The sequence below is a fragment of the Bactrocera latifrons genome, unplaced genomic scaffold (assembly GCF_001853355.1).
Source record: "Bactrocera latifrons isolate USDA-ARS-PBARC rearing strain unplaced genomic scaffold, ASM185335v1 scaffold_33, whole genome shotgun sequence".
NCBI lineage: Eukaryota > Metazoa > Arthropoda > Insecta > Diptera > Tephritidae > Bactrocera > Bactrocera latifrons.
This window is the reverse complement of record NW_017536963.1, coordinates 1,703,525-1,760,135: the sequence shown is the minus strand read 5'-3', so window position 1 is coordinate 1,760,135 and position 56,611 is coordinate 1,703,525. Positions and strand designations below refer to the sequence as shown.

Below are 56,611 nucleotides of genomic sequence, written 5' to 3'. Positions count from 1 at the left end.
CTTCTTTCCCATGAAGTAATAATTTGTCAAGTGGTCCCGAGGGAGAGACATGAGATGGTAGTACGTTAAGTTTAGCAGATTAAAGTCCTGCACTCCAGGTTTCAAAGCTACTTCCTACTTTAAAAATGGAGATAGGGTACGTGATTGCCCACACGCTGGGTTGAGGTAAATTTTGAAGGTGCTGGAGAAATGTAATTTTATATACATATAATGGACACTTTTTATATATTATCTTCTATATGCGTGTTCATACACATAAATATTTTCCGACAAAAAGCTACAAGTACACAGCCCTACAAGTATTAAGCAGAATTAAACAAATTGTCTATGTCAGAAATATATACACCCCGAATTAAGAGGACTACTTGTGTCTGCAATAAACGCAAAAAATAATTTTTGTTGTTGGCTTTGTAATTACCCAAACCCATCCTAAATTTTTAGTTTTAAAGACTGTTGGCGAATTTTCAATACTAAATTAGTACGCGTCTTTGGAATCGATTGTAGAGAAAACGGTTTTAATTGGTCAATATTGTGATTTAATATGGAGTTAATGGTACACTTCCGGCTTTATACTATTATATTACTTACAATTTACGATAATTTTTGTGTAATATTTTAGGTCAATATTTAAAAAACATTTTTACTGTGTTTGAGATTTTTAATTCGCAAATACTTAGGAATACATGTATGAATGCATACCAAAACATTTACATACATATTAAAAAAATACTTCTTTTTGACATAATTTTTATATTTTAAAATGTATTTTAAATATTTTTCGGTTATGACATCGCGAAAAATAACTGTATTTGGTATCACGCGGTACCGGCTTGCAATTACTAACTAATAACGCTGCAAAACTGGTATATTTAAATTTGTAGCTACTTAAAAAACATACACGTTTATATATATCTACATATTTGTATGCACATATACATATACATACAATATTAAAGAAAATAAAAAAATATAACTTTCAAAACTTACTTTTTAGGCACGCTCTCTCTTGCGAAGAGATGCATCAGGTAATGTTATGGTTCTAGCGCTGCGCTTCTTAAGCTGCCAAAGTGGAGTTCATTTGTCATGCACCCTTCACTGACTGTCACACTTTCCGTACGACCTTAACACCAACTGTTTTTGCTTGACATACACGAATTTCCCCAACTTTTTGTTCCAATATACCTCACATAATACATACAAAAGCGAAATAGCGTACCGATTTCACAGTTACTTATGTTCGAAAACGTTTAACACATAGCAGTTAATGATTATGCATTTGGTCGAGTTGTTTAATTTTATTATTAAATATTTCTTCGTTTTTTCATTTGTTTTGTTATTTTTTCTAAGATTTTATTTACTTTATGAATTTCACGCACACACACAAATCAATAGCGCACACAAGCTTATATACGTTTATATTGTATATGTATACATGTAAGTATTCCTATTTCTATTTTTTTATTATTATTATTTTTTTTGAACGAACGTGCAATTTGCGCTTTTCACGTTTATAAACTTTTTCCTTCTATACTTTAGAGCGTGTAGGTTTGTATGTTCCTTTTGTGGTTTTGTATGTATGTGTATATGTACGCTAGTAACAATATTGGTGTTGCTTAGTTACTTAGTAAAAATGTAAGCAACTATCGTCCACCCGCTGGACCAACCGTATTCCTGAGAGCTTGTATTGTTACTGCGGCAGCCAGCTGAGCACAATATCGTCCGAACCCTTCAATGCGTCGGGCCAATCAATTCGACAACTTTGCGCGTTTGAGGGGCACAAAAGCACACGACATACACGACGTTAACACAATTGTAATAGCAACAACAATAACTACATGAAATATTGTATGAGATGAATGTGGCTTCGAGCCACCCCAATAGGTGTAGGTAAAGGCGCCTACCACCTCAACACTCACGAATTCGCTCGCTCTCACGGTAGCGCGGCAACTCTCTTCTCAATTTGAAAGGTTGCTGTGTGCATGTGTGTGTCTGCCTGTGTGCATAATATCCCCAAAACTATGAATAATTAATTGTTTGTATGAATATACATAAGCACATATGTATGCATGTATGTACATATGTGTCTACTTGTGTATGTGTGTCGAACATATTGATCGTCAAAAGCTACGAAGTCTCTTTCAGAGTTTTAATAGAAATCTCACACCCACATTCGAGCAAAAGTGAAAAACACAGCCTACATGAGTGAGCACATACATATCTACAATATGTATTTATGTTTGCAAATATGTACTAGGTTGTAACTGCATATACATACATATATATATGTGGATGTACATATGTAATTTTATGAGCAAATGTACTGGTTTATTAATGTATCTGCGAGTTGGACAGGCACGCACACATATATATAGATATATTTAATTATACATATGTTCACTTATTCATTTTCGTATTTAGCATGTTCTTATAACTTTGAAAGTTGCACCATTACTCGAGCAGCAATAGAGGGGGTGAGTATATATGTATGTACATATGTACGTATACATGTGTGTGAAGTGTGTAGATATACAATAAATATTTCATCTGTACACGTTTTGTATTATGTAGATCAACGAAGTCATTATAAAAATATACACATACATATATTTTATTACGATTCTGACGATGGTTACAGGTTCAACTGGCTGTAATTTCACAATTAGAAATTTACATACTTATGTGCATGTATGTACATATATTTATATGAGTATAGAATATGTGGAAAATTTTAATTTCGTGTAATTTACATAATTATTACATACATATGTATGTATATACATATTTATAAATTATATAATCGGCGAAGATTATTCGTCAGTAATATCCTTTTGATATTATGGTGATGAGGTTTTGTTAAGGACGCCATTTTCAACGCTGGCTGATATGCGGATATTAGAAAATCGTTTCAAAATGAAAAAATATCAAATAAGATATAAAAATAAACTAAACTTAGTACAAACTATTATATAATGCACTGAAAAAATCGCTTATTAGAGCTTTAAATAAGCTTTGTTTAGAATTATGAGCACATACTGCGCCAGTAACAAAATGTTCATTAAGCACTTCACCGATAACATACATTTATTTGAAACAACCTCTTGTGGCATGTTGTTAAGTAAATCTATAAACATAAATAAAACAAATATGCGCAAAAAGCTACACGAAGTACATCGGCACACTCGCAAAGCACGTCGGAAATTGTATTTGTTTTTTGTTTTCAAAGATTAAATTTTCCTACGTCAGCGTTAAGCAATTAGTGAATTTAATTCGTCACTCGTTAGAAACAACTATTGAAACAACAACAACTAACCGATACGCGCTTTTATAGCTTTTAAACTATAGCGTAAAACATCTGCAAACTCAAAATTAAATCTGTATGTTATATTTTTAGCGGAACTAGCGGAGTTCAGCTGATAACCGCTTCTGAAAACACCCGATATGAGCACATACATACACACCTGAAAACATACATGTGTACTTATGCTGTAAACTCGAAATTTGATAAAATAACGAAAATTTATAATTTGAATACTCGCAAGTGTCAGTATTTTTATTGCTAACTACAATTTTCGTTCATTGAAAGATATGATATTTTATCACCCTGCGAATTGACGTAGAACTAGTAAATAATTTAAGAACGTTACCAGCTTTCGATATCTCAATGTTTATTTTAAATACTGGCCAGCGGCTCTTGAAAACCCAAAATCCGTTGAGATAGTTCTTACAGACTTAGTGAGACAAGTTCAGGAATGTATAATATCAAGCTTTTAAAGCATCTTGCGTTCCTGTATCATATTATTTGAGAAAGGTTTAGTATATTTGGTGGTCTAGATTTTTTTTACTCGAACACAAATTTGCAGTAATGGAGGTGATGTTTTATAAAATACCAAATTGCACCATAATTTATATGAAGTTATCCGACAAATCGAGAGTTCTACGTGTTAAAGACCTCTTTCGACTATGGTTATGAGATGCTTTTTCGTGACAGAATTTTTTTAGGCTGATCAAAAGGATTTTCCTTGTCAAAACAGAAACATTTTTGATTAGCACTTCAAAGTGGAATAAAATCCATATTCTGCAAAGCGGTAGAAGTGCAAATCTAACAAAACAGTTGCTCAATTTATGTTTAAAAACACATTTTTTGGTTGTCCAACGTTACAGTAGTCAAAATCGGTTCATTTTCGAGAAATCTGTTGACATTGCTTTCCAATAAATGCTTGTCCAACCTTACAGTTGTCAAAATCGGCTCATTTTCGAGAAATCTGTTGACATTACTTTCCAATAAATGGATAAACTGAAAGTAATATTCTGAGCTTGCTAAGAAAAAATCTAATTAGGTTCTTGGGCTGAGTGTATCTCAAATTTAAAACTTTATCCTAAGTGATCTGAAACGGTATATTTAGTTCTTCATCTATCATCTGAGAATATAGTAAATTTATTAGTTCCTTGATTATACAAAATTGATTGAATTGACAAGACGGACGGCCTTGAATTGTGAAATTATTTACTCGTTCTTCATAATCAAATTATGAAAAGATTTTGGGTGGGATTGATGGATTGTTGATCAAAGGAATTTTGTTTACACAGCTTTCCTGAAGATAAAATGGGATAAACTTCGAAATATGGGAAGATCGTTCTCGAAATATTTTTGAAGTAGATTCTACCATCCTACAACAACAATAAAATACGTCCTCCATAACTAAGTAGTTAGAATGGAACAAAACTTTCTCAGAATGAACTTGAGGTGGCGAAAGCTGCCCCAGCGATGAAAGAAATTTAGTTGTAACTGGCGAAAATGCCAGGAGGAGTTTTTGAGGTTATATGCACATATGTATATTTATTCTCCACTTGGTTTGCAAGGGTGATATTATAATTACGTATGTATGTACATATGCTAGTAAAAAGATCGCAATTTTTTACAAGTAACGTGGTACAGTTATACTTGAAAATATTAAGCTGAATGACATTTACCAATTCATGTTTTCTTTGGCACATAAAATAACGAACAGTAACTTAATCGTGATCCACCCCTATTATTGATTTTCCACGTAAAACAACAAAAACAAAAAAAAACATTAAATAAGAGAAAAACTAAATAAACACAAGGGACAATAATGGGACAGCAGCGGTCTGGTCTAGCTGGCTTGGCTCATGCAACGAACGGCCTAAGAAGGGAGCAAACACAATAATGGGAGCAAACAAGCAATCATCAAGCGCTCGGATCTACATAGCGAGGGGGTTGAAAACAAGCGCATTCGTGTATGTATTCGTTTGATGAACAACATCAGTCGCAACGCCCGAGTGCATATGTCAGCAAAAGCCACCACCAACCGGCCGAACGAACGACTGACCGACCAACCGACCGACACACTGTGTATTAACTGGAAATTTTGCCCGCTGCGGTGAGGCCAACGAAAGCCTGAGCGCTTGCAAGGGGAGAACACCAACCTTACTACATACATACATATGGAAATGTATATGAACGACCGCATCGAGCTAAGAGTTTATAGCGAGATCCCCTCACTAAAACGCGGCAACTACAGTCTTTGTAACTCAACGCATGCGTTCTTTGGGCTGCTACTTGCTGGTTCGGCACAATGACAGCTGCAACCGAATAAACCCCCAAGCATACCCAAAGTGCTGGAAATAATAACCCAAGCTATTAGGGGCGAAAGACATGCCACACGTAGAGCGCCGTCTGCTCGACGCTGCCAACAATGCGTACACACACACACACACACATACACCCATTTGAATAAGCTGACAACAAAGCGAGCATAAAAGCGAACCGTTGCCGATGACGCAGACAATGAGGCAATGCATGGAAGCGGAAGGGGTCCGCTCATGCCACGAATCAATCGCACTGCCCAGATCACGTCCCTTTTGTCACGTAGGGTGGCCAGTGCACCCTCTCAATGCAGACATCTGTATGTAACTGACGTTGCACGAAAGGGTGGGTTTGTCGTATGGCGTTGGGGGTGAGGTAAATAAGCGCGTTAACTCAGGGTACGATCTGAAGTTTGTGCTGTAAGTGTACACATACACGAACGCACGTATATATGTATGTAAGCAGTGCGCATTGAGTTTGGTTGCTACGCCTAAAAATATGTTTAATCTGTAGTTTTCGTTACATCAAAAGCATCATTGAAAGGTTGGTTGTTATTTATTATTATTTTTTTGTTGCTTTCGCAATTTGAGAACCCCATCACCAGCTTTTCGCTTCGCAGGCGTTTTGGCGTTGATCCTTGCTGCGGAAATGGAACACCGAAATGTGAAAAAGATTATTTCCATAAGGGTTGCCAGTCTCGGCAGGTAATGAAATACTCAATCATACCATATGCACTTACATACATACATAGAGAAAATACATATGTACATAGAATATTTCCAATGACGCTTTCATTTATTAAAATCCAATCAAAAGTTTCGAACTTTTAGGAACTTAAATTTAAACAGACCTGAGATATATTTCTAGAATTTAAGACACTCTCCGGAGCTCGAATCTTCGTTGTGGTCATTATCTAGTTTCAGCAGCTTTATTATTCGCTTAGTTCGTTGAGGCAGAACGTCGAATGAACGCTTGACCGCCTGATTTTCCAGTGTTAAATGTATTCCCAAATATGTCCCATTTTTCCATCAGCTCTGTTCATTTGATATACATTTTAAGTTTGCCTTACCGTAACTGGTCAAATACCACAACTTTCTAAACTGTGTGATCTGAGAAAACCCTCCGCGTCTGAAGGACCAATTGCTTAAGGATGGGATTGCCATTTTCGCAAATCCGACGGAAATTCTATACCTACATAAACATAAAATTTTTTCATCTAAATATATCTAATGCGTCATAAACGGTATTTTTCTGGTGAGTCTGTTGTTAATGCACGTTGGATTTGTTGTTTCCAATTTTTCCATTATTACAAAAAAAAAATCAACAAAGCCAAATCAGTTGAGCTCTGTACGACCTTCAATGCATCTTTCTTCCAACCGATATAATAATTTATCAATCTTTCGCTTTCAGGCTGATTTAACGACGTCGTTTTAGTCTAAATTAACTGAATATCTGAAATAATAAAAACAAACTAGATAAATGATCGATAATAATTGGATCGATATTCCTCGTCTTTGTGCTGATCTAATATTTGAAGCTGGGTGGCATCCTATTCTTCTTCTTCATTATTGGCGTAGACACCGCAGAGTCGAGTTTACAACAGCGCGCCACTCGTTCTCCCTTTTTGGTGTTTGATGTCAATTGGACATTCCCAGTTTAGTCAGGTCCTTCTCCACCTGGTCTTTCCAATGGAGTGGAGATCTTCCTCTGCTTCCCTCGGCGGGTACTACGTCGAATACTTTCAGAGCTGGAGTGTTTTCGTCCATTCGGACGACATGACTTAACCAACGTATCCGGAGTGTGCAGTCTGATGTATAAGTTTCAAGTTTAAGTGAGGAAAGTTTTCTGAGCGCAGCTCACGACGTCCGGTCTTAGACCAAGTATTCTCTGGGTAGCCAAAGGCGAAGTAGACCTCTGCAGAGTTGTGCGCTGGGTTTTATACCCGCCAGAAAATAACGGCCCCAATGAAAATGAAAGAATAGCCTCGGATGAGAGACATCCTTTTGATGACGACTATGGCAAGCGCATTAATGATTACGATTTAAAGGCATGCACCGGTCCCTTAAAGTGGAAGGTGCCTCTGCCCACCTGGTTCATGTGACATCCTATTATTTTTAGAAAAGAAGATGGGAACGCGGGACCAAAGCTCTAAGGGTTACTCTTCCATTTCCTAAAATACGTAAAATTTGCCCACGGTAAGGTATGCCTGCAATAAAATCCATATGCACTCTGGGTGTATTTTTTGGTGTGCTATAATACTCAGCTTGAACTGATCTTATAGACTTTGAATAAGTTTCCTTCTAATGAAAAGACATTTGAAGTTCAAGCGACAAATATCACCAGTCATTGAATTGTTGGGTGCTCAACTGGTAGTATATACAAGGCAAAAGCTATAAGGTCTGACCGAGAGACTGTAATTAGGTACCACGGGCAGTAGTTAGCTCTTGGAGCTCGCTCCAATCTGCTCATTGGGTTTGGCCCTTGGGGAGATTCGTGGTGGTTGTGGTTTAAACCTAAAGGCAGCTAGGATTCAAAAATTCAATTCAGTGTGGAGTTGCACTGCAGCCGAATGCCTGACCGACCAAGGTGGAAAAGATGTCCTCCACCCGACCAACTGGGACCAAAAAGTACGAACAAAAAGCATTTATTATTTTATTAGCTTTTAGTGCTTTTACTGCTTACAGGGTCCAAGCATGTTAGAGATAACTGGTAAGTCGAATACATACAATTTTGTCAAATATTTGTATGAAATCTCGGATTGAAAATTGCCAAGTTTACCGCTTCGCCGTTATGTACATATATTTTTATATAACTGTTTGCATAATCATATACATATGTACGAGGTGTGTTCAAAAAGTATAGCGAATTTTGTGTTTTTTCAAAAATTATTTACTTATTCATGAATATCTATTTTGTGCTCTTCAAAGTAATCCCCATGAGATATTATACACTTGTGCCAACGGTTTTTCCAATCTTCGAAGCACTTCAAAAAATAATTTTTTTTTTTTTTATCTTCTTCAGCTCCTCCTTCGAGTCATCTTTATCTCGTCAGGAGAAGCGTACCGTCGTATTTTCATGGGCCGCTTCAGTTTAGGGAACAAGAAAAAGTCACACGGGGCCATATCTGGGGAGTACGGTAGCTGCGGCATCATTAGTGTTTTGCTTTTGGCCAAAAAGTCGCGTACAAGCAACGATGTGTGAGCAGGGGCGTTATCGTGGCCAAAAAAAGCCAATTTTTGTCACATCTTCTCGGCCTTCTGAGAACATTTTGTACCACCGATAAACGTTGCTTCGGTYCAAGGTAGCTTCTCCGTATGCCACAGTCAACATTCGGAATGCATCCGCGCACTTAATTTCGTTTTTCAACAAATTTGATACCGGTTCTTTGATCCATTTTATTGAATAGGTAAAAATCGAAGACGATCCAAAACACGTAACCCGCGAAAATTCAAAATTCGCGATAGTTTTTGAACACACCTCGTATGTACATAAGCGTACACACACATATGGCGTACGAAAGTGTGCGCTGATGGATATAAAAAGCGCCATGAATAACAGCAAATAGCGAAAACCTGAAAGAGAAAAATTGGAAATTCCCAACAACACATATTTGCCTGCTTAGCACACATCGCTCGACTGGGTCCAATACTGGATAGCAATGCTTTTACCAATCACTTACGTGCGCCGATCGTATGTATGTATGTATGTTGCTGAGACTCAACTTTAGAAAAAAAGTAAATATTATAAAAAAAAATTTTAAGTTGACGCGCATGCCGCTCTCTTGGGGATGATTGTTGTATTGGAGCTTAGCGTAGACGAGATATGTACATATTTAAATTTAGAAAGTAAAAACAAAAACGTTAAATTCACAAGTCCATTAGAAGCCAGTTATAGTATATAAGTATCTCATTGTGAGTTGTGCTTGTCGAACAGGTTGTGCCGGCGGGTTCTTCAACTGCTTGTCGAATTCTACAATTCATAGTGATCACAGATAAAGAGCTTTCGATAACAAATATTGAGGTGCGATCATTGAATGGGTGTAAGTGCATGTACATATATATCTACTTATACACATATAGTGTATGACAGCAATTTAACTTAAATCATTTGCCGTTTGATTCACAACTATCTTTCGAATTTTCGGAAGGCATTCGAAGGACTGCAAGCTTTGAAAGCTTTCCATGCATGCAATGGCTGCGAAGAATTTTATTATTAACCGCTGGGATGTTATTGTTGTTCGAGTCACAGCAGCTTTTAAAACTCACCAAAAATTAGCTCTCAACGATCGATGGAGTAATTTCGTATGAAAGCTGTGGGACAAATGCGTTTTCAAATAAGTACAAACCTCGCATTTTCTTATGGTTCAGATTCAAGATTTTTGCGCACTTAGTTGTACCACATTCTTTGGTATTTAAAGAGATCTAGACAAAAATTAAGAAATATAGTCCATAACTCATGTAACAATTCTACATACTACCGTTTGCTTTTTACCATTTTCTACGCCGTCAGCTGATTCTCAGTTAATTTCCATTTAACTCTATAGTGTGTGAATTTTTGTTTTTCTTTGTTGCCAATTTAAAGTTGGTTACGTTATGAGGCCAATTAAATGAACACTTGAAAAACCTGTCCATTTATAAAAAAATCTCCTAACTATCGATTAAAATATCGTCACTGATTGACGAAACGCTTTCAACATATCACAGCATTCGTTTCCCCGAAGGTATGATATCAGAAATGTCTAAAACTGTTCCTCATCGCCATACAACTGCGGCAAGATGAGCCTTGTTTAAACAAAATAGTTTAATTAACATTTTGCTTTATATTCTGGGACAAACGGCCTTCAATAGTCACAAGTAATCCCCACCACCTCAGCGGATCAGCAGAGTAATGTGGAAAACTGAGCTTTAGAACGCCATAACAACCCCGTTGCTAAAAGTATGTTAGTGCTAGAGAAAGGGTTGAAGGTTTCAAATTTGCCAGCAGTACATTTTAGTATAGCAGTAGTTTGATATCGATATCGAACGCATTCTGTCTATTCCGCAATTAAAAGTTGCACATAGTATTCCATCAGCTTATGCTGCCGCTTTGAAACATGTGCAATAAGTTTGGATTAACAATAAGTAGGAAGAACAAAGCGGCGGGGGACGAAGGCTTACCGGTGGTGGATTTAAGTGTGGTCTGTCCACCAATACCCACAATCTGCGCCAAATACCGTGGGATAAGTCTCCTCAACGTCGCATATAAGGTTTTATCTAGTGTATTGTGTGAAAGATTAAACTCCACCGTCAACAAACTGGATGGACCTTATCAGTGTGGCTTTAGGCCTGGAAAATCAACAACTGATCAAATATTCACCCGGGAAAAAAGGATCGGCACACACTACCCCTTCGCCGATTTCAAAGCTGCTTCTGACAGCACGAAAAGGAGCTGCCGCTATGTCTGAATTTGCTATCTCTGCACTAATACGGTTGTGTAAACTGACTTTGAGCAATAACAAAAGTTTCGTCAGGATCGGGAAGGACCTCTCCAAGCAGTAGTTGCTTTTGCAACTTGGTTCCCACGTCATTTTTGACTGTCATAACTTCGAAGTCGTAGAAAGTTTCGTCTATCTTAGAATCAGCATTAACTCCGACAATTATGTCAGCCTCGAAATCCAACGCAGAATAGCTCTTGCCTTCATATTGTACTTCGGACTGAGTAGGCAATTGAGAAGGATTACTCTTTCGAATAATAAATACCAAACTCTATAAGTCACTCATTATTTCTGTCCTGCTTTATGGTGCAGAGGCATGGATGATGACAACATCTGATGAGTTGACGTTATGAGTTTTCGAGAGAAAGGTTCTGAGAAAGATTTATGGTCCTTTGCACATTGGCAACGGCGAGTATCGCATTTGATACAACGATGAGGTGTATGAGATATTTGACGGATGTTTTTTTGCTGATGGGAAAATGAAAATTTGACAAACAATGAACCGAATTTCGAGGTATATAGTGTTTGATCGTGGTAACTTCACATCATGAATTTTGAAAGGAAGGACTGACAATACTGATTGGAGAATTTGTGACAGATAAATGGTGGCCTGATCATCGATTCACATAGGGACTTTCCATTTTAGAGGACGTCTTCGCTCTTTTCCTTTTATTTTTATTCAAATAAAAATTCATGTTCGTACCAGTTTAGAAGATTCGACGGTCATGGATTACATTAGTTTAAAAAGTCGGTCCAAAATAAGGATTCCACTTGTATAGCTGAGCATTCTGATCCCTACATACACGACTGTCACAAATTTGTTGAGTGGGCTTATAGCTAATCCATCCCCAGTTTCGACGAAAATATGACCGCCGAGATGTTTCTACATATCTTGCAAAAGCTGGACTATGGAAAAAGAAGTTCCATATAACTTTGACAAATAGCACCCGATATTGATTTTCAGCCTTTCGACTTGTACACCTTCGAGAGAATGGACACGTTTTGTCTTCTTCGGACGTGATTGCCGTGTGCTTAGCATAAAAAAGTTCCAGCAGTGACCTCGAGGTAGATATGTATATCCGCTTACACGGTAGACGGATCTGCGTAACCGGTATGGACCCGGATTCTTATCCGACAAAAGACTGTCAACTCGGCGGAAATGCATAATGTGCATAAATTCAGGTAAACAAAACAAAAACAACAACAAAAAGATGTATATACAGGGTTTGTCGTTAGAGAAGAGGTATGCGATTAAATTCTGTGTGAAACTCGGTAAATCTGCGACAGAGACGTTTGATATGTTAAAGCAGGCTTACCTAAAGAAACAATCTTCCGAGTGGAACACGTTGACGTCTCCTCATTAAAAAAGTGAAAAATAAGGAAATCCAAAGTGAATGCGCTGCTCATTGTCTTTTTTGAAATCAAAGGCATTGTCCACTATTTATTCCTGCTGGACGCACCGTCAACGCCAAGTTTTATGTCCTCAAACGAAGGGTCAATCGGGTCTGACAAGACATCTCAAAGCTGCCGCAGCCGCCCTGCAGCCCAGATGTGACCCCCGGACTTTTTTTGTTTCTTTGCCCGATAAAAGGCAAACATTTTGAAGACAGAGGTGATCCAAGCAGCATGTACCTCGCCTCTCAAGGTTATTCCGGAGAAAGTCTTCCGTGACGTCTTCAATGAGAGAGGAGTCTATTTTGAAGTTTTTAAAGAATTGTAACGATTGGTTCAATCAATTTTTTTAAATCGACTCAGTTCTATTACTTTTCGGACAAACCATATACATAACATAGGTTTTTAAAATAAAGTGCCGTTGTAGCGACTGAAAGTAACCCTGAAATATTTTGGAGGATGCTACAGTCCTTAACCGGATAAAAATCCGGTTATGTACAACCATTTGTAGGGGGAACGGTTCTTTTTCTCTCTCTCTCGCTCTTGGAGCTCTTCAATTTGGCGATAACACAACTGAATAAATAACACTCTTTCAAGCTTTTACTGCTCTGTTGAGTGGTTCTTACGAACTCGACAGCAAAATGTAGATCACATGCCACATAATGATAAATTTAACAGCTCGAAGGAAATGAACGCGGGATTCGCAGCTTCAGTGATCTATGTAACACATGATCTTTACATAAAATAGACTTCACTTAATTGCTTCATGATTTGATAGTACAGAAATCAGCGCCATTAAATTTGACTGTTATGTGCACAATAGACATAAGCATGTATATGTATGTATGTATGTAGAAAATATAAACAAACATACATTTTTTTGGCTATAATAAAAAATTTTTATTTCCTTTTTATATATATATTTTTTGTTGTTTGTTTTACTTTAATATATAGTGTTACTTATTTCATATCAATATTCATTTACTTGTCAATGAACTGTGATAGAAGTATGGATTTGTTTTCTTTGTTAAATAAATAACTTCAATAATCTTTTGCGATTTTGTATTCATTTTGTTTTTTGTCGTTTTTTCTTTATATAATATTTTTTCTTTTTACTTTTCAAAACTATACTTCTATATATATATATGTATACTATATATATATATATATTACTGTAGCGGTTTAAGCATTACATCTCTAGCACACTTTGCCATTCTGCTTGGATTAACGTGTATAATGAATCTTAGGGTATTACATAAGTGTCTAAATCTATGCTCTTCACATAAATGTGATCGCTACTTGCTTCTTTGTCAATAACTTATTAATATAAATAGTTAGGTAATACATTCATATGCGCATAATTTACGTCCAATATACATATATTGTATGTATGTATATACTTGTATGTATATAAGTAATTTGTAATCTTAACATTTATTCACTACACAAATCGAGTTAGATATATATCTGAATTGTAGAATGTATTCTTACCGAGTAATTATATTTTTACATACATTTATAAGCATTGGTATAAGGGCTTACAAAGATTAAATTCAATTACAGTAAATACGAAAAAGAAAAATTATATATATGGATCCTACACATTTAGAACAGATAAACTATTTAACATGATATATGAAAGCGATGCTAACCAAAGGTATACAGAATATCAAAAATACAGAAAATATAAATATTAAAAAAACTTGTTCGAAATCTATAAAAAAACATTAAAAAAAATAAATACGTAAATAAAAATAAAAATATACTTAAAAGTTATTAAACAGTAAGTTAACTAATTATTAGAAAAAATTAAAAGAAATTGTTACAAAACAAAAAAATTTTTACAAAAAATTAAAATACGATTCGTAAAAAATAATCAAACGAAAAACCTATCAAAAAAAAAATAAAAGTTCAAAATAATTTAATTTAATTAACAAAAAAAAAATTAAATATCGCCACTCAACAAATCTGAACAAAAATTTGCGACTGAAGTGTTAAGAGATATGTGGGGTATTTGAGGTGTCCTGATTATGATCTTGAGTTCAAAAATTTTCCATCACGTACATATATTTTTGTCATTTTCGTAAATGGTGGTTGTTTAACCCCTACTATCCCATGACTACAACACAAAAATATCATGTGTTAAAAATTTTTACTCTTTGTTTAGGTTTAGCAACCGAAAATTAACAGTAAACAGCCTCTAACACTAAAATCAAAAAAAAAAAAAAAAAAAAAAAAAAAAAAAAAAAAAAAAAAAACAATTAAAATAAAATATAAAAAATAAAATAATCTTTTCCGAAAACAAACTTAAAAACCATATCACCCCTATTGGAAAACCCGGTAAAAATCGCTAAACTTTGATCCTTCCGCCAAAAGTTCTAGCCAATATCTAGAATGGTTGAGTCAAGTAGAAATGTCTGGTCAACTTCGGGATCTTAGTGAGGAGTGCGGCAATATTAAGTCTGGGGCACCACAAGTTTTAAAGAATCTCTTTACTTTATCTTTTATCAAGGATTTGATCCAAACTAATCTTTTATGAAAGTTGATACATGGCGATTTATTTTCAATAAACTCCTTCTAAAGCACCAAAATTTTTTCACCTTTCTTTTCTCATAGAAAAAATTAAATGTTTACTAGAGTTTTTTATTGTTACAAATATTTTGAACTCGGCAACTGCGACGCCAATTCCAAAAAAGAAAAAAAAATTTTATTTGGGTGTAAATTTTGGAAATTTGTTTTTTTCAAATATTTTATAATTGGAAAAATCCTACCTTTAAGGTCTTTAAAAATTGTATCTGAAAGACTTGTGTACAATTTCATGATGATCGATTGAGTAGTTCTCGAGAAATCTTGCCTACCGATTTCAAGTTCTGAAGGTTGTGTCTCCGAAATTATTACTCGGATCAACTTGGTAATTTAGGAAAATATTTTAGAGGTGTTATATAATATAATAAGATAATAAAAAAAGTACATTTTTGAAATCCCTAAACGCATGAACCCCTTAATTGATTACGAAGGCAGCCTGTATATTATTACCCGTGAACTTCTACAACAAGCACAATAATATTCCCAACGTTATTCAACTAATGCACTTTTTCCTAGGATACAACCTCTGGGAGATATACTTACTTAACGTTATATAACTTTTTGGCAGCATAGAAATTCGTATCAGTAAAATCTTTTTTTTTTCCTAATATCATTTTATTTATTGAATCTGCTCTTTTTTTTCTAAAGTCTAACAGTTATAAAATCATAAATCTGTTTAAAAACTAGACAGGCTCAAGCAAGTGATTGAGCTGTTTTGGTGATACGTTGCTCTTTAGTACGCCGGCATATCTCTTTTTTTAAGGCGTGCTTGATTGCAGGAATGTACCAACGCATTAACCAAAGGATTTGGGTGATCTCGGAGTTTAGATATATATATAATTCTGCTGTCTGCTACGTCATTCTTTACCATAGGAATACCAAGGTCTTTATGGATATTTTCGTTGCGCATGTACCGTGGTGAACACGTAACTATTCGAAGCATTTTCGATTAGAACCTTTGTATTATATCAATATTAGTTGCACAAGTCGTACCCCACAGTTGAATGCCATACATCCAAATCGGCTTTATGATCGCATTATATAAAAGCACTATTGCACTAAGTATTGTCTACGCTAAGTTTTGAGTTTTATTTTGAAGGCAATTTAAATTTGCAGGATCTTATCTGCATGTAAGTTATTTTAGTAGATATATGTTTTCTCCACGTAATTATTCTGTCTAGGTGAATATCAAGATAGGTTACTTCATTAGCTTGGGGTACTAAAATATTTTTTACTGCCGGCCACATTTTTGGTCTTAGCGAAAACGTAGCATGCTTAAACTTTGTTTATTCACTTTTATAAGCCAGTTGGCTAGCCATTCTTCGACAGAAATTAAATACTCCGCTAATATTCTTGATGCTAAAATATGGCAGTTGTTACGGCTCATAGCTGTGTCATCCGCAAAAGTGGAAGTTAATACGTAGCTAGTTGTTGGAGGATCTGCTGAATATATGATGTATAGAGTTGGGCCTAAAACACTGCTCTGTGGTACACCAGCCCATATGTCTTTCATTAGATATTAAATCTCCACTTTCACCAAAAGTAAAAAAGGATCTTATGTACCTAAGTTTTTACCGCTGGTGGGGGAAAACTAGGGATCTTTGTTTGAGTGAGAGTATAATCACTCTAATTTTTATTTGATATTTTCATTGCTTATATACTATTTAAGAAATTTATATTAAATATCTAAATATATGTGTATGTGGATAAGTTTGAGTATGTTTTTGTGCATACATACATATGTATGTATGTTTGAAAATAGGTATTTATTTTTAATAGTATTTCGGCTTAGCTGATAAGTAAGCATTTTCAATGATATTTGAACATCTACTGTATAACAAGTGCGCCGCAGTAATTACTATTTGTACGGACCGCTATTAATAATATTTAAATTGAAATAAATATTTTATTAGCCATATACTAAAGTCTATCTTCATTTACTTCCAGGTAAGCAAAATTATTGTGCAATATTTTATGAAGTTGTATTTTATGTAAGTATAAAGAGCATACAACACTATGTGGCTTTGCTGACATATATACATGTGTGTAAATGTGAAAAAATATTAGAAAATAACTGTACTGCAGTGCATTCAAAATGATAAGGTAACACATAAAGTAGTTAACCAAATAACTAAAGGCAAAGGCATTACCAAAAATAAACCACAATGGCACGTATGCACAAATAGCAGCACACATACATGCTTACTCATACGCACGTCCGTTTATATAGATTTATATTTTATACATATGTATGTATGTGCAGAGCATTAACGTAAGAGCGTGTGGTGAACAAAAGATTTGCATTTTTCTGTAGGTCAAGGCACGCCAATGTGAGTGCTTATTTATGCATGTATTAGGGTGACCGCTCTTTCCCAAGTTTATTGTTGTTTGCAAACGATATTTGCAGTTTTAATTTATGTCCAAAACAAAATTAAAAAAAAAAAATGGCTGATAACTGGCGAATAACACGCATGATGTTTCACTCCAAGGCCTGAATGGAAGTGGGATTGTCCGAATAAACTTTAGACTCTTTAGATACCCCCATAGGAAAACGTCAAACGATATGTTTTCACACGATCTTTGTGGCCAATTGACCGGTCCAAAACATGATTTCAGCTAGTCACTGAAGTGTTCTCTCAATAAATCCATTGATTGATGCTTTCTTCTTCAAAAACCAAAAAAAAAAAAAAAAAAAAANTTGCAATTTTACTTTTTATTGAGGGGTCGCATTTAATTGAAGACGTTACGATCGCTAAGCGAAAATTTGCATTGGAAATCCTTTGATAAACATATACAAACGCTCAAATGTAAAAGAAATATGTGTGTGTGCATGCGTGTGGGTGGTAGCTGGCATTAAAATACAGTTTTGCCGAACAAAAACGAAGTTTTTGCACACTGATTTAATTAGGAAAAGTTTAACTATAAAAAAAATCACGTATAAAACGACCTTTAAGTCATAAAACGAGTCACGCACATACACAATCCTGTTGCCCATATAGCATTTTTTGTTGTTGCACCAATTATCTATGCCCTGCTTGGATGTTGTTAACTGGCATCGAACCTTTTTTATTTTATTTTTAAATTTTTATACGGGGCGTGTGTTCGAAAATGAAAATGCATTATTGCTGTATGCATCACACACATACACATACGTACAATGAGTGCAAAGCGACACAAAAAAAAAATAAGAAACAATTAAATAAAATTAATACAAAATGTTTACGTTATTTTTTTTTTTTAATGTAACTTTGTTCAAAAATTTTGCTTAAAAATAAAGTCGCTTTGTTATATGTATTTTTGTTGTCATTTTTAAATAATAAATTTTTACAAATGCGAGTGTGTTACATTACTGCTTGAACTGTATTTTGATTATTATAATTTTTGTTTTTGTGTTTGTTTTTTTGTTTACTGCTTTTTTCCAACAGTTCTTTTATCAGCTGGCTTAAGCTACAATGTGAAATAATTTAACTACAAATGGTATTGTTCGCGTGCATTGCTTTAGAAAACTACTGTTTTATATATAGTATATATTGCTATATATTATATTTGTGTGGTTTCACTAAATTCTAGTTATCAAGTTCTCGGTTACATTGATTTATCGCACATACATATACTACCTTATCTGTAATAAATCTAACCATTTATTTTTAACTTTTCTATAATAGTGTGTTTTTGCTTTTTTTTTTTTGTGTTTTTTTGCGTTATAATTAAATAGTTTAGTGCAGCGTATTACAATTAAAGTTGGTAATGTAACTTATTAATTTCTAAAACTCTTTTTTTCAAATTAGTTAACGAATTATTCTCCCATTCATGTGCACCACATTGCTTACGCACGCACTATCTCACGCCCTCCCTGTTTTCTCTAACGCTCTATAGCTAATTGTCGGCTGGGCATCCCCTTGTACTGCTATATAAACATTACTGCCTAGTTGTAAGCTGTTAGTCAGTAAGTAATTAGTCAGATTCAATAAAATATTAAACAAATAAATGTCAAAATTATTGATTTTCTGGTTTCTTTAAATGCTTAAAATACATAAGTATTCCTTTACGTTAGTCCTCACATGTTTTCGCCTGTTTTGGGTTTTAAACCATTAATCCATATACGTTTCATATACTCCAATCCGCACTCATTACTCGTTAGTAGTTAGACCTTATACAATTTTGATTGATTTGTAACTGTTTTAAGTTTTTTGCTTCACAACGCACGCAATATCACGAATCCATAATTGCCAACGTGTTTGCCAATAAATGCGGATATTTGTTTAGCAAGACAAATGCATTATGTCTTCATATTATATGGATTCTTTTCGTTCTGTGTTTCTCATTTGTTTGGTCCGGGAGGAAAAGGATTTATCACAGCTACGGCAGCAGCTTGCTGACTTGCCAATACTGCAGCTAAACGACGAAAATAAGAATTGAAAGCATTAAACAAACAATATATAACCGGATATGTTATTTTAATTGAACTTACCACCATAGGGTGCCGTGTACATGGGGTAACCCAACCCCACATGGGTGTGGTGGTGTGTGTGCACATGTCGTTGTGGCGGCGGACTACGTGAATCTGCCGGGTTGTTATTACCACCGGCAGGAGCACCGCTAATACCGCCGCCACTGTTTGGCCCGCTGGGACCACCCTGTTGCTTGTGTGCATCGATATTTAGCGGTCCGCCCGCCAAGCTGCCACCCGGACCGCCTGGTCCACCGCTCAACACCTTTTGGCCCAGCACATCAGACTTATTTGGCGGGCCACCCATGCCCGTCGGTGGCGGTTGCAGATTTAATGGCATACCGCCACCCACAGACGTCTGATTTGTTGGTGGCAAATGACTGCCGCTATTGGGTGCATTTTGTACCGTATTCGGACCACTGCCCGGCCCAGTTACGCCACCGCCACCAACACCCTGCTGCTGCATACCCACATTCGGACTAGATACGCTGACTTTGACCGCGCCACCCGGACCACCACTGCCACCACCACCACCACCGCCGCTCGTCGGTGATTTCAGTGCACGCTCACTCAGCTCGTGTATTTTGTGCGTAGTGTAATACTGGCTGGCGGCGTGGTGTAGCGCGTCGAGTGCCTTTGTGCCGGTATTGCGTGACAGATCCTCAGGCGCATGATATCTCGGCATGGGTAAATGATACGGCGCCGCATTGTAAGGGCCGGCGGCAGACATCAAGACATTACGATACATCGGATGGTTGGGATCGAAGCTGAACGGTGCTGGCGCTATATACGATGGATGCAGGAAGTATTGTGATGTTGGTGGCGGCGGTGGTCCTTGTGTCTCCATAGTGGGTTTCTGTCCCTCCTGTTTAACTTTGACTTCTTCTTCTTGTTGCTTTTGCTTGGAGCTCTCCTTGGTGAGATTTGTTGCTTTACCACTGCCGGAATTGCCGCCGCTACTGCTAGAGCAACTTTGTGATTTACTTTTTTGCGACTGATGTTGTTGCTGCTGTTGTTGTTGTTGTTGTTGCTGCTGCTGCTGTGCCATTGCCATCTGCTGTTGGTGCTGTGCTGATGGGCCTGTGTCGTCCTTATGCTGTCCCATCACTTGTGCTTGCAGCGAGCCATGCGGTCCGCTGTTGGAGGGATTTTGCGCTCGTAGAGCTGCGACTGTATTTTGGCGGCGTTGTTGCTCGTCCGAGAGTATATAGTACCTGAAGGCGACGGGGTACATGGATAATTAATATATGATGTTACATTTTGCGAATTTTCGATTAATTTACCTCCTAAATTCCTCCTCACGTGACAAGTGCTGCTGTGCGGCCAAGGTCATTGGATGACGCTGATATATATTCGGATATGTACCCAAGTTTTGCAAATCTTTCGGATGTAGTGCATGTGGTTGTTGCGGCTGTTGTTGCTGCTGCGGTGGCGGTTGTTGCTGCTGTTGTTGAGACTGAGGAGGCGGATTGTGCTCTTGCTTTATCTCCTGCTTTGTCATTGGCTCGCTTTTGATGTGTTTCGTCGAAACCAACTAAAATAAAATGTGATAATTGTTTGTTTTAGCCAAAGTTGTTATGAATAATCGAACAAAATATATTTTAATTGGTAAAATAATTTATTATTAAGATGGGTTTATTAAAATAGTTTTCGAAACCCTAAGAAAAACTCAGGTGCGCGTCTACGATAGAATAGAGATAAGCTAAAGCTTCTTCGGAAAAGGTATTTACTCGAAAGGTTCAAATGGTCGCAAGTTTTGTTGTGGGGGAGAAAACATCCCTGAAGTAATTTCTAGGAATGTTATCGGGGTAACATGTCTTGGCCGGATACAAGACCGCGTCCGTCCTTAGACCCAACTGTGATTTAGCTATTTTCTATTTACGGCTTAAAAATAAATATTTTACTCTATTTTTTTGAAGACGGAGGATGAAGATTTAAATTCCATTATTTTTAAAACTAATTAAGCTATATTTAATAAAATTGAATGAATAACATGAATAAAAGAAAAATGAATTCCATACACAGAAAAAAAAAAATTATTTGAGCCTGTAGCTCGACTCGTCCCGATAAAGCTGAATTTTTTTGAAAAAGAGTACTGTAAACAGGTCTTTTTGGACATGCTTAATCCTGCGAATTCCGATCCCACATTCATGGAGAGTATTATGACCGTTTTCAGTCGGTCGAAGGGATAAAACAAAATTCGCTGAAGAAACTCAAGACCATCCCCAAAAGTGCTTATGAAAAGTGTTTCCGAGCACTGCAAAAATCGTTGGCATAAGTGTATTACCTCTGGTGGGAATAACTTTGAAAGCGACAAAATAACAATATTTACAATTTCCGTGTACTAAATACAAATTTCACTTTTTGGGTTTCTCTTCTTTTTATTTCGGATGATCCCGTAAGAAGTTTTGCTATCAACGCGGATTTTTTTCGAGGGAATGGCGAGTAATGGCCAAATTCTAAATATGTATTTTTTGAATAATAAAAAGTTTGAATAAAATATTTCGATTGTTTTATAAAAAAAAATATTTCAAATAGGCCTTTTTTTTGGAAGACTCCCATTAAGCCTATTACATTAGTTGAGAAATTTTCACATTTGGCCATAGCATTTACAGCTGACTCGAATGGTTGTCTTAGTTCTTGGCTTTGCGTTTTCTATTTTGAAGTTTTAAATATTATTTTTTATTTTAATAAAACGGTTATACAAGGTGCGTTCCAAAGTAAATACGACTTAAAAAAAAAACAGGACAAATGGTTTTTTTGGCAAAATCAATTTATTTTGTTCAAAAAAGTTTCCTTCTGCTTCAACACAGCTGTTTGCACGGTCCAAAAGCATGTCGAAATAGTGTTTTAGCTCGTTGGCCTGTACGGCCGCCAGTATGCCGGTGCAAGCCTTTTGAATGGCTTCAACGTTTGCATAACGCTTTCCTTTCATGGGCAAATGGATTTTTCCAAAAAGGAAAAAAGTCGCACGGTGCATTATCAGGTGAATACGGTTATTGGTTAAAATGTGATTTTAGGTCAAATAATCGTTCTTCGAATGTTGGATTCTGAGCAACTATTGGTCGTCAGTTAATTTGTGCGGAACAAACCGTGCATACACCTTTCGTAAGCCTAGATGTTCGGTCAAAATGCAATAAATCGATGTTTTGGAGATGTTCAATTCCATTTCCATGAATTTCAATGATGATATTGGCTGATTTTTGATGAATTCACGCACATTTTCTATGGAATTTTCGGTGACCACGCACTTTGATTGGCCCACATGTTGATCGTCATTTATGTGCTCACGACCACTTTGAAAACGTCGAAAGCACTCGTGCACTCTGCTACGGGATTTCATCAATTGAAACGTTTCGGTAAAAGTTTTACCAATTTTAAAACAAAATTTAATGTTGGCTCTTTGTTCGAAGCTCATTTTCGCATCGAGAGCAAACACAATAACTTCACTTCCAAACGATGAAATGTCACAAAATCTCACTGGACAATCAATAACGATAGCAGATTCTAACATATAGATGGCGCCAAGAGCTCCTTTGGAACGCACCTTGCAGGAGACATTATTTTGCTTTTATTGTTGTTACTGTATAAATCATTCTCTAAATAAATTTGTTACTGACGTGACCGGGTATAATTAGCGATATCTCTAACATATTCATAGGTAGTCGTTTAAAAAACTATTGGGTAAATGAAAGCAAATTTTTCTTTTTCGAAAACAGTAAAAAGACACTGGGAACCAAATCTGGAGATTGATTCCATTGAAAACACGTATTTCAAGGATACCCGTTGCTTATGGTAAAAAAAAAGACTATTTCGATTCGTAGTAAACAAAAGCTGCTAAAACATAAAAATTGTCATACTTCACGCGACTATAAAAAAAATATTGTATCCATCTAGGAAAAAAAATATCGCATCAGTTTGCACACGAAGGAAAATTTGATCTTGAGTGCGTATATTTTTTCGGCTTTGTCATTAATTTTATTTTTGCTGAATTTTAGATAAAATTAACTATTTTCAGCAGACCCGAATTTTTTTTAATTCTTGTAAAATGTCTGGAGTATTCAATTGGATAAAGAACAGGGTAAATGAGCTTATGGCGAACTCACTCATGGGTGTTATAAATGTTAGGTGTCTACTTTGGAAAACTATAAACGCCAACAAGTGACTCTTGGAACTGAGTAGCCAATTGAGATGCAAATTAGTTTTCAGTATATATAGAAATATAGTCGACTCACAATCGCAATTAATTGATTTAATAGACCGTTATTATAGAGCGATTTACATAGCTGTATGAAGAGTTGATTCAGAGGAATTGATGTACGTCACTCACAAAAGTCATCTTCATAAGCATATCAATAGAAAATAAAACCAGTCAGACATATGACTATTTCCAATTTAGCGAAGAAAAATAAAGTTGTTTATAATACAACAACAGAACAAGTAACAATAATTTATTCAATATTCATATAGACCTGCTTTTTGACTCACTTACTTCCATTTTGTTTCCATAAATCGGATTTTGCAATATTAAAGAGAACCCTTTTGTCGCAATATTATTTTCTAGGTTGGCATGACAGTCAGTGACATTTGTTCGAAATGCCACATGAAAATAATCATTAGTGCTTAGTGTACTATACGAAGTACATAAAGTGATTTCGGCGGGTTTTACGGTAAGCGAAATTATTGAACAAAGAAATTCGAGAACTCGTTGACGACGGCCATCAACATCACCTGATGATCAACAAGTCAATAAAATAAAGGAATTAGTGCTTGAGAATCGACGATTAACAATCAGAGGTCTTACTGACATCGTTGGAATATTGGAATGATAAGAGACTAATCATTTGGACCTAAGAAAAAATAAAACACGATTGGTTCCAAAATCACTCAATTTGCTCGAAACAGAGTCGTGTTAACATCTGTGAAGCAATGCTTTTCGACTGCCAGGATGTCATGATATGTATTATTACTGGCGATGAGTCCAGGATCTATACTAACAACCGTGGCAAAAGTAAGCCGAAGCCGAAAAGCCACGCCAAAAAATCAAGGTTATATTGACAGTTTTCTTTCGATTATCGAGGTGTGGTGCAGTACGAATTCTTTCCGACGGGCAAAACTATCAAAAAGGAAAACTATTTGAGTGTTATGCGTGAAACTATTCATAAAAAAAGGATGGAATTAAGGACCAACGACTCTTTGTTTTTACACCACAAGAAAACACCGTCGCCTACTGCATTGATTTTTCGTGAGTTTTTCGCCAAATTTTCAACCAATATGGTGCCGCAACCACTGTATTCGCCTGATTTAACTCCACGTGCCTACTGGCTATTCAGCAAACTCAAACGACTGCCCCGGGGAAACCGTTTTGAGTGACTTGAAGACATTAAACGTGAATTGCTCCGCGATTTGAAGGTTATTCCGGAAATTGACTTTAAAAACTGTTTTCGTGGAAACTGCGGAGGACCCGATTCTAGAGTACCCAGCGGTCTGTAGACGCAAAACCAAGGCCAAGGGATTGTAGCACATAGCAGGATAGTAGAATTTTTCAGAGTGCTGGGCCTATGTTAGTCTATATAACAGAGGCGAAACCTCAATAGACCTTAGATCGAGCCGCTGATATAGGAGTCAGAAAGACGGATACTTTAAATGGAGGTTTCTTTACGGTGAAGTAAATGTGATCTACTACAGTTGGGGACTCGTCTCATTAAGCATATACCTATGTATATGAAATCTTTGTCAATGTAATTGTTGTTATGAACTTACTTGTTGCTGCTGAGGTGTTGGCTTGGATATTTCATGCGGACTAGGACTTTCCTTGAGGCGTTCATCCTTAATGACACCGGAATTTGGATGTGGAGGTGCATTGCTTTGCGACTGCGACGTGGGTAAACCACCGTGGGCGCTCAATTTTACTGGATCATCTTGTGAAGATACAATCGATACAGGTCCATAATTGGGTTCTACATTATAAGGATAACCGGCAGCCATGTAACTAGAAAGTAAAGCAATAATTAAATCCCTTTTTAATGCGGTTGGAAGGTGCAGCCTTACTTGAAGGGGTAAAAATGTGATAAGGATTTAGCGGGTGTAGGTGCTGGCAACCCGCCCGGTCCCACACCTGATGGCCCCAACGATGACATTGAGCCCATACCTGGTGGTAAGCCATTATTAGGCGGACCGATATTGCTTAAATTCACCGAAGACTGTGGTGGTTGGCCTGTTGGGTTATCTTTTTGATTACCACTGACATCTTGCGATTGCAATTGTTGCTGAAGACTAACAGCTTGTTGCTGTTGTTGCTGCTGCTGCTGTTGCGATGACTTCGTCATTAAATCTAGTGGCGGATCTTTACTTTTGTTACTGTAGTCGGACAAATGTGGCGATTGCTGTTGTTGTTGATGTGACTGTTGCTGCTGCTGCTGCATTAAATGGGAGGACTGTATTGCACCTTGCTGTTGTTGCTGTGACGGTGGAAGCGTTAACGTTGGCTGTACCAGAGCGGAGGGCAACAAGCCCTTATTGGCCGCCTGTGACGATTGCTGATCGGAAGAAGTGGGAGGCACCAAATATTGCTGTTGCTGATAAAACTGATACATGCCATAGCCGCCTAAGGGTGGTATACCCGGCGCACCACTACCCAAGCCCACAGAACCCAAATCAGTTGGTTTCTTGTTTGGTAAGTCTATAAGCTTAGGTTGTGACTTATCTGTGTGGGTGAATATAAGAATAACGTTATAAAACTTTAGACCATAAAATTCACAACAAATATAGTTACCTAAAATATCCTGTTCGCCCACTGGTGTGGAATCATCCGAAATGTCACTGTAGGCAGGACTCTGCACATTATCCCTTGTTACAACACCGTCGTACTCTACAGGTCCGGGCGACTTTCGACATTTCTTTTGCTTCACCGCTGCAAAGCCAGACGAGCCTTTTGTGGTTAATGAAATGCCTTCAATTGAAAATTATTTCATTAGCTCCATAAATAAAAAAAAGCTCTTAAAGAAATATCACCTTGTAAATTTTGTCCACTGGACACCGGCGAGCTGGTATAAGTACTTATTGCCGATGGGTGTTGTTGTACACTTTCCAAATTCGCTGATAATTGTGGCGGTGGTGCCCGTTGAGGACTCTGTCCCGATATAGCACTCTGCTGCGGGTTTACTCCTTGTGTTGCCTGTTGTTGTAATGCTAATATTGACGGTGGGGCACCCGCATTGGGCGCATCGCTTTGGGGACCAAATCTCAATACACCCGGTTTCACTGTAAAACGGAAATAAATGAGTAAGTATAATAATTGTTCGAGTTTTGTTGAAATACTGAAAAACTCACGTCCACCCTGCTGTGCAAGTGCCGAAGCCGGAGATGTTTCGGAAAGCAATGCTGGCGGATTGCCAGCATTTGGCATTCCAAGTGTTTGCTGTTGTTGTTGCTGACAAAGAACTTGCCCCGAAATGCCCGTTGTTATGCTGCCGCCGGCAACAGGATGTGGTTGCTGTGGTTGTGTTTGTGGCATAAGAGCTTGTGCGGTGGAGGCTGCTAAAACGCCACCAACACCGGCACTGCCACCACCGCCAAGAGACGCACTCAATAAACTAGATGGCGCAGTAGACAATGGAGTGGATGCAGTCAGCGACGCAACAGAAATAGTTTGTGTGCCGGGTGTGGGCGTGGTGGCAGCACCAATCACAGGTTCTGGATCCCCGACACTATCGGTAACTGTGGGTTGCGTCGATGGCGGCAAAATTGCAGCTGGTTGCGTTGGTGCTTCAGAAGTAGTTGGTGCATTAATTGGCGGTGTTACCGGTGAAGTTATCGCCATTGCACCAGTTGCCAATGTCGAGCTTTCTGCAGGAGTTGGCGTTGTAGCTCTGTTGTTTTGTGCCGACGGCACCGGTGAAGAGGTCGGTGTGGGTGGCTCATCGGGCAATTGTAAAGAATCTTCGTCTATGGAACATGAGCTTCCATGTGCATGAGATTGATGATAGCGCAGCCCGTTGGCGTGCTTATATTTTTTACTGCAATCCTGCTCGGGGCACTCTAGTAACACCGGCGATATGGCGCACGGTGAGGCAGTCTTACATTTTTTCGTGCTTATTTGTACATTAAGGCCAGTCACAGGATTAACAAGACTTTGAGGCTGCGTAGCAAGACCACCTCCACTCGCCGATATCGGTATACCGCTGGCGTTTGCTACATTTGCAGTACACTCGGTATCGCCATTAATGGGCGACGGTGAGTCATCTTTCGATTTTCTCTTCTCAGAACGTGGAGGTAAGAATGCTGTTGGCGATGTGCTCGGCGTGGCTCCACCACCATTCCCCGACGAAGAGCTACTTGTTGTCGTTGTGGTATTTGATGTGCTGGTTGCACTAATTGAAGTACGTGATGCACCACGACCACCCTTCGTTGTACCATTGCGCAACTTCGAATGCACCTGCGCATGTGAAAAATATATCTATAAAAGATATTAAAATTCCATTAGAGGTGACAAATAGAATTTGAAGTCGAGTGCTTACCGAGCTTCTTGTTTCGGTGAAATTACTCAAATCTGGTGTTAGCGCTGCACTTCGTCCTCGTTTTCCACGACCTTTGGGTGTTCGGGAGTCCAATTCCTCGGTTGGTGAATCACAGAATCTAAGAATTAAACATTCCATTTGATAAATAAGCTTATTATACAATTTTTTAGTGTTCAGTCGTTGTTCATGATATTGCGATTAAAAATTTTAACTGTTTGGGAATTTTATTTAAGAAAAAGTGGGTATTATTTGACTGTTTCCAAACTATCGGCTCTATATAATGGGAACAGACTTGGATTTGTATCTGGCTAAGCGTCTGAGATGAGAAAGAAACTTGCAAATTAGCTTCAGATTGTTTGAGGATACTTCAACAGCAATAACAATACGCTTTAAAGTTGCTCAAAAATTACTTTCGGATTCAGATTAAAGAACAATCCTTCACCTCAGTATCAGTTAATAGTAGCACTGGTTTTTATTCAAATTGAAATTTAATTAAGTTCAAGCTAATTTTAAATCTTAAAATAGTTAAATATTAAATTTTTCTGAATTGATCATTCTATATTTCGCTTTAATAAAAAATAACTAAGTTTAAATATTAACGATTATCAGCTGATGAAGGAATAAAAGTAGGTAGCGTTGCCATCAACCACCACGTATTAATTATAATATTTACATATTTTTAATTAAAAGATGTTTTAAAGAAAAATTTAACATATAACTTTTTTAATATATTTATTGTAAAAATTAAAAAAATATATATTTTTTTTATATTTAGCTTGTAATAAAAATAAAAAAAAGTCATAGACCTTTTATATATTTTACCGTTCAAGCCAAAGATTACAATCGAACAACCCAATTTACGTAATTACTTTACCAATGACATATTTATTGCATAAACTTATACATAAATTGCCATTAAGAAACACTAAAATTTTTAATATAAATTTAAAATGGTCGACATTATACTAAATAAAACATTTTAACTTTTTTAATAAATCTTCATATATAATGGTAGCTATTTTACCAATAATTGTGCCAAGACTTTTTGTTAGGCGATAAAAACTGTAACCTAGCCATTTGTCCCGCTTTAACAGTTTTATTTCTAGTTTAACGTAAATAACAAACGGTTAAGTGTCCTTGGCAGTTGTTTGAATGATTTGAATAAAATTTGTAGGTACTAAGGTAAGTTGTCACTATGCATAAATTGGAATTTCCCCACACATGATGCCATAAATGACAAATAGTATAACAAAGCAATTGTCTCAACTAACTTTTGTATTATGTATATTTATTTGTTGTTGTTGCAAGAGGGACAAAAATATCGCAAATTATTTTGAAAAAACTGTAGAAGGTGATCTACCTTGATTTAATTGTAAATTCAGGTCGCCGACCTGTCTAATAAAACAGACCAAATAGAAGGTACATATAGATTTTCGCGCAGTAAAACACTCCACAACTTACCTGGGTGGTGCCCAATCATGACGTGTGCAATCCAGTAATGTGCCAACATAAGTTTTGCCGCGCCATGTAACATTCACCACAAGCACACCGCCCTCTGTCTCATGCCAAACAATGCCCTCAAGCGTTACAGAAGTTCCCGGCTCGCAGGGACCCAAACAATCTGGCTCCGTTATAGTTCCCACTGAGGTACCAATACAAATATCAACCATTTCTTTGGCTAAAGTACTCGATGCTGCATTCGAGGAAGGGTCACCATGTTTTGCCCGCTTGGCGGGTGGTGACTTGATGCTATCATCTCCAGCATTGCTACTGTTTGGACCGCTATTGCTGGACGATTGTGTTGTTGTACTGGAAGAGGAATTGGCGGGAACTGAAATAGTGTGATGCACAGTCGCTGAGATCATACCGGGAGCCATAAGTTTTGCTTGCGCAACAGGAACAATTGAAGTGCTTGACTTACTCTCATTATTTCCGCTCAGATTGTTCGCAGACGAATTTGTTGCACTATTACTAAAGGTGGTAGAAGCTGCTGCTGCAGCTAATTGCGCAGCAATGTGTGAGGAAATTTTAATGTTGCCACAATTTGTTGCATCCTTACCCGGTGGGCCGGGTGCATTTGGTGTACTATTACTACCCATTGATTGAGGAGTAGTAGTTGGGGCAGCCGATGTGGCTGCTAGTAGTGTGGCCGCTGTAGCTGCAGCAGCAGTTACTACACCAGCGGCTGAGCCCACTGATGGTGTAAATACGCCTGGTGGCACAGAACCACTATTAACATTGCTATTGGCTGCATTGTTGCCCATACGTTGGGACAAAACGCTAATTGATGAACTATTAGCACTTTCTGAGCGGCGTGAACACGCGTGGTTGGTGCATGCACTAGTCGCAGCTCCATTTGTGGTGTCAATATTGCAATGACATGCGATGCCTTTGTCATTGACATTGGTGAGACCATCTTTTTCAGCCGAAGTGGAAACGTTTTTATCCGCTATTAAACGATTGGAATGTGTGGTTTTCTCTTTAGCTTTTTCCCGCCGGTGACCTGAACTACCACGCTTGTTGCTTTGAGGAGTACCCTGACCGCTGCTACCGGAACCGGTGGAACCACCACCAGAGACCGAATTATTACTGTTCATACTGTTGTGGCTATTGCCTTGACTACTACTATTACTACTGGAAATATTACTTAGATGCTTTTTATTGCTGCCGCTTATATTGGTTAAATTTGATCCCGAACCGCTGCCACTACCTGCACTTTGCGATGAACCGCTTGAGCTACTACCACCACCTGATGAAGATGAGGAATGCGAACTAGTATTGACGCTGTTATTATCATCCAAGTTACCTGGATTGTTGACACCTAAGGAACCATTTTGTTGTTGTTGTTCTGTGGCTTTGACAATTTCATGCTTGGCTTCTGACGTTTTGGTTCCCGGCTTGGTACGTTTTATTTTCATTTTAAGTCCCTTGTCAAGTGTCGCTTGATGATCAATGGACATTTTAGAGTTCGATTTACCACTACCGGAACCGCCAATGCCTTGGGCTCCACCTTGACCACCGCCAGATCCACCGCCCGCACTACTGTTATTACTGCTGCTTCCACTGGATTGCGATGACATGCCGCTTGCAGAATGATTTGATGAATTCGATAGTGAATCGTTTTTTAATGCCGAAAGTAGAAGCGAAGAACCGCCAACTAAATTTTTGGGTATTTGGGAATTTTTATATGACGACACAAGATTACCGCCTTTCGAAAATCCAGCAAAGGTCGATACAGCTAATGTATTAGTCTTTTGGCTACCCTCACTTGTGCAGGTAGCAGGTGTGGCGTGAAGAGATACAGAAGACGATAATGGATATGAGGAAGACGATTGTAATGATTTAGTCGCAATAGAACCAAATTTTTTGCTAAAGCCACCATCCGCCTTTTGCTCATCAAAGGTGGACTGTTGACTTTTGTAATTTATATGTTCGCGTGATTGTTGATACTTGCTTTCGAAATTCTTTAATGGTTGGGAACTATTACTGTTCTTGCTAAGGGCTACGTCTGAACGTTTACTTGGGTTTGTGCTGTAGTTGTTGGGACTTGCAACTCTTTTAGAACTTTTAACTGGAAAATTCGTAGTAGTCGCATTTGACGATGCTGTTATTGTTGTATTCAACGACTTTGACAATGGCAAGTTTGCATATTTGCCTTTTTCTGATTTTAAACTAGCTTTATTTACTGAGGACGACTTTGATGTCGATTTTATATTGGATGATATTATTCCAAGCTCATTGATGCCGCCACCAGAACTGTAAGTTTTTGTTAAATTTTGTGCTGCCGTCGACGATTTTTCAATATCAGCATCTAGATCATCCAGCAACTCAGGTATTCCACCAATATCCCATTCGTCTTCGTACTCAAAATTTGTATCCTTTGATTCGCTGGAAATTGACGATGTCGGACAATTTGCTTCTTGTACTACAGGGCTATTCCTAGCTACTGCATTTACAATAACTCCTTTCCCAGATGGTTTTGGGAAACTAGCCCTTCTATTGCTTACGCTAACACCTCCACTAGACTGTGTTGAATGCGATTTCGATTGTCCAAAATGTTCTGGTGATTATAAATACATCAATTATTAGAGGATATTTTGAAATAATTGCAAAGTATTTGAAACACAATACTCATTCTATTTATTTATAAAATAATAATTGTAAAAGCAAAGAAATTTGGTTTTTATTATTATTTGTTAGTACTTACTTGAACTTGCCACCTTTTTATTTGAGTTGTGTTTTGTATAATTTTGGTAATGATGCTTGTGCGAAGATGATGACAATTTTTTATTTAAATCTGAGGCAGGTGAAACCAAAGTATTACTTGTGCTTCCTACCAACTTGTGTTTATTACTATCCGTAACTATGCTTTTATTAGTGGCCACCTTATAAAAAAAATTGGATTTATTAGATATTGGAAATATTAAACTAAGAATAATATGATATATGTATGTATATAAGATTTTTTTTTTTTGATTTTAGGAACAAAAATTATATGAGCATACTTCGTCAAGGAATGCAGTTTCTTTTTTAGCTATTAATATTGCGTATTTTAATATTTTCCTTATTTCTGAATTTGCGTTTTTTATATACTAAAGATTTGTAGTTATCAAAATGATGCCATTATGGCAAATCTATATTCCTTACTATGAATTTTTATTTTTGACATCAGGACTAAAGGAACTATTATTAAAATGTAAATATTTTACTATTACATTTTTCATATATTATTACATTGAGGAATCAAATATTGTGTGTGAGCAAGTTTGGCTCTAATTTTTGGGTCATACACACCACAACCCCATAACCGATATGAAACTCAATGAAATGTATGTATATATGTATGTATCTAAGACATTTTGTAATTGTGCACTTAACATAAACATTTGTAATATCTTAGTTTTTTTTTCATGTTTATTTTAATTAATAAACAACTCATATATTTTGTTTTTCGTTCATTTATCACGTTAACATTTTCGTTTTAACCGAATACTTACATATAATAATTTTTATCAATATCAAAGAATTACTAATAAATAGTAACATAGACAATATATTAATTAAGTTTTTTATTATATATAAATCTATAGCCAATATGTATAGTTGTCTATCTGAAGTAAAAACACACACACACTTTTATATAAACATATATATGAGTAGAGTTAGGTATGATATGTAGAAATCTTTTCATAAACGAGTACTCATAAATTCTATACATCAAGGCTCGCATCGGTGCCAGGCGCACACAACGAACAACCGATAAATGTTAAAAAAAAGCCCAAGGGACGCTCAAAAACCGGCGCAACGATGCAAGGGGATGTCGATAACACTATTCACATAAATACGCATATAGAAATTTCAACAACAAAAACTCGCATTTACAAACGAGCCGAACGTAAGTGGCCCAAGATGAACGCACGAAAGCGAATGAATGCCAATGTTACGCCGACCGAAGCAGCGAAGTAGCAAATATACTTGTTCTCGCGAAACCATTGTTCGAATTTTGGTTTAAATATCCTTACCGAAACCGCTTTACAAAACCATCATTTGCTTAGAGAAATTGTATATGAAAGTATTCATATTTCAAAAGTTTCATAAAAAATTGAAATTTTTGCATTTGCCAAAACAACCTAATAAATATAATTTTCAATTTAATGTATCGATACCTGAATAGTATCTAGTCATCACTGCTTCTGCTGCGCAAACACACGCTTCTCTGCTTTCACTTCTTTTCGTTTTTGCTACTGCGACGCTTCTTCTATTCACTTTTATAGATTTCAGCTTTTAAATTTTTTCCCACTTTAAAATCCGGCCAATGCCGGTTTTTTTCTTCGTCGCATTTAACACAAATGCATATATCAAAGAGTTTTCTTAATTACACTATGTATATATTCAATTAAAATTCTATATCAACCAATTAATAATATTCACTCCCGTATTTCTTTCGATACAATCTGCCTGCGCCATCAAACCAGAGATGTTCTCTGTTGAAAGAGTGTTTGCTCGTTATATTTGTGTTCCCTATTCATGTCAGAATGACATTAGAATGCAAGAGCACGAAAACAATGCACAGAGTTGCAACAATTTACTAAGTTTAATCATTCGTTTAGGTATTTAAAATGCATATGTTTAAATAATCAAAAAAAAAAAATAATAATAATAATAATAAATAAATAAAAATACTTAACAAACAATTTAAAAGTTCAATAAATAACACAGTATACGGAAAATTATTTTGCTCCGAATAAATTCATACATTTCGCTAATATCTTAACTTTGTGAATCATTAGTTAATAAAATCAGAACTAATTATTTTAAAACCCATATTTACCTTATTGGGGTGGTGGCTAACGTTCACCTCACTGCGTCTCATTGATTCCATGCAGTCCAAGAAGTGAGGGTGGTTGCTTGCTGCGGGTTCCCACAATGCAACGTTCCCTCATCCACATAAATGTATTGACAATATTTCAAATATTTCGAGGTATAATTTAACTCGGACAAAAAATCATTGCAAAACCATTGAATTTTAACTGAGTTGGGCCTTGGCCCAGTGACCAATTTATTCATTTTTATTCTGAAATAGAAAAAAATTTATTTAAACACATTAAAATAAAATTTACACTAATTTGCTGTGTGGGCATCTTATAATTATCGACAATTTAACGTTATTTGAAAATATTTAATTGTTGTATATCCTATTCGATAAAAATTATTTTAACCTAATACATTTTCATTTAATAGTATTTATTTCCCAACAATATAACAATATTTATCCGAGTTGAGGATCCTATACTATATGTATGAATGCTCTTAACACATATTTTAAGCTCGCGTATTCCGTCACCGGCTTTTTACGTAATTCTTTTAAATTTGGCTTTGCTTTAACTATAGCGGCAGAAAACATTTCTGAAGCATTTTCGAGGAATGACGCCGAGTTGTCGATCTTTGGCTGGATAAAAATGCGGGTTATGAACAGTAACTCTTCCTCGATACCGTAGATTATGCATAGCCTGACTAGATGCTCAATTTGACTTTGATAGTGTATTGTAGAAAAATCATTAAATAGGAACGACAAAATAATTTTTGGAGCTATATTTCATAACTGAATATCTTTTAGCAATTAAAATATAAATTTTATTTATCGATGTATATTAAGGTAAATCGTCGATAGTTCGATTGAAGGTTGAAAAGTGAATATAAAAACACTAAAACTTTGGGAAATATTCGTCTCTTATTATTCTTAATTAAATAAATTGAAATACAATAAAAATTTCCGAATACTCGTGCACACATTCAATTTACACTTTATAATATATGTATATACATATGTTTGTATGTTATTTGCATTTAATTTTTCGAATAATATAGTTGTGAAGTTTCCAACCTTTTTTTTGCAAATTTCGGAACTTTTATTCTCTTCAATAGAGAGACAATAGGAGCTTTTATTCTCTGAACTAGCACTTTATTTTTTGACGCCCTTTTGTCACAAATTTTTCGTACTTCGGCACATATGTATACAGTTATTGTATAAGAATTTTTTCCAAACAATAATTCAAACCCAAATTTTTACCGATTTGAGGTAGCTCTCACATTAAAATTAAACATAATATGCACATATACATACAAATATATGTATGTATGTATGTACACACACGATTGATATTAAACTCTACATATTCTATTTAACTATGTGTCTCAAATGAAAATAAAAAACTTTCTTATTTTACGTACTAATATAAAGCTTACATTTCAATATTATTTGCGAATCCGAGTACCACAATTTATTCCAATTTCAATTTACATTTAATTCGCATAACTATGTATGTACCGATATGTGGTTATTTTTCACTTTTCGTCTTAATTAATTCTGAATGTGTGTGTTTGCGATTCCACTCTTCGCGTTCATTGTTTAAGTTTAACTTATTGAACACAAACTTGAGTCTGAATATTCATATGAAACAATAAATACACAGTACACTTTTATAAAAAAAAACGATTCACTTCAATTATTTGATAATCTTTAGAAAATTATTTTATATTTAATAGATCAAATCAACTAATCACACACTCACGTAATGTTCGCCTCCCATTAATTTGTGAATGTATGAATAGAGCAGTTATTCAGGCTCAGTAGAATATTCAGGTTCAAAAGCCGCCACTGAATACAACATAAAATTTCTCTTTTCCCACAACCAAATACTCAGAGAAAATCTCAGAGCTGCCACTTTTGAATTTTAAAGCAAACCAATTAGAGTATTGTATTTTGGCATATTAAACGCGAAAGAAACGAAATATGCGGTTAATATATTTATTATTTACATTCGGAGAACTGGCCCCGTTATCAATATAATCAATCACTATACGCGGGCGACATATCACATTTTTTGCCATTTTGTTGCAGCAAAGGGCTGAGGATGCAATTAACGTGTTTTTCAATTATACGGTATAATTCCACTGAATGTTAACCCTAATACTTATGTAAGTACATATGTGCAAACACCGATATATGTATGTAAGCTCAGGTGGCGTATTTGTGGAAAATTAGATTTCTTTTAAATAAATTGTATTATACAATTCTATTGATGATAGATACCAATATTATAACGTTGCAAGTTTTAAAAACTGAAACTCATTGGATTTAGGATACATATAGTTGAAAATTACGATACAATTTTATTGCACACACGAAAAATTACCGATTTCTCTTTTTCAACACATTCAGGTATTTAAGTTCACTTATGTGCAGCAATATAAGGAAAGGTAAATTACTTTTATTTTGGACAAAACAACACATAAATGAATGCACAAGTCCAAACCTTCATTACATTTCGCCAACTTCACTTGCTTTAGTTTAATTTCAAGGACATAAGTTTTGCCAAATATCGCAGTGTACCAAATGTTGGTAGTAATTTAGAGATTTTTTGATTGAAGCTGAGGAATTTAACTGTTATATGATTTCAAATTTATCCATATATTTTACTTTAATGCAGTTAAATTAAGTGAAAAGTCAATAGACTTGCACAATTTTATATGTTCGGCACCGCAAATAGTTTTAATTGGCAGCGAATTGGCAAAACTCTCTTAATTTCGAAATAAATCTTTTCAATACAATGCAAGTTCATTTATACATTACTGTGAATTTCACAGAATTCAGCTTTTTGTTTCGTGCCTTGTCCACAGTTCATTTTAGTACAATATGGCCATATTAAGAAATCATTGGATATAAGTTAGTTCAAATTGGAATTTAATACGATCTTATAGGTTTTACTGATACTAAATAAAATAAATAATACGTTAAGGAAAATTTCCATAAGTGAGAGAACTTTTAACACTCCAGTTGGTAGAAAAAGGAATATTATACAAGAAATAATACGGAATACACCGCCTGGAGTATATAAAAGCACTGCATCAATATTTTTTCAACCGAAGGAAACACCTATCAAGCACAGTGCCGGAAGACCAATATAAGCATGAGTATATGTAAGTATTTATTCATAAATATAAATAAATTGCCGAGCAAATACTGATAAGAACAGCTTTACCTCATCACCACTTTACCGGCGGATGTACCGCTGGAGGAAACTTAAATGAGAAAGATCCGCTTTAGTGCAATGTTTATGAAAAGTTATTTTTGAGATACATACATACATAGCACATAATATGTACTTACGCACATTGACTTATTTTCCCATATAAAAGTATATTTATCATGAAATTATATTTTTTATCGAACAAAGTATGCCCTATTTTATTTATGGAGATTATAAATATGTAATTGTACATTCAATCATGCTTAGTAGTAGAATAAAACTACACAACGTGACATTATTTTCGCTTGCTATCGTTTTTTAAGAAAGGTTCTGACTTCAGTTTTTCCATAAAAACTGGTTGCATGTCAGTGAACCAGGAAATTTCTTCACAACGAGCCTTCACCGGACCATCTTTGCAAGTCAGCCAGTAAGTGCTCATGAGGCCTTTGCCCTAAAATTAAATAAACAGTATATTACTAATGTTATTTATAATTAAACGACTTTATGTATATTAAAAATAATTATTGCTAATATCAGTAATCTAAATCTACTTCTGGTACGGTAGGGTATTGCCATTTACTTCCTTTAAGGGAATCCAATGAGAATTAAAACCGCTTTCAAAACAGAAAACCAATAACAGAAAGATATTTTTAAAGAGAAACATTTACATTTAATGCAAGACTTAAACGAGTTGTCAGATGCTTTTCAAGGATTTTAATGAACACTAGCATTTTTACAGCATTCATAACAGAATCATAATTTTTAACAGAAACAGAGACTATCTATTAAACGTTTGGCAATTTTTCCCCTTTTCTCTATAGTACCTGTGAATGATAAAATATTTTTCAATTTTAATGCGACGAAGTAGAATGTCGAATATATGAACCTTGTGATAAACAATTTTTAGTTTGCAGATTTGAAATGTGGCGACAGTCTTGTTGTTGTTGTATACACTACATCACATTACTCAAATTATTTTCGAAATAAAGTTTAGCTTGACTATTCCATCCGAATAGACTTTGATGTTAAGACCCATTCATAATGGCCTTGCTTTCAAGGAACGTCATATAGAATATATTTTATAATATATATGCAGAAATATGCATCTCACAACAACATAAAATGAAATGAAGTTTCCTCGAATTGGTGGAAACCACTATTTTTCTGAAAATAGATATTATTGTAGGGAGGGACATCCTAATTTACGATTACATATGTATATATGTGTTTTTGTTCCTAGTCCTTCAGATTCTAATGGAGAAAATGTAATTTACTTACCTTTACATCAATGAGTCCGCGGTGTTCTGTGCGAAAGCCACCAATCCTGTGCAGTGCCTCGTTCATTTCATCCGTGATGTGAATTTTGTGAGCCTCACCGGTAGACTCCATGCGTGACGCTGTGTTGACCGTGTCACCAAATAGGCAGTAGCGCGGCATTTTCGTGCCGACAATACCAGCGACCACCGGACCAGTGTGGATGCCACAGCGTATTTGCAATGTCCCCGTTGACCGCGGAATTTTGAAAAAAGACGATGCGTCTAGTAAATCAAGCGCCATTGTGGCAATTTCCGAAACATGCTTTTCGCCTGCACACCTCACATATATGTATGTATGTGTGTGTATATATAAACAAAGGTGTATGTGTGGTCCGCCATTGGTGGTGACAGCGAGCCGGATGCGGAGATTATAGTTGGTTGTCAGGGCAAACGTGAAGTGTTGACGAAACGAGAAACAAGAAAAAATCAAGAAGAAAAAAGAAAAAAGGGTGTTGCTGAGTGCATAATAATTTGCCAACGACAGAAAGTGACAATTTTTCCAACAAGTTCATTATTCGCACATATGTACAAATTACCACTTTATGTGAGCATATGATAGTTGGTACCTTTGAACTGAATTTGAATGTAAATTAACTGTATATGTATACATAATATGTTGTTGTAAGCTAAAATTATGCTACTGTTATTTTTTTATAAACTCCTGAAAGTTATGCTTGCCGCTGCTACAATTTATACTATCTAAATACATATGCCAATATGTTTATACCATTTACGTACCATTTTTTACTGGCAGTCCTGATGCTACCATATAGGAGTCGCCTATTGTCTCCACTTTGTAAACATCATAACATTCAATGCGATCATCAAAAACACGATAAATTGAGTTCAGAAAGGTGACGACCTAAAATATTTTAATTTGGCTATATAATAAATAGGTATATATGTAGATATATTTGAAATTATATTTGTATAAATAAATGTATTCGGTTAGATCGAAAAAGTGGGGTTAGTTCGAATTAAATAAAGGGCCTATCTGAGAGTTGTCTATCAACCATTTTTTTAATTCAATGCTATTAATTGAGTGTTGAGTTGTTTTCACCCCATCCTTTTCCACACAGCTTCTGCAGATGGCGTCTGGTAGGATTAACAATCTTACAGCATGGTCTCCAATATGGGAATGGACTGTTAAAAGACCCACAACTGGGGAGAGGCTAGCCTTATTGGGGGCAAAAAGATCACTAGATGTAAGATCACTACATGTACCGATGGTGGCCCAGCGTTGGCACAGTTTCCGTGAAGTCCAGCCATCTATTTAGGAGGCATTAAGCCGTTCCCATTCTACCGATAGCGATTCTAGGAGCCTTTCCTTGCTAGCTTATCAGCAAGAAATTGCGATTGCACTATTACACCATACCAGTCTTATTACAAAGACACTTGATGCTTGATGATGTTAATGAGTTCAAGGCTAGTATCGTCGCTCTACTATATGAGTGAATAGTCACTTCTCTGAAGGAGGCTGCACCTCGAAGCAGTAGATCTGCTGCTAACCTATCATCGATAGCTTGAAACTATATAATTATTTCGGAGATTCCATTTTCCGTTTGAGCATTACCTTAAGGTTTTAATTAGGTAGTAATAATATATTCCAAGGAAAGCCATCAGAAAATATGAAAATTTCTTTTCACGAGAGTCGAGCTAAAAATCCTAGGAAAATATTATCCAAGAAACATCAAGAAGTCCTTCCACAATTACGTCGACGACACAAAACAATATGACGACCAGACTTTCAAACACTTTCACCGACTTCCTCTCAGTGTATGGGGTACCTGGAATCAAACCACCATCAATTGAAGATGACAAACTCGAGTTGCCTTTGTGAGTGGGACCCTTGCTCAGCTTCGTTCTGGATACTGTAGCGATTTAAACTCCTAGTTATCCAGAATCCACCGCGACATATCATATATATGTCCAGCGTACAGAGTGAAATTCATCAGCAACGAGTACCCGCATCATACTGACCACTTTTTCGCTTGTCCAGCTAACCCTTGACAACAGACACTCCACTGCCTATGGATCAACCCTGTTGGGTGACCTCGATGGCAACTTATCTGAACTTTTCCATTACAACGTGAACTAAATAACTGTTACAACAACAACAACTATTATTTTTATTATTTTATCCAATTTTATCTAAAACGGTACTAAGTATTTGTTGTGCCTTAGACAGTCATTTCAATTTATCTGATCAAATCTTAGAATTATAGCTATTAAAATCTTATGGGGTGGCGAAATATGAAAGTATCATTATGACTAAAAAAAATAAAAAAATTTAAGTACTAAAAGCCGATTAGGATCTGCGCTGTACTAGAAAACCGGGTGGCTCTTTTAATAAAATGTTCACCTTAGAATTAAAGTTCAGCAATAGTTCCATCATTTTTAGTTTTGTTTCGACCAGAGTTTTTATCTCTGATCTATGAAGAAAATACACACACTTACATAAAAGTACTCGGCTGTATCGTCGTCACGAGACCACTTTGAAGGAACTCTTTTGCCGAGAGAAAACTCACCCGCTTTGAATAACCCTCATAAAAACTAAAATCATAGAATGAGTTACCACTGACCTCCAAAGGTGTACATCTTGCAGCTATCTCTGTGAAACCGACGATATCACTGAAGTAAACGGTTACAGCTTCATACATTTCAGCGGGTACCTGAGAGCGGAGTAAAATAGCAATGGAAGAATAAAATTATGTGTTTAATAAGGAATTGACTATAAATTATGACATATCAGATTAATTAACTTAGCTTAACTTGATTTAACATAACTAATTGATTTTTTTGTAGTTTTTCTCTTGGATCTCCAGTTTAGCTTTAGGTTTCTTACGAATGGCAAAAACATTATTCTCTTAAATATTAAAATATCACAAAATCTGCTTTCATCAAGTTTTGCTTCAATATTAATAACAATTATTTTATAAAATATGATTATTGTTTCTCAAATGTCAAAGTCTTTCTTTCAGCGCCAGGATCAGTTCGATTTACCAACAACTTATATACTACGATATATATTATTTATGACTACCATACTTTCTTCTTTTGTGTTCTTCTGTCAGAAGGATAGTTTTACCTGTTGTGTTTGTTTTAGCTGCATGGCAACACTGGGTGGGAGCATTTGGAACAGTAGAGAATCACTTTTACGCTTCTCCCTTTTCAATTCCTTGGCTTTCTGTGCGAGATTGACAGCATACATCTTGTAGAAAATATCGAACAAGAAATATAACGGTTATAATGACAGTAAAATAAGAAAAAACGTTAACATCGGTGGCACCGAAGCTTTAGTACCCTTCAGAAATATAAAAAAGTCCTCAAAAGAGCTTCGATCGATCAGTTTGTATGACAGTTATATGCTATAGAAATCCGATCTGATCCATACAAGCTACAGTGGTTCGATATTAGTCGTTGCGGCAAATGATTAGCTTCTTGATGAGAAAAGAACGGGTGTAAAATTTTAGTTCGATGTTTAAAATACTGAGAAACAAATTCGCATATATACAGTCAGACCGACAGACATGGCCAAATGGATTCAGCTCGTTATGTTGATCACTTATGAACATATCAAAAGTATCGTTTTGAATGTGACAAACATCGTGGCAAATTTAATATATGGTATGTATCCTTTTCATGGTATAAACTTGTATTATGAGGAAAAAAACTATCACTTTACTAACTATATCTGTTTACCTGTATAGTTGCGGCAGCATTTTTGACTAAGATTATAATAATTGGCGAAACACATAGAACGACGACCAAGATAGCTATGCCCACCGCCTCTTTATTAGCAGCCTCCGAGAGTGTTGTATCGACATATTCTCTGTTGGTGCAAAAAAATTATACTTGTATTTATATTATTATATAGTTTCGTAGAATTATTATATACTTCATATCCGAAGTAAGAATCCAAAATAATTTAAATTTAACGAGTTTTTGATGTTTCAGTTCTATCCTTTGTTTAAAGAGATGCAAGTCTCTATGAATAATTCATTATCTTCCACTGTTCCAAACAGTCTGTACATATATCCGTCCTAATATGAACCAAAAGAGTTAAATACTACCGATTGGATGCAACCACTTAAGAAAGCTTGCGATCCAAAGTCATGTCTCTTTTAATTATGTGCTAATAAAGCGGGTGTACGTCTTCTGTTTGGTACGTAGCATTGTACGTATATCCATATCTCTTACGTTAGGTCTATCGCTGCAGATAAAGATAATCGAGCTGATTCTACGATCTAAGAACCGACTCAAAACTGCAATGCAGAGCATTGAACTCTTTCAAACACTTTTACGTAGCGGAACAAATTTTCCGAAATACGAAATTTTTAATCGAAACGATTGAATTAAACCCGTTCACGAAGTAATAGATTGGCGAACTTCAGGATTACTGGGACAAATTTGACATGAATGTTTGAGACAATTTTTTTTTTTTTGGAATTTGTCTTTGAAAAATAGTTGTGTATTTAGAATTGAATATAACTATTGTTCTACCCATCTAAATGAACAAACTAAATTACTTTATTTACTTGATTTTGATCCGTAACGCCTTCTGTAATATTCGTAAATCATCCGTAAAATTGTGCATAGTATCGTAATATTGTATAGCATTCCGTTCGTCTGAAACACCTTGTTTGTTTTTAAAAACATTTATGTTCCTGTAAAGGAATTAAGAGCACATAACGCATTAAATATTTTGAGTACATATTGTATCTCTTATAATACTAACATCGCTTTCAGCCTTTTATATTTTTCGGTCCTGGTTATGTTCATATACATTGGCCTCAAACTGGGCACATAATTTAGCGTTGAGTTGATAAGTTCACGTGATAAAAACTCGTAGCGAATGAAGGAAACCAAAGCATCCAAACCCAAGTAACCGCGTCCATAGTATTTAGTGCCAAAAGAAGCAGCAATGTTCTGACACTCAATGCTTTTTAAAAGATTTTTGAAACCAATCAGGTAGCTAATGAAGAAAAAAATGTTTGTATGATAGATAACTGCACTTTCCGATATATGTTAATTACCGCCAAACGCCACTGTTATCCGTTTCCTTTATTTGTTCAGTAAGGTGATGCAGTAGAGCACGATTTATAGCCGTGTACCAATTCATAACATCCGTTATTGAACTATCTTCGGGTTCTGACCGCACACGATCTCTAAACGTTATAATCGTTCGAAAAAAAGTTATATTAAAAATAATTATTTTTCAGCTGAGATCCTAAAGTGTTAGTTGATTTAACTTAACTTTTTTGACTTCGGATAGTATTAGGCCTGTTTACGTAAACTTTACTATGCTTCCTGAATTCTGAAGTAACTCAGTTGTAGGTATTATTATTAACAATTGTTCCGAGTAATTACAAACTCATTCTCCCGACGGTAATTTTAACTGGTTCAAGAATGTGAGTGCTTTTGTTGGGAAAATTTTAGATTTTAGTGAATTTGAACTTGTCCAAGGAAAGTCGAAAACTCGCGTGTTTACCATTACGTCTTACCTCTTTTAAACATCTTTCAAATTTTTTCATTCGAACCAAGTAATTCCTGGTCAACCAGAATACAGAGACTAGATCACTTCTTAGAATCATAAGCATTCATTTCGATGAGATAATTATGGCTAATTTATTCACGGGCACAAATCACGCATGCTACTTTTAAGAAATAAAATACGATCTAAATGAGTCTACGAATAGCCATTTGTTTGCTCAACGAAATGCTATAAAAACTGGATCGTAATCGAAAAAATGTTGTGATTTTCAACCTTATAGGTAATACAAACTATTTAATTTTTTTAAATAACGTAAATGAGAACTTTTCAGAACTCATCTTTATATATCTTTTTCTATTCGTCGTAGAGCTAAAGTAATACGCGATAGGTTGCTAATAGCCTGGCTAATATCTTTTGATAAAAAGCAGGTTTCAACCACTTTCAACGTTTTTTTTTGTGCTATCAAAAAATAATATAATAATAAATTATTGATAGAATTACCTGAATTCATTTAAACGATTTTGAAACTCCGTCCGATTAAGCATAACCTCAAAATCTTCATCTTCATCTGGCAATGTTGGTACACTAACTTCATTCCATGTTGTCAGATTATTCAAAGCATTGTCGGTTATAGCGAATCTTCGTGTTAAATTTGATCTATTAACATTATTGATAACACATTAGTTAAGTTTTGATATAAAACTATTTTGAAATGAATGTAAGATTTGACTAAACTACCACATGCATTCTCAATGTTGGCGTCTCAAATTGACGTTCTATAATTTTACTAAGTCGAAAGGCTGGCAATATCATTTTAACACAGAAAAACTGTCTATTAGTAGATTGGATCTGATAAGTGCTTTTGATACTCATTTTGGAACCACCTGTGAAAGAATATCTAATAATAATCGATAATGAATACAAGTTTTTTGGCTCAAAAACTTTTCTTATTCTAAAGTTAAGAGATCATAGATCTAGCACATACAGTATGAATGTATATAAAACCAATTATTCTCAATAATATAATGGGGGTGGGAAATTGTCTGTCGAAAACTTGCCAATAGGTACTACTTTGAACTATGAGGGCGAACAAGGAGATATTTTCTTCTTCTTTATTGGTTAGACAATGCTTACGAGGCTATAGCCAAGCTTACAATAGCGCGCCAGTCGTTTTTCCTTTTTGCTGTTTGGCTTTAATGCGATATTCCAAGTTTACCAGGTCCTTCTCCACCTGATCTTTTACAACGAAGTGGAGGTCTTCCTCTTCCTCTGCTTCCCCCAGCAAAGTAATACTCAGTGCTTCAGTGTTTTCACTGAATTCGCTGAACTATGCGCAAAAACTATATATCTTCTGCAGAAGCTTTTCGTACGCTCGCAACGCCGACTCACCAGCTGTTATCATCGGCATGAGCCCCTGCATCCTATAGTAGGAAGCCGATGATGAGTGACTTCGCTTTGCTCTTTGCTCGTCCAGAGAAGACTTTACTTCTCAATTGCTTACTCAGTCTGAAGTAACACTTGTTGGCAAGAGTTATTCTGCGTTGGATTTCGAGGCGAACATTGTTTTTGCTGTTAATACTGGTTCCAAGATAGACGAAATTATCTACAACTTCGAAGTTATAACTGTTAACAGTGACGTGGGAGCCTAGACGCGAGTATGCCCTCGTTCACTAATAGACACATTTGCTTCGCTTTCTTATCCATTCTGGAGACCAATGATATTAATATCGACGGCATACACCAGCAGCTAATTTGAAACTAATCTTTATCTTGAGTTTGAACGAAATGTTTGTATGACAGCTATATGCTATAGTGGTCCGATCTCAAAAATAGCATAGATATGATGCTTTGAACAAAATCTATGCAAAATTTCTTGAAGATAATTTGTCAAATAAAAAAGTTTTCCATACAAGGACTTGTTTTTTTTTTATATATAAGTTCAGATATAAAATCCTTATGTACGATAAAAAACTCTATAAAAATTAGCTCACCGTTCTATATTGCCATTGGTGAAGATATAAAAGGACACTTCTGAACGCTCCAGCTGCAGACGAGTCACAACTTTTCCCAAGTTTGTAGCTATTGTTACCTTTTGGTCAAAAGTTAAGCATGCAATAAAATAATTATGAGAAATGTTAAGAACATTCTGGATAAATGAAAAAAAAAACTTGTAAAAAGAGTAGAAATATGATTGTTGGAGATATTTGTCCATACTTTTATTTTAATTTTGGTTGGTTCATAAGTCCGAGATCGCTGTTCGAATGTAACCTTTATCCTGTTTTATATAAGTGCGATCGGATTACGCTATATGACGTTAGAAAGATAACACGTTCGTGATGTTGTGTTAAAAAACTTCTCAGATAGTTTTGTGATTACTTGACTCAGTACTGTTAGGGCACGCGCCAAAAATGAACATCAGCAGAGAGAAAGTGCTTCTTCAATAAGAAAGTGAACGCAAGACAGTCGGTTAAAAATATGAATAGGATCTATGGTTCTGATAATATGTTAAAGATGTAAGGCAATGTGGAAAACCAATTGTCGAAAATCGATAAAAAATTGAAAATCGTCGAATCGTTGTGGCCGAAACGCGCTGTGGCCGCGCAAACGATGACCAAGCCACGAAGGTTGTGCTACGTGTTTTGTGGGATTGGTAGCGATTTTCGCAACTATGAGCTTCGCTCCTACCTAATTTGTCCTGCACTGTCAGAACTTGGACCGTCTGAAGAAAATAATCGCTCAGGAACTGGCAAGCTAAGGCGAGTAATTGTATTCCATTAGCACAGCACCAGGACACACACATCGATGGTGACTAATCAGAAGCTTCGGAAGCTTAGTTGGCATGTTCTTATACATTCAATTTATCACAAAGAGATCATGCAAAAATTACTGATTTATTTTTACTTAAAATATTTATGCGTATGTACATATGTCTGTATCTTATTTCTCCGTGTTTATCTACAAGTTGTCGTTAACCTTTATATTTGATTATCTAATTAATCTTCAACAATTCTTATTTAACTCTGCTGTAAACCAAAAGCTAAGCTACAAATATGTATAAATACAAAGGAGAATACTCGTGTCTATATGTACAAAAGGGCACGATTGGAGCGATAAATTTTAATTTATATGTATCGCCACATCATTCTTTGTACTAATGAAGATAAAAATTATAGAGGAAAAATTTCTGCAGGGACCATAGCAAGACGTTTAGTCTTAAGTACTAAGCGGTTTAAAGCACCTACAGAATGGGAGGGATATTTTCAGGTTGTACAAAAAGTACGACGTGATGTTAAAATAAAATAAAATACTCAAATTTGGTCAAAGTGGGTTCGGTTTTTTGTTATGTAGCTAATCTATAAACAAAATGTCGGTCAAATGGCCACTATGACTCCATTTGCTTATCCCCACCGTTCGCGCCTATCTTCGTTCACCCCGTGTTTTATATTAAACAAGTAAGCAGAGCTAAATCGGGTGCAACCGAGCAATTCATACACATGCAAGAATCAATGTCAGGAAAATACTTTAAGGTGTAAAACGTTAACCATAGTATCAAAATTCAAGCAATTTTATATATGTGTATATGTACTCTATACAACTCATACACTGACGTATATATTCGACATAAGGTTTGTTAGAAAATCGAAAATCATTATATATAGTCTATGGGGGTAGTATCGACCCGATTTTACGTTTTTTCCCAATACCGCCTACTATTAACATGCCTCATACTAAAAATCAATCATATAGAGTAAAGTCAGCCGAATGTTCGTAAATCCTGACATTAGTTACATAGGGTCTAGGCCAAGTTTTAGCTCAAATTTATCTATTTTAGGCACAAAGATACACTGTTCGGAATAAAACACGCTTTCTTATTTTCATTGAGATAACTCACATATTGGCCGATATATGCGGTACAAAGTCACTTAGTAATTCGAAAATCATTATATTAGATGTATGAAGGCTTAGGAAAGTATTGGTCCGATTCAACCCATTTTTGACATGCAGACATACCATTGTCAGAGAAGAATTCTCCCTGAATTTCAGTTATGTTCTATATATGTATATCACACATTGACTCACATGACACTTTCGATCAAAAGTTAACTATAGGTACCGGGGTCTAAATATTTGATACCTAGGGGCTTGAATAATTTATGTTGGTTTTAAAAAATGTTTGGTCGTAAGGTGGCATACATTAAAGGTATTATTCGGCCAAAGTTTTATCTTGTTATATTAATTACTTTCTGATTTGTGTACTAGAAAGTGAAAGAATCAAGTGAAATTTAAAAGTGTGCTGCATGGGGAGTAGGCGTGGTTGTCGTTCGATTTCGTCCATTTTTGTACTGTGACATAGGAACAAGTGAATAAAGCCATAATTTTGTTAAAATTATTCATTTGGGTCCCGAGATATGGGACTTCATCAAAAAATAGGCGGCGCCATGCCCATCGTGCAATTTTCACACCGCCTCCCCTCTCATATCATGTCGGAGGTAAAATTTGATGTTTCTGGCTTATTTAGTTATTGAATTATTGCACTTGGAGTGAGCGGGGTTATTTTCCGATTTTATCTATTTTCGCACTGTCGGTGGGAATTCTGATAATATGTGCGCTGGAAAAATTTGGTTGTTGTAGCTTTTTAGAAGATATATAAATTAAACTTATTAGAGGGCGGGGTCACACCCACTTTTTCAAATGATTTTGCCTACAGGTTCTCTTGCTACTGCGATCCTATGTACCAAATTATAGTTGTATACATTAATTTAATCCTTAGTTATGGCACTTTATAGGTTTTCGGTTAATGGCGTTTTGTGGACGTGGCAGTGGTCCGACTACGCCCATTTAAAAACTTGAATTGTATTTTTGTATTAAGAAACCGGCACACCATGAATATATCTAAATTTTTACTCAAGTACACAGCTTGCACGGACGGCCGAACGAACGGACAGACAGTTACGCGGATTTCAACTTTTCTCCTCATCCTGATCATTTAAATATGCATACATATATAACCATATATCTATCTCGCTTAGTTTTAGATGATACCTACAACCGTTACGTGAACAACACTATTACACTCTGTAGCAACAGGTTGCAAGAGTATAAAATAGAGTTTAGACCGACACGACATTTACTTTACAAGTGGCAAACGTCGGCAGCATACAGCAGTCACAATGAGTGATAGAAAAGTAATCGCCATTCCTACTAACTTCTTGCCATGTCTTCTTATATGGTATATACATATAAACATACAATCACGTAGGACCTTGCGACAAGGCAACACTCACCTTCGTCTCAATGTCAGCCACTTCTGCTCTGTAGTCAAGAATTTCTTGTAGAATAACTGATGTTTGAACAATCAGCGCAAGTATTGGAATGAATGGCAAAATTATCATCTGAAATAAACAAACAAATAAAATCAGTAATAAATTCTCATTAATTAATTCAATATCCAAAAGAGGGAGAGAGACAGAAATCGTTTTAATTTTCTAAAGAAAATACAATGGACAAATAAAGAGGCAACACTAAGTGCTGTTATGTGAAAATTTATAAGAGGTTATGTGTTCGCAGTTTTTTTAATACATGTAGACGCCGTTATTGGTAACTGTCATGAGTTGGTGATAGGCTCGACTTCTATTATTTTTCTTCGGAATTTTTTTCGTACAAAAATCGGTTGTCTTTTTTCTCATCTAATTATTTCTGCCTCATCTATATTATTTTGGACCTATAAAATAATAAATTAGCACAGCACAGAAGGGAGCTGTCTTTATGACTGAATTTGGTATCGCCACAAAAGGAATACGGCTGCGTAAACTGATGTTGAGCAATACCAAAAGTTTCGTCAGGATCGGGAAGGACCTCTCCGAGCCGTTCGATACCAAACGAAGTTTCAGACAAGGCAACTCAATATCGTACGAGTTCTTCAATCTGAATAGAGAGGGCAACAAGAGTGTACATCTGTTGGTGTATGCCGATGACATCGATATCATTGGTTATTACAGTAGCGACTTAGCTCTGCTTTTTCGATGTTGGACAAGGAGGCGAACCAAATGGGTCTGATAGTGAACGACGGAAACTTTGTGAACGTCTTCAAATGACCGAAGTTATTGGGTCGTACAGGTTGAATGGACCTCCATTTAGTTGCCCACGTCACTGTTGACAGTCATAATTTCGAACTTAGATAATTGAGTATATCGTGGAACCAGCATTAACACTAATACCGAGGAGGCAATTAAGAAGTAAAGTGCACTCTCGACGAACAAAGACCACATCCTACAAATCACTCAGCATCCCCGTCCTGCTATGGTGCAGAACCATGAACGATGACAACATCCGATGAGTCGGCGATACGAGTTCTCGAGAGAATGGTTCTGCGGAACATTTATGGGCATTGGCAACAGCAAATACCGCAGTCGTTGAGTTGTACGAGATATACGACGGCATTGATATAGTTCAGCGAATTAAGAGACAGCGACTACGCTCGCTTGAATGGTGTATCAATAAACATCGCGCCTTAAGAAGTATCATTTAAAAGGAAGTTGGGACGTATATTCGCATTTTAAGCACATCTCAAACTATATTTAAAAGTAAAAATTGCATTTAGAAGTACTTACTTGCAACAGTTGTATGCGTCGTCCCGTTTTGATTGCCGGATTACGAGCAGCAGCACTACAACATTTGCCTTCCACCGTGGCCGAAACATCCTCTGAACTGATCGATCGTATTGACATTTTATCCAAATGGTTGGACACTTGTAGATTTGGCTGGATGTGCAGATGCTTATGTTGGATGTTATTGTGTAAAGTGTTATCCGATAGTATATGGTCATGGTTGGGATGATACTGCTTCAAACTAGAGTTTGTGCTCATATTAAATGTTTTCCCTTCAGGCAGCGAAGTTGGAGTTTGAAAAAAACTATTGTCGGTTATGTCAATTTTGATACTTGATAACCCGGTTCCAACGTCAATTCGTCCCAATTTTCGTTGTGCATCAGAAGAGGGTGTAATAGCGACCTCCATATCTTTTCGCGGATGACGATCTTGATTTCTTGGTGGCGTTGTCATCTTTATGTGTGGATTCTCTTTTGAATCCTATACAACTGTAGTTATGCTTGTGGTGCTGGAAGTGCCAAAGTATGCTGTGGATTAGTGAAATGGAAAAGGACTAATATTAATTCGATTCTTGCATTTGGGAAAAAGCTCGCACAGTGAAATTCAGGACTGATCGTAAAATATTGGTTCAACGAGCTTCAAAGTGGCTAAGGCCGGCGAACCTGGTACGAAAGAAACGAAGACCTTTCGGCCTTTGACCCCTTGGGCAAAATAGTCACAACGCTCTATCATATAGAGTTAGTGGTCCGATTCGAACCCGAATTTTAATTGCCGGGCAAAGTTGATAGAGGAGGTTACCAATGAGGCCTAGTTGATCGAGCTAAAAGGTGAATGGATTTGACGGTATCCGACATGTATAGAGTCTTAAAAGCTTCAAGCCGCCCGAAGGTACTTTACTTTAACTCAAGAAGATTGGGATTTGATTAGATGAAAACATGAATGAGTGGACACTCAATTAGGGAGCACGATTCAGTGGCCCTCCTCCTATTTTAGTATTGGCTACCTCACCAATTGTTAGTTAAGCATAATGACATCTATTATCCTCCATGTTAGACTTCTAATAACTCCCCAGCTAACGAATATTTATTTATAAATTTCGCGGAAATGGAGAAAACGTGTGAATGTCAAATAAGACTTGATAGCCACTTTCCATTGTAGAAATGAACTTTGTTGCACATTCTTTAGTCCAGATACACACACATATGTATGTATGTATGAATGAGTGCATGGCCATATGCACGCATATGTTTATTATGTGATGAATTCCTGTCAAATAGGTTAGCATGCTGCTCTATCTAGCGCGTATATTTGTATGGAGATGTGCATGTGCAGTTAGTATCAATTATACAAATTGAAAGAATTGCAGAAAGTGGCGCGTATCCACAAACATTCATTCATACGTGCTGATATAAAGTAAGTACCGTTTGCTGCTATTACATGGTAAGACAAGTTAAATTCCCTGAGAAACCTTCTAACGGTGTAGGCGCACGTAATAGCCTTAGGGGTGTTGTGTGTTATTAACCTCCGGAATGTCATGTGTTCCAAACTGGTTCAAGTGAATTTTGAAAAATCCGAAAAACGGTAGAAGGACTGCCGACGGTTATTTATTTTAGTGGTAAAATGTAGTGGCGGAGTGAAGATATAATATAAAGAAGCCACAAGGCAAGGTCGTACCGGTGTGGATGAAAACACTCCAGCTGTCAGAATTTTCGAAGCAGTATTCGCTGGGAGAAGCAGAGGAAGAGAAAGCCCTTCACTCGGTTGGAAAGACCAGAAGAAGAAAGAACTGGCTACACTTGGAATCCCTAATTGGGGCCAAACAGTGAAAGGAAGAACGACTGGCGCGCTGTTGCAAATTCAGCTGTCTTTACAAACTGTAAAGCCTTTGAACTGGTATGAAAGAGAACTCTCACCCGAAAAAATTCAGACTGGGAACCTGTAGGAGCTCCACTGTTGGCGGAATCCTTTTGGTTAGGAGTCCAAAGAGTTATTAATTTTTAGCAAGTTTCATCTTATATCTTCCTCTTTCCGTTGAAACAGTGACGCTAAAAATAGGATTCCGAATGCGAAACTGATCTGGAAGCAAGTTGACAACATGTCAATACTTTTTTCCTGGCAAACTGTGGTTGAAATAACTTAGATTTTACACTTTCCATGCAACGAAATAATTCATCGGACTTGATATTAGTCGTCTCAATAAATGTGCACCAGGGAAACAATGGAGTATCTCTTGTACACTTGTTCCGCACAGACAAGACTACACTGTAAGCATGTGGAGCCCCCTAGGTATGATACAATATAGCAGGTACCGATAGTGAGAGTCTGTTATCTCTAATATCGCAAAGGACCAAAACTGGTTTAAGCGTGGCTTATTGGCCTACCAGATTAACATAATCTAACACAGCCTAACCTAACCCTATGAGCTCCACTTGGAAGATCTTAGCTTTTGGCATTTACATTGAGCACAGGTTGAGTGAAGTTCACCATAAAATTGTTTTAAAATTGTCCGCTTAATTTTTTCGCCCGTCAACTTAGTGGGCCACCCTAGTGATTAGTCCTGGCGCTCCCGTCGCAAACGATCTATTTGCTGGAAGGTTATCTAAAGTATATTGCTCTTTATAAAAACAGCAAATTATATCTGTATATATTAAAACATATACATATATATATATATATATATACGTTACTTTGTTGTCAATACAGATGTATATATGCGTATGTATGTATATAGTATTACTGCCAGGATGACTAGTTTTGCTCCCAACCAATCAACTCATCAAAGGTGATTATGGTGAATTCTGCTCTTAGCTATCCATATGTAATACACATATTCATATATGTCGATATTTATATATCAATATTTGTGCGTAAAAACACAACGTTAGACAAATAGTATGTTGTGTTTTTCTCGGCGCTTGTCTATTGACCCTTCGTGGGGTGGGCGCGTTTACATATGAGCACATGTCGTATATACTTAGGTGTGTCATTATTTATAATCATAATCATACATATGAATGCGTGATAATTCGTTTGATTAAAAACAGAATTACGTTGAAAGCTACATTTAACGCGTTTGCACTTCTGCACTTTTTCGCAATGCCAAGTGACGCGTCGATTGCTTTTATGGCTGCTTGTTATTATTGTTCGCCATTTCATGTCAATTGCTTTGGTGCTTGTGTTAAGCTGACTAAGACTCAAATATTTGTATTCTGTATCATATTTTCCATTTATTTTTTTATTTTGGAAAAGGATTGTTTCTCTATTTCTTTTCTTCTTCCTTTTTCTTTTACCAAATTTCGGGTTAGCTAACTTTTTGATATATCAAGCACGCTGTATGTTTTATGTAAAATATTTAACTTTTAACCTGTTTTGATTTAATGTCGGAATTCTCAAATTTTGGAATTTATCTCGATGACCATGGTCAAAGCGACGAAAGCATTAATGGTGTGCAATCGACAAGCTGGTAAATCCTATGCTACAAGCCAATGATTGTCAGGTGGTTGTACAAAAGCTTCGAAGACTTTGGTAGGGCTTCAACTATCGAAGCTGCTATGACTCGCATGGATCTGCGTGTCGGGTGCAATACACACATGGCCGAAGGCAGCACTTGAAGTCATGCTTGAGTTCAACCACTTCACCTAGTCATGTCATCGGTCATGTAGTCAAACAGACACTGCTAAAAATGACAGCAGAAAGGTGTGGTAGAGGTAAGTTAATCTCGTACAAACGGATGAAAGAGTTAAGTAACTAAACTTCACCAAGAAGTTCAAGGTTACCCTTAGCAGCAAGGCTGAATGGAATGACTCCACACTCGAGTTACTGCTTAGCGATATTACAATCGAGTGGTACACTGACGGCTCGAAAGCACTGAAGGGAATTGATGCAGGAGACGTAGGACCACGCACCAAACTCTGCATTGCTATGGGAAATTTTCCGAGTATTTTTCAGGCAAAAGCTTTTGCCATAAGTCGATGCATAGAGATAAGTCTCAACGCAACTATCACAACGAACGTAATATATTAGCATTCTGAGCGATAATCAAGCTCCACATAAAGCAATCTCTCTTTATGAGATCAAATCGCTACTGGTGCAGGAGTGTAGAGGATGGCTGAATATGGTAATAGAATGTAACCAAATGCACCTCATCTAAGTGACAAATTCAGGCAACTTATCGCATGCTACACTGACCACTGCGAGCTGAATAAGTAATTATACAACATGCGCTTGGCTTTTGCGTAACTTGCCGGTACCGTGACAGGGAGCCTGAAACACCAGAGCACCTCCTAATTGACTACATTCAGTCTACATACGCAGGTTGAAGGCCTTTGGATCCATGTTTCCAAATAGGAATCACATCGCCTTGCTATCACCTAACAGTGTATTGGACATTATCAATATGCTGTGGATAGGTGAGTGTTTGTGATTTAGGAGACGAAAAAGAGTTTTTATTACTAACAAGTTGATAATTTTCAAAATATTAGATATACACTTATCATAAAAGCAAGAGCACAATCATTATTTTCCTGAATAATTTTCTTCTTAATCTGATCACTTCAAAGCATCAAATTTATGTGTTCTATTAGTTGATTTCTGTGTGATAAAAACGTGTGTTTTCAAAATATATTGAGAAATTTAATTATGTTAAATAAATTGTAAAATAATGCATTCCAATCTCATTAAAAATATAAGGTGTGTTCTAAACTAAATAGGACTTTTTGAATCTAGCGCCCCTTGGTGGCGCCATCTATATGGCGACTGGTGCGTAGAGTCTGCTATCTTTATCGATTGTCCAGTGAGAGTTTCATGAAATTCATGGAAATGGAATTGAGCATCTCCAAAACATCGATTTATCGCATTTTGACCGAAAATTTGGGATTACGAAAGGTGTGTGGACGGTCTGTTCCGTACAAATTGACTGACGACCAAAAATTGCTCAGAATCCAACATTCGAAGGACGATTATTTGAGCAAAAATCACATTTTAACCATTAACTTCCCGTATTCACCTGATATGGCACCGTGCGGCTTCTTCCTTTCCGGAAAAGTGCATTTGCCTTTGAAAGGAAAGCGTTATGCAAACGTAGAGGCCATTCAAAATGCTAGCACCGGCATACTGGCGGCCGTACAGGGCAACGAGCTAAAACACTCGTTCGACATGCTCGAGTCCTGTTTACTTTGGAACGCACATGCTATATACATAAGGTATATTTGCTGTTCGTTGAGTGAAATTAGAGGTACGCTTAAAACATTGTCGTACTTTTTTAAACACATGCTTTTCAGACAATCTAAAACCCTTAAAAAATACGGGTTTTGCAGAATAGATCAGAACATTCTAAACAGGTTCATATTTGGATCGGTTTTTATTCGTATGATAACCTGAATAATTGTGTAGTAAAATATAATAACCCGATTTAGGTCAAATATGTACAATTTTTTCGATAACATGTTGTCATTTTGCAGATATTTTTATAATGTCGCTATCATAGCAACCCGATTAATATAATTTAATTTTGAAAAGGTTGAGAGTGTGGCTACAAATCGTACTAGTCGGATGTTTTCATTTTATTGAAAATAGTAAATTTTTTTTTCTTGATTTCTTCCATTTTTATTAATTACTTAATTTTTTAATTTATGAA

The 56,611-nt window shown here is 36.3% G+C and overlaps 3 protein-coding genes across 7 annotated transcripts in view; all 3 read right to left on the bottom strand.

The window, feature by feature from the left end:
- The window catches only part of LOC108971182 (longitudinals lacking protein, isoforms J/P/Q/S/Z-like), a gene marked incomplete at its 3' end in the record, with an annotated part of 100,378 nt that extends 98,677 nt beyond the window's left edge, over window positions 1–1,701 (bottom strand). For both annotated transcript variants that reach the window (XM_018937065.1, XM_018937068.1), the window contains 1 exon segment: window positions 988–1,701.
- Window positions 1,702–18,390: 16,689 nt separating this feature from the next.
- Window positions 18,391–37,099, bottom strand: LOC108971230 (serine-rich adhesin for platelets). 4 transcript variants are annotated; one of them, XM_018937163.1, is made up of 14 exons: window positions 35,775–37,099; window positions 34,360–34,602; window positions 32,236–32,413; window positions 30,835–32,088; window positions 29,490–30,777; window positions 28,029–28,146; window positions 26,842–27,967; window positions 26,524–26,772; window positions 26,285–26,461; window positions 25,561–26,215; window positions 25,273–25,501; window positions 20,793–21,043; window positions 19,531–20,723; window positions 18,391–19,454 (listed from the first exon to the last, which is right to left on the bottom strand). In XM_018937163.1, exons 2-14 carry the CDS (start codon window positions 34,408–34,410, stop codon window positions 19,381–19,383), a joined length of 6,843 nt encoding a protein of 2,280 aa, XP_018792708.1. In that variant the 5' UTR covers window positions 34,411–34,602; window positions 35,775–37,099; the 3' UTR covers window positions 18,391–19,380. The 4 variants fall into 4 exon arrangements, with proteins under 4 accessions (XP_018792708.1, XP_018792705.1, XP_018792706.1 ...); XM_018937160.1 differs by having other exon boundaries at window positions 29,490–32,088; window positions 35,775–36,005; window positions 36,845–37,099; XM_018937161.1 differs by having other exon boundaries at window positions 29,490–32,088; window positions 35,775–35,969; window positions 36,845–37,099.
- A 754-nt stretch (window positions 37,100–37,853) lies between these two features.
- Window positions 37,854–51,429, bottom strand: LOC108971164. Its single transcript, XM_018937037.1, has 13 exons — window positions 50,980–51,429; window positions 49,654–49,761; window positions 46,360–46,457; window positions 44,870–45,025; window positions 43,911–44,042; window positions 43,613–43,849; window positions 43,413–43,541; window positions 42,577–42,706; window positions 41,963–42,085; window positions 41,457–41,546; window positions 39,613–39,736; window positions 38,837–39,144; window positions 37,854–38,009 (listed from the first exon to the last, which is right to left on the bottom strand). The coding sequence occupies exons 1-13, from the start codon at window positions 51,427–51,429 to the stop codon at window positions 37,854–37,856; spliced, it is 2,241 nt and encodes a 746-aa protein (XP_018792582.1).
- Window positions 51,430–56,611: the final 5,182 nt, after the last annotated feature.

Excerpts from the sequence above, each read along its gene's own strand:
- LOC108971230 (XM_018937160.1), bottom strand. The coding sequence starts at position 34,410 with ATGGAATCAATGAGACGCAGTGAGGTGAACGTTAGCCACCACCCCAAT. Across the intron at positions 26,773-26,841 it reads ACTTGCACAGCAGGGTGGAC|TGAAACCGGGTGTATTGAGA; the intron begins GTGAGTTTTTCA and ends TCCGTTTTACAG. Across the intron at positions 20,724-20,792 it reads CGTGAGGAGGAATTTAGGAG|GTACTATATACTCTCGGACG; the intron begins GTAAATTAATCG and ends CGTCGCCTTCAG.
- LOC108971164 (XM_018937037.1), bottom strand. The coding sequence starts at position 51,429 with ATGACAACGCCACCAAGAAATCAAGATCGTCATCCGCGAAAAGATATG. Across the intron at positions 43,542-43,612 it reads TATAAAAGGCTGAAAGCGAT|GAACATAAATGTTTTTAAAA; the intron begins GTTAGTATTATA and ends ATTCCTTTACAG. Across the intron at positions 39,737-41,456 it reads CAAGATGTACACCTTTGGAG|GTCGTCACCTTTCTGAACTC; the intron begins GTCAGTGGTAAC and ends AAAATATTTTAG.